The sequence below is a fragment of the Halichoerus grypus genome, chromosome 5 (assembly GCF_964656455.1).
Source record: "Halichoerus grypus chromosome 5, mHalGry1.hap1.1, whole genome shotgun sequence".
In the NCBI taxonomy this organism is placed as follows: Eukaryota; Metazoa; Chordata; class Mammalia; order Carnivora; family Phocidae; genus Halichoerus; species Halichoerus grypus.
Window position 1 is genome coordinate 8,405,493 of NC_135716.1, and position 72,089 is coordinate 8,477,581.

General features: G+C 46.1%; 2 long non-coding RNA genes across 2 annotated transcripts; both read left to right on the top strand.

Annotated features, from left to right (window-relative positions):
* Positions 1-24,517: 24,517 nt before the first annotated feature.
* LOC144381701 (uncharacterized) lies at positions 24,518-33,219 on the top strand. Its single transcript, XR_013447464.1, has 3 exons — positions 24,518-24,581; positions 32,023-32,085; positions 33,144-33,219. It is a non-coding gene; the product is annotated as an uncharacterized LOC144381701 (long non-coding RNA).
* Positions 33,220-35,196: 1,977 nt separating this feature from the next.
* LOC144381702 (uncharacterized) lies at positions 35,197-46,613 on the top strand. Its single transcript, XR_013447465.1, has 3 exons — positions 35,197-35,292; positions 39,124-39,273; positions 44,587-46,613. It is a non-coding gene; the product is annotated as an uncharacterized LOC144381702 (long non-coding RNA).
* The last annotated feature ends 25,476 nt before the right edge of the window (positions 46,614-72,089 follow it).

Genomic DNA, 72,089 nt, shown 5'->3' on the forward strand with positions numbered 1-72,089 from the left:
AAATTTAAGGACATTATACATCTTGATCCACTCTAATTACTTCATTCACCAATTTTACTATGATCAATCATTGCATAATGATCCCATTCTTTTCTTCTTTGGGGGCACAAAAAGCCTATTTTCCCTCATTTATACTGCATTTAAAAATTAACATGACTCAACAAAAGGCTTAGTAGGTCACCGTTCATTACCACAGAATTTATTATAGTGAACACCTGGAAGCTGTCCAAACAGTAAATAATAGGACACTGAATAAAGAGAATCCTGTGCCTGTCTTTGATAGTATAGTGTGCAGATGTAAAGCTGATGCTTACCTCGCATTTATAATGAATTCCTCTACCCCTCACCTGAGTACATAATCGTGGCATGTCAAAGTCACGAGCTTCTGTCCCCACCTGGTTAAGAAGTCTCACCACTTACTTCTGCCTGTCTCAGAGAAGGTCCTACACCTGCTCACCCAGGAGTCAGTATGGAATCTCTGAAGGAGCATTCTCTTTCTGCTCACTTTCCCCCTCCCCGACGCCTCACCTGCGGCACTACCTTCAGGAGCCCTGCTTCCAGGTTCACCATGCTTACCCAAAAGTCTGGCCCAAGACAGCTGTCTTCGATGCTTCTGGAACTGCAGCCCTCCTGGGTGCCAGGTGATGAAAAGGACTATGGAGTTCTAACTCACCAGGGCCTCACTGCATCCCTTCCATGAAATTCCCTCATAAGAATTCCCCCTTGAATTTAAGCTGAAGGTCTTTTGTCCCTCAAGCTCAGAGGTGAGTCCATGTGGCCACCTCAGAAACGTGAGAGTGACCATGCCATCTGCACTCTAGTTCCTTCTCCTCCAGAAGGCTCCTTTTTGTCTGCAAAGTAACACGTGAAAATATGTATCTAAGGATATTCTCCTCCTTCTCTTAGTAGGCATGCCTGACTCACCATAGTCCTAGGCCATGTGCAAGCTATACCGTCTTCTACAAGAACTTGTGAGAACACACCCAAAAGTTATAATGCACGGGGTGAGTGGGCTAGATATTTCAGATAATCGAGTTACCTGAATGCAGATGCAGAATATGGGAGATTTGTTCTACTCATTTTGTCACTTTCCCATATTCTTAATAATGAGTTTATTTTTCTTTTGGTCATGGGGGAAATAATAAAAATGTATGAAAAAATAAAAAATGTATGAAAGATAGAAGTCATTTAATGTATGAATAATAAAAACATATTGTGGTCTGCGGCAGATGCCAGATACCCAAGAGTTACTGTATCTAATCTTCACAGTAAGTCTTCAAGATAGCTGCTATTATTCCAACATTCTGGATGAGCAAGATGAGGCTCAGTAGAATAAGCAAGTGATAAGGACATCTGTTTTTTTCTCTGTCCCCTTTACTGGGAGGATCATAATCATTTGGGCGAAATTGTTCCTACCTCCACTTCAACTATGTGCTGCTAGTGCCATTGATAATCCTGCTCACCTGGCCACAGTTCATTGGTTCAGAGGTGAGCATGTGACCTGTGTTGAACCAATGAGACTCATTTCCAGAGATACTTGAATTGATACCATGGGAAGCAAGCTAGTGCCTCTCTGGTGGCCATTCATATTTAATTTCACCTCAAAACTGGACTCCTGCTCTCAGAGTTACCTTAGTTCCCAAATGGAATTTTCTGTTCTGTAGGTCTTCATGGCTTCTCTGGCTCAGGAGATGAAAGGAATGTCTCCAAAGACAAGGGAAACAAAAGCAAAAATGAACTATTGGGACTTCATCAAGATAAAAAGCTTCTGCACAACAAAAGAAACAGTCAACAGAACTAAAAAGCAACCTACAGAATGGGAGAAGATATTTGCAAATGATGCATCAGATGAAGGGCTAGTATCCCAAGATCTATAAAGAACTTACCAAACTCAACACCCAAAGAACAAACAATCCAGTCAAGAAATGGGCAGAAGACATGAACAGACATTTTGCCAAAGAAGACATACAAATGGCCAACAGACACATGAAACAATGCTTAACATCACTTGTCATCAGAGAAATACAAATCAGAACTACAATGAGACACCACCTCATACCAGTCAGAATGGCTACAATTAACAAGTCAGGAAACAACAAATGTTGGCGAGGATGTGGAGAAACGGGAACCCTCTTCTACTGCTGGTAGGAATGCAAGCTGGTACAGCCACTGTGGAAAACAGTATGGAGGTCCTCAAGACATTAAAAATAGAGCTACCCTACAACCCAGCAATTGTACTACTAAGTATTTACCCCAAAGATACAGGTGTAGTGACCTGAAGGGGCACCTGCACCCCAATGTTCGTAGCAGCAATGTCCACAATAGCCAAACTGTGGAAAGAGCCGAGATGTCCATCAACAGATGAATGGATGAAGAAGATGTGGTTCATATATATAATGGGATATTACTCAGCCATCAGAAAAGATGAACACTTACCATTTACATCAACATGGATGGAACTAGATGGTATTATGCCGAGTGAAATAAGCCAATCAGAGAAAGAAAATTATCATATGGTTTCACTCATATGTGGAACATAAGAAACAGCACAGAGGACCATAGGGGAAGGGAGGGAAAACTGAATGGGAAGTCATCAGAGAGGGAGAAAAACCATGAGAGACTCTTAACTCTAGGAAACAAACTGAGGGTTGCTGGAGGGGAGGGGAGGTGGGTGGGGGGTTGGGGTAATTGGGTGATGGGCATTAAGGAGGGCATGTGATGTGATGAGCATTAGGTGTTATACGCAACTGATAAATTATTGAACACTACATCTTTGTATTGTGTTGGCTAATTAAATTTAAATAAAAAAAAAGAAAGGCTGTTTATGACTGCACAATAGGGAGTCCAGCAATGGGGTCTTAGATGAGGAGAAGGTGGCAGAGCCAAGCCCTAAGAGACACTCTGTGACTTCTCAAGCCCTGAGAAGCTTTCCCTGGGTCTGGTATCGATCCCGGCCCTTAAGTACAAGAGGCACCTCCCCTGACTGCTCTCTCCACCATCACCTGCCCCCACTCCTGCCCTTACTTCCCAAGCTCTGCAGCCTCCAGATCAAGTGCCAGCAATTTAGAGTCTTCCCTGAGAAGCTAAATGATGCAGGAAAAGCATCAGGCATTTGGGCAAATTGAGCAAATACAGGTTCAACCTTAGTCTCTTCTGGTGACCAGTCACCTTGAGTAAGTTGCTAGCCTGCTTTAGGTCTCCTCTTTCCTATCTAGGAAAAGGTGTGGCCAAGATGCTAAGAAAATATCAAGGACTTTGTACTGAAAGATTCCTCTTCCTTCCATTCCTTTATTTCTGCCTGGAACATATTAAGTTTTTTTATAAATACTTGTTGAATAAATGAACATCTCTACTTGACATTGTCTTGCATGACCATTAAGAGTATAGCTCTGCCTATCCCAGTGAGCTCCACACTCCTTTGGATGATATATATGGAGCATACATTATGTGCTAGAGACTATGCTAGGTGCATTCTTTTCATCTCTGAATCTGCCACAATGCCTTATATAATAATAACTCACATGCTACAGAGGAAACCTAAGGAGAGAGAAGCTCCCCTAACATGACAAGAAATAGCTCAGTCAAGTGCGGGGGGATTTTCTCCCTGCTCCCCACCTACACCTGGCGAGATGCAGAAGCAGCACGTCTGGACGGCTAATCTCCGGAAGTCATATCTCTGCCCTGAGCCTCTGTCCCCTCATTCCATGGAGCTGCTATAAGGATTAAATGAGAAAAAGCCCGAATGGTATCGACATAGAGTAAGTGCTCAATTATGACTCCATTACAACCATAATTTCACTACTGTTGTATCTCTGGAACAAAGAAAATCATGGAAACTAAGTAGCGATTTAATTTAGTGAAAAAAGAAAATTCATTTCCCACTTCCCTTTTGTTCATCCGTCTTGCTACCCCTCTGTTCCGGACGGCTTGTTGCAGGCTCAGCAGAGCTGTATTTAGAGGACACTAAGTTAATTTTTTAATATACCAGACAACTGAACTGCTTGAGCTGAAGTACACACTGAAGAATGGTGGTTTCACTGAGCACTTCTATTATGAAAAGAGATCAGGAGAGGAGAACTGCGCTTGGGCTGAGCCTGTCTTGAATTGGAGGATCTCTCCTGATATTCATTCCAGAAACTGGGCTTCAGAATCCCAGATGGCTTTGCGGAGGGTTCACAGGAACTGGAAGTGTAGACAGGAGTGATCCCTCTGGGATCCATATGCTTTAGAGTTTAGGTCCCCAAGAAGACTCTCTAACCTATGGCTGGATCCCCTGAAAGGAAAGTTGTTCTAACTACAAAATATGTGCTGCGACCCTGAAAAGCAGCTGGGCTCTGTTTTACCTTGCCTTTTACTAGAGAGGAGGTGCATGCATGCAGGCGTGGGAACTCTCCTTGGCTGCATGAGAACTAAGGGCGAAGTTATTGCATGTATGGAGTCAGTGGGAATAGGCGGGTCACAGGTGCAGAACACTATACTCAGGTCCAAGTACGACATTTGTTTGGGAATACACATCTAAGGAGTTCACCCACAGGAGGGATGTTGAGGGGGATAAAAAGCATGATGCCGGAGGAACATGGAAAGTGGAAGTAATTCACACAGGAAATGAGCCTGAAAGTGCTTCCTGTTCAAAGACTCTCAAAGACTACATGGCAAGTGCGATGTGTTCTAGGTGCAACCAGGGTGGGCTGGGGTAAATGGATAGAACTGTGGAAGTAGAAGTCTGCCTCAGTGCAAGGAGGGTGTTTTCCAAGGAGGGACAGGCATATAGAGATGGCATAGAGAGAATTCAGACACTGCTTGAGGATAGAATCAAAAATTTCCTTTCTATTTCTCAGTTCTGTGAATCTATAAAACCCACTAACGACCCACAAACCACGCAGTGAAGGTTTATTGTTCAATATGCTTGTGCGGCCACCAGCTGCCTCCTTTCTCTTTCCTTGATTTTCAAGAAAGAAATTCAAATTTTTCTCCATCTGATATGCAAAACAATGTTCCCTTCCTAGGTGACTTTGTGGGCAGCTAATCCCAGGTTGCTGCATGGTGGGAGTCCGGGCGGGGTCTGGACCTACCTTTATTCTATTTATCTAAACACTTGTGAAAGCATTCCTTCCTCATAAAGACAATTTTCTACATATCAGAAAGTCACAGGAATCAATCAGGTGGCCTCCCGCTGCATATTAGCATGTGGGCAAGTGTTCGTGCGTGTGTGTTGGGAAGGTTTACTAAGATTCTTAATGAAGTGCGAAACCGTTTGCAGAAGATCAAGGAGGACATTATTAACTGAACCTGAACTGGCAGCTACTGAGATCTGAGATTTATTTCGTAGGTGTGTAATAATCTCTGAATAAAATCGTGAATGATGCGTGGGAGAATTAAACAGGCAGCAGATAAATGAAAGGAGGGTAAAATTAAAAAGTCAAAGGTACATTGAGTGAAATGAAACAGAGTGGCGGGAGGAGGGCTGGGAGAAATCTGGCGATGTGCACACGCAGGATTTATAAAGAGGGGAGGAATCTGAAAATCCAAAGCAAATCAGCTGCATTGGCCCCCCAAGAGGTGAATTTTGCCTCCCTCTGCCTTCTGGGGACATTTTAACAAACTGAAGCATCCAGAGGAGAAGGCGGGATGGTGGGAATCTGAGCCCATTGGCAGCTGACGTGCTGAGGGCCCTGGGCTTGGGGACATGCCGGAGGGGGGGCGGGTAGCCCTCAATCTGGGCGGGTGGGTCATCAGATGGAGGGCAGTGGAGCAGCGTTGACCTTCCCAGAAGCAGAGGCAGGAAAGAGAGTTCTGGAACTCACCAGCCAGAGAGGGTTGGGCGGTTGACAAAAACGTGGACCGGGTGGAGGTGACCCAGGGTGTTCGGGGATGTGGCGTGGTGGTCACTGGTGCCCCAACTAAAGCCAGGCGTCAGCTGCCCTGCTCCTGCCCATCTTCCCCTTTCGGAAACCAGCCTTCCATTTGCAGATCTGATATTTTAAGAGAGGCCAGATAAATAAAACCTCTCTATTTCTATTGTGAGTGATGAAATTTAAACATTAAAACTCCAGGCTGTACAACAAACATCTGTAAGGGCCACAGGCTTCTCCCATACACCTCTGATTAGAGCTGTGGAACTATCAGCAGCTGCATTTCTGCCCAACATAAAGGACTGATTTCTCGTGACTGGAGCTGCTCAAAATGGACGGGATTTATTGGGCGTGGGCGGGGGTGAGGGAGTGAGCTCCCCTGTCATTAGAGATGTTCATGTATAAGGGCAGTAGACAAAATTGTTGAAGAATGGGTGGCTCAGTCGTTAAGCGTCTGCCTTCGGCTCAGGTCATGGTCCCAGGGTCCCAGGATCAAGACCCACATCGGGCTCCCTGCTCAGTGGGGAGCCTGCTTCTCCCTCTCCCTCTGCCTGCTGCACCCCTCCCCACCACTTCTACATGCACTCTCTCTCTCTGACAAATAAATAAATAAAATCTTAAAAAACAATGTTGAAGCATTGGTTGGGGCTGCAGACGGGTGACTTTGTATCAGACCCACTGCAAATGAAAATGCTTGGACCTGTCCACCGAGAGTCTGACCCCACAGGGATGTGGCAAAGCCAGACACGACTGTATTATGGAAGCACTCCAGAGGATTCTGATGAGGACATATGAGTGGGACATGTTCTGCTGGACGACCACCAAGGCTCTATCCCCCCAAGTTCTGCCAGATGTGGAGCAGAGACGAGGCTCAGGGAACTGGAGTTGGATAACTGGGAGAATTGATCCAACACACCCGGACTAGTTTGTTGTCCGCATCAGACTGCATTATTATTTCTTGTCTGGGTGATTGCGTGTGACAACTGTTGTGGGATTACTTGCTTCGTGTGTGTCTCTGCTGCTCGACTGTAAGTTCTGCAAGAGCAGGGCATTTCTCGATCCTGCGCACCAACAGTCCCACTGTCACCCCAGCCTGAGGTCCCCTCTCCTTCTCCAGATATTTTTATGGCTTCTTCTCTTCTTTAATTCAGGTCTCTGCCCAAGCACCTGTCTTCGGAGATACATTCCTTATCTACACGCTTTAAAATGGTGGCCTGATCTCTCTGTTTCTTTATCTGGCATTAACTGTCCAAGGAGTGTTTATCACTGACATTGTTTATGTACTTACTTGTTAGTTGGTCATCTGTTTCTCCTTTAGAATGTAAGAAATTTGACTGTCCTGGTCTCTCTCCCCTGAGCCTGGAACACGGTGTGGTACACCTGAGATGCTCAGTAAGGACGTGTGGGAGACGCGGAGTCACGATAGGATCCTGGATAGAGAGGACTCCGGTGTGCCTGAGCCAGGGAACTGTGGCCATGTGCAGAAGAATACAAAAAAAGTATGGACAGAGAATGCCACAGAAAATGCCTGGGGAAGGGGCACTTGGGTGGCTTAGTCAGTGAAGTGTCTGCTTTCGGCTCAGGTCATGATCCCAGGGTCCTGGGATCGAGCCCCGCATTGGGGTCCCTGCTCAGTGGGGAATCTCCCTCTCCCCCTGCCTGCCGCTCCCCCTGCTTGTGTGCTCTCTCTCTCTCTGACAAATAAATAAAATCTTTAAAAAAAAAGAAAAGAAAAGGCCTGGTATTTACAATTTGCCCTTTAAGCCAAGGTAAAGAGAGAGGGCATAACTCTGGAAGGGGCAGGCACTGGGAACAACTTGATCACACATGACCCCTTTGGAAAGATCCATGGGGAAAAGAAGAAGGAGATTATTAGCATGTTTCTTTGGAGGGTTTATCATCCCGTGAGTTAGCAGCGAGGCCTCTGAATGCTGGGAAACGGGGCTCTCATCCTCCCCGTGAGGAGCCTGTATTTCCTGCTTGGTGTTTTCCAGGACTGTAGGCTCATTGTGCTGTCTTCCTCGTGTTGGACGTCAAAGCTTTTCCAGAGGGACTTGGAGTAGTTCCTAAGTTACACCCCATGTAATTTGACCCAAAATGAAAAGTCTGGCTTGAAAGTCACTCAGGGCCCACAGTTATCCAGACGGATGGGCCAAATCCAGTACCGTGAAGTTGGTCCGCGGGGAAAGGAAGCCCTTCAATGGCCTTCATTAGCTCTGCGTGTTTTCGGACTGCGGGCAGACAGGACGGCTGAGGGGCTGAGGGGGCAGCCCCCTCGGTCAGCTGTGTTGGTCTGTGCCTGTCCCAGTTCTATGCCCCGACCCTCTGCCTTCTGGGATCAGCCTCCCCAGCTCAGAGCCCTTGGGGACCAGGCCAGGTGGGCTCCTGGTAACTAGGATTCCTAAGGATAGACCCTAATGACTGGGGACGCTCCAGTCCCTGTCACGAGTCTGCCTCAGTGAGCTCTGCCAGGTCCTCACCCTGCCCACAGGAACCCTGCCCAGGAAGCGGCAGTCTGCTTGACCAGTGCCCTGATCTCTAGCCCACCTGCTCCCTGCCTCAAGACCCCCGTGCACCCACCTGTGCCCAAAACCCCGTACCAGCCAGGAAAGATGCCCTTGGCCACACATCCCCAGGGAAGCCCAGGGACTTGCACATCTTGCTTCCTCCCCTGTTCCCATCCTGCTCTGCCTCAGACCCTTTAGAAGGTGACACCAGGCCGGATGGAGGGAGAAAAGGCAGAGAGGTTGAGGTCAAGACATCATTGTTCAAGAGCGGCAAGAATAGGGTGGGAACTATAACAGTATCACCAAGGGCATCAGCACGTATCTCTATCAGCACTCAGAGCAGTTTCCTACTGGGTGTGTCCTGCGTTCACATTTTAATCAACAGAGCCTGGCTGAGCCTGAGGCTGGAAGAGCCCAGGGATCTGCTCAAGGCCGCCCCGTTGGCCGCTGAGTCAGGATGGGATCCCTCCTCTCTTGACGCGTAGGCAGTGCTGACTGCCGAGGCCTTGGATCCCCTCTGACGGTCTGGAAAGTTCCTCTTTCTTCCCTTCATGTATTTTAGAGTTGAAAACCTCACTTAGAAACCCAGCTCTGTGACTTAGAATCTGAGTGGGGCTTACCTCACTGAGCCTCAGTCTCTCCATCTGTAGAATGGAAAGTGACAAAAACTGTCTGTCCCAGAGGGCTGTGCAAGTAAGACAGCTTAGTGTGGGGCGCCTGGGTGGCTCAGTTGGTTAAGCGACTGCCTTCGGCTCAGGTCATGATCCTGGAGTCCCTGGATCGAGTCCCGCATCGGGCTCCCTGCTCGGCAGGGAGTCTGCTTCTCCCTCTGACCCTCCCCCCTCTCATGTACTCGCTCTCTCTCATTCTCTCTCTCTCAAATAAATAAATAAAATCTTTAAAAAAAAAAAAAAAGACAGCTTAGTGTGTGTCAAAAAGCTCTGTTATGAGAACACATGAAATCTGATGATATTATTGGAGCAGGGATCCCCAAACCCCTCCTTTTGTCCTTACCAGTGGCCATATGCCAGGCAGCCGTGCAGCCGGTGGGTCGATGGGAGGCATCTTGGCACATTCTGCACCATAAAGAGAACTGAGTGTCAGCTGCACAGCACAGCTTGGTTATGAACTAGTAGATCAGGTACTGAAGAGACAGCCACCAGGCAAGACACGAAGAGACAGAGAAGACAGGCCGAGAGCAGGCAAGGCAGAGAGAACGGGAATCACCCGAGATCATAGTTCCCTAGGAGAAATTCAGGTGGTGGTGTCACAGAATGTAGGCGCTCTAAGAGGTCTCAGAGTTTAGGGGTTCAGGGTTGAATACCCAGCCCTCTCTCTGGGCTGAGAGTGAGTATATGCCCAGTGTTGCTGGTCAATTGCAGAAGAGGTGTCAGTTTTGTTAATGGTCAGGCAGGTTCCTGGTCTTCCTCCTTAAGCGGCATTCATCAATAAAAGCTAGATTGGATAATCCAGTTTAGAGCCTTGTGTGCAGGTCAGATGGGCCTCCTACCCTGTCTCCCACTCCCTCCTAGCAGACTGTCGGAGTGGGAACCCTTGGCAGGTGCTGGATGGTCGGACAAAGGTGCTGGTGAATGCACCTGCTGAGGATCTCTGTGCCCGTGTTTCCAAATCAATTTCTCACTGACTGGTGTCATTCTAGCTAATGGATTCCAACACCCTCTTTCCCAGTATACAATTGTACTTGGCACTAGAGAAGAGGGTGGGGACAGGAGCAACTTTTTAGCACTTCCCGGAGAGCGTAGAAGCATTGCCAGGGGGGCGCCTGCGTGGCTCAGTCGTTAGGCGTCTGCCTTCAGCTCAGGTCATGGTCCCAGGGTCCTGGGATCAAGCCCCGCATCGGGCTCCCTGCTCAGTGGGAGGCCTGCTTCTCCCTCTCCCACTCCCCCTGCTTGGGTTCCCTCTCTCGCTGTCTCTCTGTCAGATAAATAAATAAAAATCTTAAAAAAAAAAAAAAAAAAGCATTGCCAGGAATTCACTTGTCTTTGTCCCCAGTGGAGACCAAACACTGAGAAGGGCTCTCACATCAGTTCCTGTCTCAGGAACCACTCGGCCCTCATGCATCCCCTTCTGTAAAACCAAGGTGGTAATAGCACCAAGATGGGGTGAGGCGAGAATGAGTGCAAGTGTGGGAAGCACACCGCAAGCACATAAATTGCATGAGCTGTTACTTTGCTGCTGTAAACCCGGCTTCTTTCCTGATCTCGGGCTGATATGCAGTGGACGCGTTCATGAAGCACCACGGGCCGGCTGGAGGAGGGCACGGCACCTGTGCCTGGCGCCCCCCGGAGCTCCAGTGCCCCGTTTTCTCTTATAGATGACAGCACTGAGGTTGGATGTAGGCTGTGATCTCCCGAAGTCAAACACAGGGCGACAGGGTTGGAAATGACCCTTTCCACTCCAGCTTTCTAAGTGTGCTTTGCTCCCCCGAGCTCCCTGACCAACAGTGGCAACTGGGGGGAAACAGGAGCAGGAAACCAGGTCTGGTGGGTCCCGGAGTTTCATCCAAGGAGAGGAGGAATTTCTCCATGCAAATGCAGGCTTCTTCTGGTAGTCAATTTTAACACACTCTTCTAGAACCACCGGAGACTGCTGTTCTACCTTAGAGGATACCCTGGAAATTATTCATGCCTTCTTACCTCCTGGACTGACTGACAAATTGCTTATTTGCTCTGTGGTTTGAGAACATTTTCTTTTGCTGCAGGGGTTCTTGTTTACTTCAGAAGCCCTGAGCAGCTCTGAGAGCCAGAAATGAACATGCCAGTTCTCCTGTGTTCTTTGAGAACCTACTGGTGCTGAAGAGGGCACCAGGCACTTGCAAAACTTTTGTCTCACTTAAGCCTCTGAAAACACCCCCGGATTGAATTTTGCTTTTCCCTTTTGAGGACATGGAAGCTTGGAGACATTTTGAAACTTGCCCAAGGCCATATAGTTCTAAATGACAGCATTAAGAATCAGATTCGGGTTCACCCATCTCCAAAACTGGAAGAATTCCATTTCCACTGCAAGAAAGTCAACACCTTGAGAAAAGAGTTAAGTTATGGGCGGTGGAGGCATGAGTCACTGAGGATCTGCGGTGCTCCAGAGCCCCATGGGCATTTTCCTGCATTGTTTGTGTCCCTTATGGTTGGGAACAGCCTCCGCTGGCCAGGCTTCTTGGTCTCCGTGTTAGAGCTAAAGCAACAGTGTCTTAAGAGTGGTCCAGCATCTCGCATGAAGTCACATCAGCCGAGAAGTGATGGAGTCGGGGCTGCATCCCAGGTCTCCTGACCCCAAACTACCATGCTCTTTTCACTGCATGACACCACATGGAAGAACTTCCAGCATGCAATTTGACTATAGAAAAATACGTCAGCTATTTTTTATATGCCTCCTTCCGGGGAATATGCATGCGCTGTTTTGCCTGCTTACTAATTTTTTTTAGTCTGGTAAGAGGTTTGTTTGTTTGTTTGTTTTTCTTCCAAATGTTTATTTACATTCAAGCTAATTAACATATAGTGTAGTATTATTTTCAGGGGTAGAATTTAATGATTCATCACTTGCATACAACACCCAGAGCTGATCACAAGCGCCTTCCTTTTTTTTTTTTTAGAGAGAGAGAGAGAATGCACATGAATGAGCATGGGCGGGTGGCAGAGGGAGAGGGAGAGAGAGAGATAATCTTAAGCAGGCTCCATGCTCAGTGTGGAGCCTGACACAAGGCTCAATTTCATGACCCTGAGATCATGACCTGAGCTGAAATCAAGAGTCAGACATATAACTTACTGAGCCACCCAGGTGCCCCAGAACGAGTGTCCTCCTTAATCCCCATCACCTATTTAACCCATCCCCCCCCACCTCCCTCCATCAACCCTCAGTTCTCTATAGTTAAGAGTCTCTTATGGTTTGCTTCCCTCTCTTTTTTTCCCTTCCCATATGTTCATCTGTTTTGTTTCCTAAATTCTACATATGAGTGAAATCATATGGCATTTGTCTTTCTCTGACTACCTTATTTTGCTCAACATAATACACCCTAGCTCCATCTACATCATTGCAAATGGCAAGATTTCATTCTTTTTGATGGCTGAGTAATATCCATATCCATATATACATGTGTGTGTGTGTGGTTGTGTGTGTGTGTGTGTGTGTGTGTGTGTACCACATCTTCTTTGTCCACTCTGGTTTTGTCTGTTTGATTTTACTTCCCTTGAGATAGGCATCGGATACTTCTCTGCTCTTGAATTCAATCTCAGTGAGACCATCAATCACATATTCCTACCTTCCCCTGTCAAGGTGTGGACATGTGACCCAAGTTCTGCAATTTGTCTCTTTCTCCCTGGAGTTTGAAATTTAAATGGAGAGGCTAATGGCCAAATCAGCTGGAGGGAAGCTTCCTAACTGGAACATCTAAGGAGACCAGCCCTGTGAGACAGCACGCTGCAGTACATTCCTGTTGTCCCACACAGTTATTGATAACAGTCTTCACTCCTGAAAGCGTCCTGACTGAGATGATAAATTATATAGTCGCCTTAACTACCACCCCAGGACCCATAGTTTCCCCTGTTCTGGATGTCTTCTGATGTCTGGATGGTCAACATACCCTTCCATTATGTAATCTGCCTCAGACCTCTCCAATAAATTATTTTTTGGTATAAGTGAATCAAGTCTGTGTCTTGTTTGCAACAATAACAAAAACTTGAGTATGTCCCTTGCAATGACTTCTTGCAGAAGTGGTCTTCAGGAGTCAGGTGGCTAGCGTTTTTGACTAATAATATTCAACCTCCTCTCTCAACAATATTTATCCTTGCTCAAAGGACTTATGGACAGATGTCCACAGTAGCATGGACAGAAGTCATTTTCAAAAGCACGACTGCCCCTCACCTGAGTTGACTCAGTTCCTGCCACTGCTCAGTGCAGAAGCAACAACCAAGTCTGAGGCTGCTTATGGAACCATTCCTTGAAAGGATCTGCCAGCCTACCTGGAGGCTGACTGATTAAAATGAATTTCATTCATTTTGGCGAGAAAGGAATTAGTCCTCACTGGAATTGCTGCCTATTCTAGATTTGAATTTGCTTCCCCAGTCTCAGGATACTTACTCAGTTTGTGGACTTACAGAATGCCTTATTTGTTGCTCTGGTATCTCATACCAGCAAACAGTCATCACTGCAATGAAGTAAGACAGGGGAGAGATGCCTATGGGATTCATTGCTTTATAATGAACCTAATTGCCCCAAAGCAAGCACATGGCCTAATAAAGAGGCGAGGGGGCTTACTGATGGCTCACCCTTGGAGTCAGCCTGGAGACAGCACCTTGTAGGAAGGGGGGGCATCTTCTTATGGGAATATGCTCGGAACCAGAAACCAATATTTGGTGCTATTTCTCTCATTGCCTGAATAGAGCGAGTGGGAACCAAAAGACAAACATGAACATGAGGCAGTTCTGACTGTCCTGAAGACCTGCTTACAAAGGTTTGGCTTCCCATCCCTGCAATTATGGACTTTGTTGTTTTAGGAGTCTCTGCACCTGCTTCAGTCAGGATCCCAAAGAAACAACACATGCAAAGTAGGATAATTCAAGTAGAGTTTATAAGAAGACTCTTAGAAAATTGTAGGCAAAAAGTAGTGGAACCACAAGGGATGGTGAAGGACTCAGGGCCAACAGCACTAGGGTTTTCATCACCTCTAAGCTCAAGGGAACAAGGGGATGGAAAACTAGGAGAGTAGGGGCACCTGGGTGTCTCAGTCAGTTAAGTGTCTGACTTCGGCTCGGGTCATGATCTCAGGGTCCCTGGATTGAGCCCTGAATTGGGCTCCCTGCTCAGCAAGGAGCCTGCTTCTCTCCCTGCCCCTCCCCTTCACTTGTGCTCTCTCTCTCTCAAAATAATAAATAAAATCTTAAAAAAAAAAGGAAGAAAGAAAAGTAGAAGAACGGTCCCTATAGAATCAGCTGGTGAATCAGCTGGTTTGAAAGGATCCATGACCTTCTGTAGAGAGATGGCAAGAGGAATAAACAACCTGGCTGCACTTTCTTCCCTTCCCCAGAGCCCAGTCCCATGGGATTCATTGGCTGAACTCAAAAGAAGGCCAAAGGCCCTTAGATGCCTTGATATGTAATCCATTAGGGCAGAGATCAGTGTGGAGAAGAGTAGCTTGTATGTAGAGAGGCATAGGAAATATTCAGCCCAGTATCCAAATAAAGATTACACAAAGCTATTAAAATTAATCACTAGCTACAAATCAGTATTTTTTAAAAAGCCAGTTGTATTTCTACGTACCACATGAGCATTTCTTTTAGCCATTCTCATAGATATGTAGGGGTTTTAATTTGCATTTCCATAATGACATGAGCAATCCAAAACTAAATGTATCCATATGTAACTAAAAAACTTCAAATAGATGGAAATAAATCTAAAAATGGACAGGATGCCTGCACATAAAACTGTAAAACATTATTGAGGTGAACTAAAGAAGACCACATGAATGGGGAGCTACATCATGTTCATAGTTTGAAGGAATTATTACTGGTAAGCCAATATTGTATTATCCAGAGTTGATCCATAGATTTCATGCTATTCTAATCAGAATCCCAAATTCCTTTAAAAAAATATTTTATTTATTTATTTGAGAAAGAGAGTGAATGAGAGAGAGAGAGAGCACGAGTAGGGGGAGGGAGAAGGAGAAAGACTCCCCGCTGAGCAGGGATCCCGACAGGGTCTCAATCCCAGGACCTTGGGATCATGACCCGAGCTGAAGGCAGACGCTTAACCAAGTGAGCCACCCAGGCGCCCCAGAATCCCAAATTCCTTTATGGAAAGTCCAAGCTGTTTTTCCAGTATATGTGGAAATGCAAAGAGCCAAACAATAGCCAAGATCTTAAAGAAGAAAAACCAATTTGGATGATTTACACCAGTCAGTATAAATGTTTCTTATAAAGCCACATTAATTAAAACAGTGTGGCATTGGTGCAAAGGCAGACAAGTATATCAATGGGCCAGAATAGAGTCCAGAAATAGACCCAGTCAAATAAGGACACTTCATTTATGACACAGGTGACACTGCAGAGTGAGTAATGGATGGTCTTTGCAATAAATAGTGTTACGGCAACTGAAATCCATATGCCAAAAAATGAATTTTGACCCCTCTTCTGTCCCCTAAATAAAAATCAGTTCCATGAGGTTTTGAGGTCTAAATGTAAAAGCTTAAAAAAAGAAAGCTAATTAACTCAAAATGGATCATGGACCTAAATGTGAAATATAAAATGATAAAACTTCGAGAAGAAATGATGGAGAAAATTTGCATGGCCTTGGGTTTAGTGATGAGTTTTTAATACAACACCAAAAAGTACCATAAAATTAAAAAGTTAACTTTATTAGGAAAGAAAAATTGATGTCAGACTTTATTAAAATTGAAAACTTTTGCCCTGCGAAAGGCAATGTTAAGATAACAAAAGGAGAAGACACATACTGGGAGCCACATTGAACGTCATTTATGCAGAATACTATGCAAAGAAGTCTTAAAACTCAGAAAGGAAAAAAATAACTCAATTTAAAAATGGGGGAGGGGCGCCTGGTTGGCTCACTCGTTAAGCGGTGCCTTCAGCTCAGGTCATGATTCCAGAGTCCTGGGATCGAGCCCTGCATCGGGCTCCCTGCTCAGCGGAAAGCCTGCTTCTCCCTCTCCCACTCCCCCTGCTTGTGTTCCCTCTCTCGCTGTGCCTCTCTCTGTCAAATAAATAAATAAAATCTTAAAAAAAAAAAAATGGGGGAAAGATATGAGGAGCTATCTCACTAAAGAAGATGTAAAGATGGCAAACAATCCTATAAAAAGATGCTCCACATCATTTGTCATTATAGAAATGCAAATTAAAACCCTTACATATCTATGAGAATGGCTAAAAGTAAAAAAAGAAAAACAACATCAATAAAATGGAGTTCTGATGAGGATGTGAAGCAACAGGAACTCTCATTCATTGCTGGTGGGAATGCAGAATGGTAGTTTGGGGGACAGTTTGGTGGTTTCCTATAATACTGAACACACTCTTAACATCCCATCCAGCTATTGTGCAACCAAGAAACCCTTTAATAGGTGAATGGACAAGCAAGCCATGGCATCCACAATACTAAATGCTGTTCAATCATCAGAATCAACAACATGCATGAAGCTTAAAAGCATTTGATATGCTGAGATATGATATGCTGAGAAATGCCTTCATTTACATAACATTTTGCAAAGGCAAAGCTGTACAGAGAGACAACAGATCAGTGGTGGCTGGGCTTTAGCAATGGTCTGGGTTGACTAAATGAAGCACAAGGAGATCTTTCATGGCTATGGAACCCTTGTGTGTGGCTATGTGGCAGTAGATACACGCCACTATCCATTTGTCAAAATCCATGGAACTTTAGAGCACAAAGTGTAAATCTTAGTGTATGCAAATGTTAAAGAAGTATGAAGGTGGGAGATCTCAAGATGGAATGCAGACCATGGCCAAAGAATCTAACTCTGTTACTAACGGGTGAAATAACCTCTCTGAGGAGGGTGGGGGAAGACAGGTGCTGACCTACGAAACTTTAGGAGGGACTAGAAACTGTCAGACTCACTGCAGAAGGAACTGCACATGAGCATTGCACTTAAGCTGATACGGTTGCTTCCCATGGGATACAGGCTTAACACTTCTGAAACCCACTGCAAACGCTTGCTGGAATGAAACAAATAAGTACATGGATGACTGATGATGGAAACCAGTTTTCTCACTTTGGAGTGGGAGGTTACAGATAAGCAGGAAGACTAAGATGAACCACGTAGTATTGGATGAGGGTCTGAGACATCCATCAGAATTCACATTTGGCTTCATATGGATACTTTGGATAGACGTAGATGTGATTGTGGATATGTGTGTATCCATGTATACTTGGTTTTAACACACACACACACACGTTTCCTAGTTCTGTCCTCTGACAAGGCCCTGTAGCAACCAATACACCTGGAATCCAGACTTTGGTCTCTAGTATCATTCTCCAATAAAAGAAGTCAGGGCTTCTTGGAGAAATAGCTGGGGAATGGAATATACTAAAAGAGTTTGAGGCATCTTATGGTGCCAGAAAGTAAGTCTGTGTTTAAAAAAAAAAAAAAAAAAAGAGAAAGGAATGGGCATGGCCATGTCAAAGGGACACAGGAGCCAAGAAGAACCACTGACCAAAGCAAGAACAAAATAGCCCAAGTATAAATTAAATATCCATGAATCCATACCAACATAAATAAGTGAAGGAATAAATAAATGGAAGAGAATAGATAAATCTCCCATACAGAATTCCAAATAGATTTTGTAGCTACTCTACCCTCAAAGAGGTGTAGCGTAACTCCCCATATCTTAATTGTTGGCTATACTTAGTGACTTATTTCAGTGCTCCAGCTTGTAGATGATGGATCGTGGGACTTCTTGGCCTCTGATAAGCGGGTGAGCCAATTCCTGTAACAAATCTCCTCTTTTATCTATCATCTATCTGTCTATCTATCTATCTATCATCTATCTATCTATCTATCTATCTATCTATCTATCTATCTATCATCTATCTATCTATCATCTATCATCTATCTATCATCTATCTATATCTATCATTATCTATCTATCTATATCTATCTATCTATCTATCTACCATCTATCATCCTCTGTTGGTTCTGTTTTTCTGGAGAACTCCGACTAATATGCCCCTCAAATGTCCATCATAGAAAAATGGATCAGTAATTCATGATATGTCTACACAGCGAGAAACAAAACATTGATGGGAATGAGTGAACCATTGCTATAGGCAACCACACAGATAAGCTTACAATCATGTTATTTAGGTAAGAAATGAAGCACATTAAATAGATACCATATGATTACTTTTATGCAACAATTTTTATTTTTTTTAATTTTTTGTGTGTTTTTTAAAATTTTTTTCTTTAAATTCAACTAGGCAACATATAGAACATCATTAGTTTCAGATGTAGTGTTCAATAATTTATCAGTTGCATATAACACCCAGTGCTCATCACATCACGTGCCCTCCTTAATGCCCATCACCCAATTACCCCTTCCCCCCCCCAGCTCCCCTCCAGCAACCCTCAGTTTGTTTCCTAGAGCTAAGAGTCTCTCATGGTTTGTCTCCCTCTCTGATGACTTCCTATTCAATTTTCCTTCCCTTCTCCTATGATCCTCTGCACTGTTTCTTATATTCCACATATGAGTGAAACCATATAATTGTCTTTCTCTGTTTGACATTTCTATGCAACAATTTTTAAACATAAGCCAGCATCTCTAACTTGCAGCATTAAAAGTGAGGATCATGCTTACCTCCGGGGAGAAGCGAGGATGTGGTAGCACATGGTCTAAGAGGAGTTTATGGGATTCCAGAGCTGTTCTATTTCTCAGAGTAGGGTTAGATGGGTATGCATGGCATTCAGGTAACATTCCAGTCCCCTTGCAGAGAGGAAGAAATTTTATGAAGGTTTTCTAAACAAGTGTCCTAGCATGACTCCAGTGACTATTTCCCCCCCTTACCAGGGCAGCCTGCTTACCTGGGGCAGGATCAGAGTCTAGAATGCTAACTCATTCAGAGGACTTATCATTGAGATTCCAAAATTTACAATTCAACTGAGTTAAGCTTTCCAAGTTACCAACAAAAATTCCAAATTAAATACATTTTAGGCACTAGGGGAATTCTTTCTGGAGGAAGGATTCTGGAAATAACAGTGGTACTACAACGAAAGGAGTGGGGCCACCAAAATCCCAAAGAGAAAAGATTTTAGGCTATATGGAAAAAAACTGGTCATCCAAAGCTATAAAATCTCATTCTGCTTTGAAGAGAAAATGCCAGGTGCCTACTATGGAAAGAGAGCAGGAGAAAATTTGACATTTTTTCTGTACTTTTAAAACACTGCAATTCTACCTCAGTATTGTAATTAATATCAGCCTCCCTAGCACCTTGCCTCGTGTGACATTCCTGAGCTGGAAGAGCATGGCCTTTAGAATCAGGCAGAACTGAATTCAGTCCTGGCCTTGCCATTTTCCAGCTGTGCATCAATGGCCAGCTGACGGAACAATGGGCATGATTACGGGCTCTCTAACTTCTTGGCTGGGAAGGCAAAGGAGTCACTCTTAGCCCCAGATCTTGTGGATCGATAGAAATTGCAGCTGTGGAATTGCACTCAGGAATCACCCCTAAGCCTAGCCTGCATTGGGATCATTCGATGGTGAGGTTTGGGACTTGGAGCCTCAGCCCGTGCCATGACTGGCTGAGACCTGGGGGGCGGGGAAGAGCCCAAAGGTATTTTGCACACCTGAGACACTTGCAGCCTGAGGGGTGAAATGTAGCAAATTATCAGCAAAGAGGTCTACTGAAGTTTTTCCTGCAAGAGGAAGACCCCACGTGCCTCCCCCTTGAATCTGAGCTGGCCTCGTGATTCATTCTGACCCATAGAATCCAGTGAAAGTTGGATGACCCCAAAACTTCATGGCTTCAAACAACTTACACCTCTCACAACGTGTGGGTTGGCTGGACTCAGCTTGGCCCTGCTGCTGCTTTATGGGGGTCGTGTGGCTGCCCCCCCGCCCCCTCCCCTCAGGCTTCCGGAGCCCATTAGGGGCTGGCATGTGCGGGACATCTCTGAGTGCGCACAGATGGAAGGGTGGCCCATTAAAACTTAATCCCGAAAGGCCCTCAAGGTCCCTTTCACCGCTCAGGCCATGGAGGGAGTCATGCGTTTCTAGAAAACAGAAGTGTCGAGGCTACTACGTTCCACCTCTTGGCTGCTCTCTGTGCACCTGTACCCTTCTGTTGATGTGTCCCGGAGACCTTCCCTTCTTTTTTTGTTTTTAAAGATTTTATTTATTTGACAGAGAGACACAGCGAGAGACGGAACACAAGCAGGGGAGCGGGAGAGGGAGAAGCAGGCTTCCTGATGAGCAGGGAACACAATGCAGGGCTCGATCCCAGGACCCCGGGATCATGACCTAAGCAGAAGGCAGATGCTTAACGACTGAGCCACCCAGGCGCCCCAGAAACCTTCCCTTCTTAAAAAAGAGCACTATCCTACATACAAATGGAAATATACCCACTTCCTCCCGAGGACAGACAACCCCCAAATACTTCACCGTGGTGGCTTCCAAATCCACCTGTTCTGATTCAGTGCCTCCTCATTCTATTCAAGTGTATTTTTCATGGTCTATCAATGCATGGAAGTGGAATAATTTATCTACTCCTGACACACCCAGCACACTATAGTGGAGGGGAACAGGAAAATACGGCCAGGGTTCTTTCCACTTTGGTGGAAAAGAAGATGAGCAATGACCTGTTTTCACACAGCCATCCTGTTGGGCAGTGTCATGAGAATCAATAATTTGTCAGTTCAGAGAGCTTCCTGATCGGTCAACCTGGCCTGTCCGGTTCCGGTCTTAGAAAGGTGGTTCTCCCCTCCCAGCCCTGCAGTGACTGAGCAGCCCACTTCCTGTTGCCTCAGGCCAGGGAGTTCCGTAACCAGACCTTCATTCGCCAGGACTCAACCTCCTCCTGTGTACAACTCCCCTAAGATCTCGGTCATCTGTTGGTTGGTTCCATTTCTGGAAACAACACTGCCTGGTAACCAAAAGACCAGGGCTTCTGGAGTCAGAGTCCATGCATCTGGATACGCACTTGACATTTTCACTGCTTAGTAATGGGTCTCAAAGCTCTGCCCATCCCGGCAGGCCTCAGCTAGATGGCTCCCCCTGGGTGGCTGGCGTGGGAAGACAGGCGGAGGCGATCCGCCCTCAACCCCTATACTCCTTCAGAAGTACCCTCTGTGCACCCTGCCCTTTACAGCCTCTGAACAGGCGCCTACCACTCTCTTCCTTTTAAAGGACTGCTTTGGATGGAAGTTTGTCCCTTGGCCACAGTGCAAAGGTCAAGTTTGAGAGAGGAAGGGAATGCTTCCCAACGTTCTGACATTTTCTATGAAGTCCCCTAAATGCCAGCCTCTGAAATTAGGGGGTCTGAGGTTTAAGATGCCCACTTTAACATTTAACTGACAGCCTAAGAGGGGCTGCCAGCTTCCCGGGGGCAGCAGATGACTCTTCAAACCTTACACCCTGTCTGATCCAGTGACCCCCTCTAGCGTAGGGCCAGTTGCTTCCAAGCATGCATTCCCCACTTCACAGAGCTCTTTCAAAAGAGGTCAGCTAATAGCAAATTAAGTCAGGAAAGAAGGAAAGAAGGGAGGAAATAGAGGCTTAAAGTGAAAGAAAAGCCAAGCTAGCAACCAGCGAGAGGCTGGTCAGATCTCGGGACTCCAGCGACGACGTTGGGCGCCATGTTTCTAACAGCATTTTGCTCTTTTCCTGTGTGTTGGTGTGTCAGCTTCATTCTCCCGTGGGCCTCTCTGCAGCGGTAGCACATCCCACACCTCTATTTTTATAGTCCCTGATCCCCAAAAACATGAAGACCCTTTATTTCCCAGCATCTATACAGTTTTACATAGAAAAGTTCTGATTAGCCCTGCTGGGTCTCTCACTGGTTCCAGGGACATGGTTTTGCCCAGCGCCTTGATCTTGTTCTTTCCGCTCTGCCCAGAAAGGCAGGAGCTGGGGACTGACAGCCAAAACGGGGATGGGGGGAGATCAATTTTCTGGGGGAAACAGGGGTCTAAGTGGATAAAATAAATAAACACAATAGATGGTGCCTCATCTTTCTACTAAAGTGGAGAAAGTGTGTTATATTTTTAACCTGAGTTTGACCTGAGTTTTCTCCAGCTGGAGAGTGGAAAGAGGGTGTCAGTGACTACTTTTGGCCTCTTCGGGAAGGAGCATTTCCACTCATTTCTGGGGGTTCAGTGAGGGGCAGAATTAGCTGCATGCTCATGCGTATGGGCCTGTCAGTTGCCTTTCCTGCTGGGGTTTTGGCTTTCCAATGCCTGGGACCCCAGGTTGAAACCATACAATCACTATCCCTCTGTAGCTGGCAGCTTATACACCTCCAAGGCTCTTAACAAAGCTGCTAGGTGTCCTCTGCTGGAGTTAAGGGACCCCCCCACACACTGTGTGTCCCCTCACCCCCGACCCTAAAGCACAGCTGCTTTGTGCTTCCAGCATCTCAGTGTCTTGGGGCAATAGCCCCCACCCTTAACTGAAGCCAGAAGACATGGGGTGGGGGTCTGCTGACCCTTTCAGTGACAGACCCCCAACTGAGCTCTCGTCACTGTTCCCACCACCACAGGACATTTGTCCTAGAACCAAATGTGTGTGTTTATAGTATCTTTTTTGCTTTAGGACAAGTGTTTGCTCAGTTACTCCTCACACTCATGGGCAAATAGAGCCTGTGAGGACCCTCTGCTGGGCCTGCCTTTCACCCTCTGATCTAACTTGATTGTAAGATGAATGAATTCTGTCCAGACTTCAGCGGCAAAGAAACCGTTGCATGTGGTCATTTGTAATTCCAGGGAATTACTTGGTGGAGACTCTTTCCTTTCTGGATCGCAGAATATGCTCCAAAGTCAACAGTGATGTCAGCTCCTTGTAATCGGCCATGATGAAGTCAGCAGCAACCAACCCCACCCTCCCTCAGATATGCTTCCAAAATGAAAGTTGCGAATAGAAATTGCTTCTTTTTTACAAATATTTTTTCCTGGTTTTATTTTTTTTTTTAAACTCACATGCTTCATGCAAAAAAAAAAAAAAAAAAAAAAATGGAAAATACACATTTACCAAGAAGAAATTTAGATCACCTCAAACCTTACGGTGAACTGCTATTACCAGTAACATCTGTGACTTGGAAAATAAGCAAATTTCTGGGCAGGAAGTAAAGACGAAATTTGAGCCCAGGCATGAGGTGATCGGCTTCCACTTATCTTATTATGATTTTCTGCCTGCCTTTCAAAATTTTGCCTCCAGGGCAGCATCCCTTTGCAACTGAAGCCACGTGCTTCCTGTTTCCTCTCTGGGGGCAGAGTGAGAAGAAGCCCACCGATACCCATAGCATAACTGTCTTCTGCAGCTTTGGGTGGGTTAATTAGGTTCTGGTAAGAAAGGGGAGGTAAACGGATGCAGCTTGGTACACCACTTACTTTGCAGGAGTTTTCTGAGTTTTGAAGGACAAGACAGGAAGGACGAATTCTGGGGAGTTATTAACTATTAGAAGCAGTTATCAGCACATACATTGTATTTGCACCATCATGGCGGCAGAAGCCACTCATGCATGTGTTCCTCGTCCTCACCCCAGGACTCGAGGTTTTTCTTAATTAAAGGCAAGTACTTGCCAGATTAGTTACAAGGAAGTGCTAATGTCAAGTAAGAAGAGCAGATAAAGAAAATCCCAACATGAGAGCTGAGAGGCCGGGAGAGAGATCTCAGCCCAAGAGGCTAAGCAGATTTCTATAGTAAAGAGTGTGGGATAAAGTGAACAAGAGGGAGAAGGAAAATGATGGCCTGGAAGCTTATTGAAGATGCTATAGAAGCTTATAGAAGAGCATGGGAGAGATCCCAGAGCAGGTGCAGAATCTGAATGAATGGGTTCAAGGAAGAAGATTTGGGCAAGGCTGCTGTGGGTTACAACCTGGATCCCTGCCAAAATTCCTTGGAAGACATGAGAAATCTTTGGAATCACTTCGGAAGGTGGCATTCCCTGTTGGACTGGGCTTCTCTGGATGTGACTTTATACCTGGGGCTGGACCATCTGGGACACTGATCATGCTTGGGTTACAGTGTAGCGTGTACACTGTCTCTCTTTTCCACGGGAGGGTAGGTCCTGGGAGGTAAAATGTAACTTTGTCTGATTAAGAATGTTTGGTGCAGGGTCTGTCATCATGCGGGCATGCGGCCAGTCTCTGCTGAATGAATTAGTGGAGCTGAAGGGAAAGGATGGTGGCTTGGATTTATTAAGCCTCCACAAGATTCCGAATACTCTCTGCACAAAGTTGAGGGGAGGAAAGGTCAAAGAGGTCAAGAGCCTTGCCCAAGGTTACAGTTGATGAGTGAGGTGGCCAGGGGTCAAATCCAGTCTGTGTGACTGAGGATCATGCTCTTTGCCTTACTCTACTTGGAGGGGGAAAACAGAAGTCCTGAGTCCTGGGTGGGGCTGGGGTGTCGGGGGTGCTAATTATAGGTTAATGACTGTTGTTCCTGTTATATATAAAGTCTCCTCTGTCTCCCCAGGGCCTGCTGGAGGAGCATACAGTCCATCTCTACTGCTGCTGTGGCTACAATTGTTACTACTAGTAAGTGCTCCCAGACATGGTGTCCCCCGTAGCTACAAAGACATGCATTACGCCGAAGAGCAGGTGGTCTTCTACAGGGCCTTAGAGCACCAGATTTGGAGTCAGGCATGAGTTCAAATGTTGACCCTGCCATGACTCACCATATAGCAAGGTCTGAATGTCCTTTGCTTCTCCCTAAAGTGGAACTAGTTGGCAAATGCCTACATCACCGCCTTCCTGTAAGACTCAAAGGAAATTAATGGTTGTAGAAATTTATCCCTCAGTTGCTATTGCAATGGGGATTTATTGGGATGATGTATGTATTGGAAAGATGCGAGAGATGGTGATGGCCATTTTGGGTACTACGCAGTGCACACTTGTTGAATGAGTTAGAATGGCCTCACACATGAGAAACTCCTTCCATCCAGGGACCCAGAAGTGGAAGTAAATTGCACAATATTTTAGGGTCAGGTCTATGAGTGGGGTTGGGACCAGGTGCTGTGTGTGCCAGGATATCTCTGCCTGGTCTCCCCAGAAGCACACCAGAAGGGAGAGTTTTCCTGCCAGAGAGCCATCCCATCTGCCTGCCTCCTCGACAGCCAACCTCTACCCTATCTGTCAGCTCCTGAATGGCATGTGTGTGTCTGTTCAGTTACAGAGCAGCTTAGTGTTTGAGAACGAAAGAAAATGTGTCATTCCAGGCTCTTGTCACTCAGGAAGCTTCTGGATTACCCACCCAGCCACAGCCCTGGCTACACAGAGAGTTTGCTCACACTGTGGATGTTGGGGGGGGGAGACAGAGTCAGAAAGCCAAGCTTATTTCTTCTCCTCCTGGTTCTCTGTTGAAAGTTTCCTCCTCAGGGGCCATTCCCAGACCTTTACCATGTGGACAGCCCCTCTCTCACACTGTAACGTGGGCTTCCTTCCTAATGTCTTTTCCCATCCGTAATGACATGTTTATTTGTGCCTGCTTCTCTGTCATTAGTCTCTTTCTGTGCTGGACTCTAAGCTCCATGACAAAAATTAGGTCCCTTTCTTTCAAGAAAGCATCCCCATGCCTTCCAGCATGGTTGACCCATGGTAGGTACTTAATAAATGCCGATAAATGAGGGGCTCTAGCTATCCTATTCCTAACTGTTCATCCAATTATGGAGTCCCAGCTGCCAAATCGAACAAATGGCTACACATGTCCTCGAACAAAGCTGGAGAGATACACTTGGGAACCAGCTGCTGGTGTGGCTTTATTTCTGAAGGGTTTGTTAGAAAGACACCTGTCCTGGGTATTCTGGGACCTGAGTTCCAGTCCTAGCATGTTCATGGCGTTGTAGGGTGAACTGAACAAAGCACTTACATCTCAGGATTTGAGGTTCTCACCATCAGCCAGATGAAGCTGAATTAGACAGTACTTAGTATCTGTGCTTTTGAACTCTACTTCATTTCCTTCTGTTCCATGCCATTTCTGTGTCCAATCGCTTGCTCAAAGCGTCAAGGCTAAAATCTTGTCTGCTCTCCCCCCAGTCATTGGGAGGCAGTGTGGTTGCCTAGGGAGAGTGTGCTAAGCCCTTAGACAATGCCAGAGTTCAGCCCAAGCTGAGGGAGCTGGGCAAGGCTCCTAAACACCACGCACCCTCAGTTCCATCATCTGCAAACTGGCATCAGGTCCCCACTGATGTGGCATCTGGCCCTAAGTACCTAGTCAACAGGTCACCATCATAGTCCGTATTTTACTGGTGAGACTATTCCAGATTTCATGGCCTTGATGCAACATGTAGAATTTAGATTCGTCACGAATCTAATCATTTAGTAGGTTCAGCTCACAGTTAACTGTTATTGCAATTATTCCTTCAGCTCACAGTTAACTGATATTTATTGATTAACAGTGTGTGTGCTCAGATGGTCCTACATTGGACGTTATGTAAGCCTTAACTGTCTCTATTTCAGAGATTACACACTGAGTCCCAAAGAGTTTACTCACCTTGCCTAAGGTCACACAACCAGTCAGATGAATAAGAGTTACCAGATTTTGATGGCCTGCTATAAGGTGAAGGATTGCACTTTGCTTATAGTGTATTACTTAATCCCTACAGCAGTCCACAGTGGCTTGTGTTTTTATCCCTGTTTTACAGATAATAAGACTGAGGCTCAGAGACTTTTGGAAGTTGCCAGGTACACACATCTAATAAGTGGCCAAATGAACATTGAATGAAATCCTATTCCAAGTGACTCCAAAATATTCCTGAACTAGGACTAAAAATCCCTAGTTCTTCCTCCAAATCACTCTCTTGTTGTGTTAAGTTGGACCAGTTCCCTCTTTAGAAAGGATGCATGCCCCCTGGAATGATTGGTATAGTCAAACAGGAGGTCACGGTAGAAAATACATTGTAACCTGTGAAGTGATGTGCTCAGGAGTAACGTCCTCAGTGCTAGTGTCAAAGGCTTACCAGGGGGGAACAGCGTGCAGTGGCCTTTCATGGACAGGCGTGGCAGTGAACATGGCAGTTGTCAAGACAGTTTTTGTGGGACCAGTGGTAGTTATGTTAGGGAGTGAAGGATGGCCGGTGCTGCACCATGTTAGGGCAAAAGTCACCCCCAACTCTTTCCCTTTGGCCTTTCTTTCCAGACTCCCTTGTAGATGGCAGTGGCCACATGGCCCTCTCTGCTCAATGGGACGTAAGAAGAAGTCCGGAGGTGGCACTCTTTAAAAGAGACTCACCAGCGTTTGCTCCTATACCTTTTCTTCTTCTTTCTGCCTGAGATGTAAACACCAGGCCTAGAGATGCAGCAGCCTGCATGTGACCATGAGGATATAAACAGGGATCTGGTAGGGGCTCATTCTTAATGCTGCCACCACAACAGTTTCATGTAAGGCAAAGAAATCTTAGGTGGTTAAATTCTTGTTACTTGAATTGTCTTTACCACCAAAAGCATTCCTGACACAGGTGAGAATCACATAGGTGCTAGAACAAATGACGAAGGAGGGGACGGGGATGCAGGGGAGGGAGGAACTAAGGACGCCATCTCGTGTTGAGTGAGGATACATGAATGAGTGGGCCCCAGAGAAAGGGGGGGTTGCTCAGCCAGGATGAGGTCCCATGCTCTGTTCCAGTCCATCTGTTCCTCGTGCTCCTGGTTATTAGCAAGGGATTCCAAAGATGGTGCCTGGCCCAGAGTGGGCACTCACTCACTCATTTAGAAGACAGTCTCGAGCATGATTGTCTTCCAAACACACTGCTAAGTGCTCCTTCCCCATGCGTGGCCTCATTTAATCACCCCAATACTGCTGACGGATGAGTGTTGGGCCATCCTGTCCCCATTTACAGATGAGAAAACCAAGGCACAAAAAGGTACACACCATGTCCAAAATGGCTGACCTAAGACGCAAGCCCAGGTCTTACTGACTCCCAGTGAGCTTTAACTCCTGTTCCATGCCCCAAATCAAATGTCTGCCCCTCTCTGAAATCACATTGGATCCACCTACACACAAAACCCTTCAGGCTCTTCTTGTGGTCCCACATGCCTACCTCTACATACAGGGAATCAAAATATAATGGTTACATTATAGATTTCTCCAGAGTCGTAGGTACCTTCTGAGCCAGGGACCAGACTATCCAATCTCATACCCCAGTGCCTAGGATGCTGTCTGAATGGATTCTAGTTGAAAAAAAAAATGAGCTAACTAATTAAACAGAGCTTAGTTTTGGCACAACCAACCAGAAGATGCTGTTTCCGAGCAGGATGGTAACAGATAAATTCCAAGTTCTAGTCACAGCAAAGAAGAATGAAGTCATTCTGAACCTTCTAAATTCTGAACCTACTAAATGATTAGCTTTTCAGCCTTTCACACCTTTCATTTTACAAATTTTGGTAATAATAAATTCTTCATGCGCATCGTGCCTTTGTCTCACACCTCGAATACATCCTAAGTTTTCAAGGTGTGGCAAAATTAAGAAGCTAGCTTTCAGTGTGGCTCCCGGGTGCTCTGTAAGTCTGGAACACGGCTTGTCCGTTTTTGTGAGCGGTCTGCTGAGAGAGAAATAACAATCGTATTCTGAACCAGATGAAGACTGCGTATCTTATTAACAACCAAGATAAATTGTATACAGTCTCAGTGCCGGATTGATGATAAGTCGTCAAACTTTGTTACCAAAATCTTAAAAAGCTGATGTGAGTCACGAGGAGCTATTTTCATATGCTTTGTCACCTTGATCTGAATGGGAAATGAATTACTAAATATAAAATGCCATTTTGCTGTGATTCATCGCTCTTTCAAGCTGACAGACATCGTAAGGAGATACAGTCTTTTCTTTCTCTCTCTAGAAGAATGAAGTCAAGGGGCCTCCTCCTTAGTTTCTCGTCCACCTGCACAGGGATCAGAGAGGATGCCTGGAAGGCAAGCACAAGGAAGATGTTTGTCTTTTCTGCTTTCTGACAATGTTCACAGAGGGAAAAAGGCCATCATCCATGTGCTCTGTTTCTAGGAAAATGTCAGCTGCAAAATATGATTGCCCTCACCTTAGGATGCTACAACTCGATCTGTTTCCTTCTTCCAACACATACAAATGATTACATTTGAAAATTAGAGTATATTGCCGTCCCTCCCCATCCTCAAATACCGCTACCTAATTGTAGGTATACAGATTGCCTTCTATTTACCTAAGCATTTCTGATTGAGTTTATGCAAATGTCAAGCCATTCCTCAAGGTATCTTAGGAGGAAAGACAGAGAATCCTAAGTGGTGAAGCTCAAAATGTGTTAAACAGTTAGTTAGAAGCTAAAGCTTAGTTCTCAGTGTGTGGGTTCTGAGTAAGCAGAATGCATAAGCATCTTGTTACAAGACTCAGAGAGATATCCTGAAGAGCTTCTAGTGATAGAGGAATTTCTCACTAGATATTTACAATCCACTGTATTTGATATTGCACAGTGCGGTGGCCAGCAGCCCAGCTTCTGGGTGTAGACTAACCCATGTGAGAATCCTGGCTCTGCTATTTACTACTAGAGTGGCACTGAACTATGCGAAGCCTGTGGTGTGTGTGTGTTTCATTTGGAAAATGGACATAGAAGAGTATTTTCCCCATGACGTCATTTTAAAGTATTGAATGATATCACTGATTTCATTGAATATTTGAAAGTACCAGGTATTGTTCATGGAACACAAAAATGCAGTTGACACGTTGACTGTATTGTTACTAATACAAGGATGCAAATTATTTGACATAATGTGCTGTTTCATTGGTAAATGCTAAAAAAGGATCTCTGGTGATGTCAGAATATCACCCATGACCTTGCCTCCCTAGCTCAATTTTACGTGTTTTCTTAACCACAAATTCTCCTACTTTGAGATTATCAGGAACCCAGTCTATTAGGGTGTGGACAGTGGATTGAACCCTAAGGAACGCATCGTTTCCCAGCTCATATATTTGAATCCCTGCTCCTCTCCTAGCTGGAGCTGCATCTCTGAGCATTCTTTGTCCTCCTTCCCCCTGGACTCATGTTTCTCTGGTTATCCATCGAAGGCTGGCGATTCGCAGGATCTTGTTCTTAGCCCTCTTCTTACCTACACCCTCTCTCTAGATGATGAGACTTGTTTTGTGAGTCTAATTACCACTAGTATGCCAATCAAAGTCAAATCTGATTCTCCTGCCTGTCCCTGGTCCTTAACTTCAGCTTCTTATAGATCCACCTCTCTGCTGGGCTTCTCTGACTAAATCTTTCATTAGCACCTCACACTCGATGTGTCCCTGGGACTTTTCATTCCTCACCCCCAACACCTCTCCCATCGCTGTCTAACTCAGGTGGCAGAAGCCATCTGAGGCTCTCGCAGGTAAAAAAAAAAAATTGGGGAGTCACCTGTATCCATTCCTCTCCTTCACCTGCCACATCCAAGAAATCAGAAAGTCCCATCAATCTTGCCCCCTAACTATTGCTCTCACTTATCTGACCTCATGATGTCCACAGCAAATGCCCTGGATTCATCTCTCTGCCCCCTAACCAGGCTTCCTGGGGCCATCCTCACACTCCCACCAGCCTCTCTCTTCCCTCCTATCCACTTTCCACTCTGAAACCAGAATGATCTTTCTAAAATGCTGACCATGTCCCCACCCCGCCTTAAACATCATAACAACAGCACTATTTCCATCACCAAGTACTGCCCAAACCTAGTGGAGATGCTCAGGGCAAAACGCATTCAGCGGTCAAACAACGATAGGGGGGTGTTCCAGGCTCTGCTCCTCCTCCCCAAGTAGTGACTATTCCCATGCAGGAGGAGCTTGTTTGGTTCTTCTAACTCCAGTTTCCCCAAAATTTATTTGGTCCTGTACTTCAGAACCAGTGTTCTAGAAACCTCCTACCTGTAGAATCAATGGCAAGGTTTCTAGTGGGATTTAGATGGCCTTCTGGGGGAATGCCTGCCCTCTATCTCTGCAGCCTTGCTCTTTATCAATCCCTGCTTCCTCCTTTATGCTCTGAGAGAACCATCACTGGGAATGCTGAGTCTATCTTCTTCTCTGCAGGTCATTTCCTTGACCCGTGTCAGCCAGCGGGGTGCAGAGAGCCCTGCAGGAGGCAATGCAGATCTGAGATTAGTGGCAGGCTCTTGAGCCAGATGCATGAGGCCAAGTCTGGATTGAGATCTGGAACAGTTCACTTAATTTCTCCAGTCCTTGATTTCCTTGGTCTCAAAGTGGGGATGGCAATAATAAATCAAGCCTCCTAGGGTTATTATGGGGATTAAATAAGTCCATCTATGTAAAGCACTTAGGCCTAATAACTTCTACAAACACTCAGCTGATATCAATCACAGATAGACGACTGTCATAAAGACAGGCAATGTGCATCTAAAAGCAACAAAGCTTTCCTAGCAGTGCCCCTTCCTGGCTTTTGCTCTCCTCCTCCTTGCTGGTTTGCTCCCTGGGCACACTGCTCCAGAAGGCTGTGATGGACAGCAAGACTGTGCAGCCTCATGCGCCCTCAAGTTAGTCTCCCTGGGTGCCCACACTCTGCCTTTGACTCGTCCTCGGGAGCCCACAGGCAAAGCCTGCTCAACTTCTCCAAACTACTTCTTCTCCTTGGTGCCCAGTTCTGCCTAGGACAGGATGTGACATCCTGTCCTGTCTAGTCACATTGCTCTGGGGACACACCAGGGAGCTGACGTTCGTCAAATCAATAGGAGCTAAAACTTCACCAGCATCACTGGCTATCCCAAGGGGAGACTTGGAGCTGGTATGTGTGTATGGGGGAGGGGTGAAAAGCTCCACCATCATTGTCAGCTGACCCCTTCATTGATATGGTCAATTGACATTTTCATAATTTACTGTCACATTCAATGCAAAGCCAGCTTTAAGGTTAGCCCTCCAGCCCCCACCTTCTTGATTTTTGTCCCTACATCAATATTTTAAAAATACAAATATATTAATGGGTGTTAAAATCAAGTTAATAACGACTTTCCAATTTTTTTAAATAAAAGAGTATAGGATGGATAAAATGGAACAGAATAGAACACAAAAGAAGTAGATGGCATGCAATGAGGGTAAGTATTGTGTAAAATATTTGGTTCAATTTTATGTATATTTATATGCATTTGTGTGTGTGCGTGTGCAATGGAGCATGATGTCAAATGTATTTGTACTCTAGGTCATGGGATGGGGCAGTTTAAAAAGCATTTTCTTTTTTTTTTTTTTTAATTTTTTTATTGTTATGTTAATCCCCATACATTACATCATTAGTTTTAGATATAGTGTTCCATGATTCATTGTTTGTGCATAACACCCAGTGCTCCATGCAGAACGTGCCCTCCTCAATACCCATCACCAGGCTAACCCATCCTCCCCCCCCTCCCCTCTAGAACCCTCAGTTTGTTTTTCAGAGTCCATCGTCTCTCATGGTTCTTCTCCCCCTCCGATTTCCCCCCCTTCATTCTTCCCCTCCTGCTACATTCTTCTTCTTCTTTTTTTCTTTCTTAACATATATTGCATTATTTGTTTCAGAGGTACAGATCTGAGATTCAACAGTCTTGCACAATTCACAGCGTAAAAAGCATTTTCTTAAGTCCTCCTCATATGAGATATTTTGGAGCCCAACTGACTGGAATTATCCACACCTCTCTCTTTTCTCCTTCTAACATATGAAGCCCTTTAAAATAGCAAAGTAACATAAATGAAATAAAATATTCCCTGACGTGTTTCCTCGACAAGAACTTCAGCTGCATTATCACATTCAGTTGCAACACGGAGACTAGCCTGTGCTCACAGCCACCCCCCAAGGGTGAAGCAATCTGTCCTCACAGACTAGAGTCACATGCACGGGGCGGGGGATGGGGGGTGATTCAGGTATGCAAGGACGGGAGTCCCTGCCCTTGGAGAGATTTTTAGAAACAGAGAGTGATAAAGACTTGTCAGCGGACTCTGAGAATCAGAGCCCACTTCCCATGGGCGTCACATGTACCTACTAGAGCATGGAAAATATCTGATGAATGAACCTTTCTTTCCTCTGCCTCCGTCCTAATACACGCTTGCCTCCATACATCCACGCAAACCCACCCGCGGGCAACTTTGCCCCTGCTCCTTCAGCATGTGATTTTTCTTCCAGGCATGTGGTTTTCAAGCATGTTCAGCAGCTGAACCTTTGGCTTCAAAAGAAATCTTTAACAACATCCCAACATATAAAACAGGTAAAAACAATGAATGGGTTCCTACAGCCTTAGATCACCCTTGTATGATGGGGGAACAATAACTATAATAGCTTTGTGTTCCTTAGTTTTTGAGAACCTCTGCAACCTATCTTTACAGCCTCGTTTGATCAGTACTTGAGACACGATGGAGAGATGGTCCTGTCCATCGCTGAGTGGTGCTGAAGCCTGAGTGGGAGCAGGTGTGACCTGTGTCTTCACTGTAAGCCGTATAGCCCTGTTCTATTATTATTTCAAAAGAAAACAGGTCAAAACTTTTTTTTAATTTTGAAATAGTTTTAGACTTATAGAAAAGTCATGAAAAAGCAGAGGTCCTGTGCATCCTTGACCCAGCTTCCCCAGTGTTGACATCCTACATAGCCATAGTATAATCATCAGAAGTAGGAAATTGACATGGGTACATTCTGTTAACTAAATGACACACCTGATTCAGATTTCACCAGTGTTTCCATGATAGTGCTTTGTTCTGCTCTAGGATTCAATCCAGAATTCTGCATTGCATTTAGCTGTCATGTCTCCTTAGTCTTTTTCAATCGCTAACAGTTTTCGGTCTTTGTCTTTTATGATCTGGGTGCTTTTTAAGAGTATTGTTTACTTTTTTTAAAAAAAACTGAGTACAGTTGACACACAGTGATGCATTAGTTTTAGGTGTACAACTTCGTGGTTCTGTACTATTATTACAAACTGCCCTTTGGCTTTCTCTAGCTGAATAACCTTCGGCGTCCAGCTTCCTGGGGGCTCTACTTCCCCATCTCTGAATCACCAGGATCAAACTGGAGGACCCTCAACCTCCTTTAGGCTCCATATATCCATAGAGCTGATATGGACACTGTTCTTAACACCAAGGTGCTGATACGCACCATAAAGCCACAGTTCATGGTGGAGTTTTAATCACCATGGCAGGTCTTTCTGGTTGTTTGATTTTATGATCCACTCAAAGAGGCTCTATATGTCTCTTAAGTAATTTTTATAATATTTGACTATCCAACCAAGAAACTCATTTTAACATGTATCATTGAGTTCTTATAACAATAATAATAACCATAGCAATGTTTTTAAGACTTGGCAGTCTATAAATGTTCATGTCCATTATTTCCTTTGATTCTCAAAACATTCCTATGTCTCCATTTTAAAAAGGGGACCCAGACGCAGAGAGAATCACTGACTTGCTGAAGGCTTCCAGCAAGCAGAAGCTGGAGCTCCAACAGGCTGTCAAGTGGGGGCTACAGTTTGGGAAGCCTGGGTACCAGCTCAGAAAGTTTCCATAATATTGGGTCCACAGCCCAGATGCAAGAAAGAGACGAGTTACCTGATCCAAGGAGAGTGAGAGAGACAGGCCAGCTGAGAGGCTCTGCTGGACCCCAGAGAGATCCGGAGACAGGCTCCCCAGGTGGTGGCAGCAGTGTAGACAGAAGGAAGCAGGTATCAGAGAGGGTGTTTCACTCTTATCTTCCGGGGAATCCTGAACCCTGCAACCGAACCCTCTTTCTTTAGTTTGTCCCATGAAGAAACGCAGAATAGCTCCAAACTAAAGCTCAGTCTCTCTCTGCATGTTAAGTTCCAGAGGGCAGAAAGAGTCCCCTTTTCACCTCCTCTTTCTTCCCAGAACCCTTCGCTTTGGGCTGCCTTCCCCCTACCTTCTAGTGGTTCTCATGAGTATTAAATACATCAGCACGTCTCCCATTCCCCGCCTCAAGCTAGAAACTGGAATCCAAGAGTCACGAGAAGGTTTAGGTCAGTTCTGTGAAGCTGCCAAATCTGATGGGCTACATTTTCATCCTATTTATGTTATGTATTTCAAAGGTTCATATTTATTTAACTGTGAAAACTGAACTAGTCCCAAGTTATTTGAAAGAACAAAAGCTGCCTTGTGGACAGCAGACTTTGGCTCAAGCCTGAGAAACAACTGAGGTGTAAAATGATCCTGAATTTCTTGCGGTCCTATAGCAATGAAGCAGCAGGTTGGAGGCTGGGGCTCTGACCACACCGTGGTAGAGCTGCAGACACGGGAGACGGATCGGCGGGTGCCCCAGGACATGCACAAAGCTGGTATGTTGGCTTCATGCACCTTTTGCCTCAGACAGGCAGGCACTCACTACCATCTCACTTCTCTGCTGTAACAGGGACGATTTCAGTGGTCACTCCATTGAGCATCCTCAGTGTGTTGTGTGGGAATAAGTAAGAAGAAGCAAAAGCTGCATTTTGCAGAGACTCAAAGGCAGGCAGACAAGCGGGAAAGCTTTGGAGCATAAAGAAAGGGAGGCTTCAGGTGAGCCCTGATTAGAAGCTGTTGTCATGGGGGAGCAAAAGGGGGCTGCTAGAAGTCCTTTGTGATGGGTTAGGGATACATATTTGGCTTTCTCTGGTTCTAATTGGAATCAAAGACAAAAAATTAAGGAAGCAGTTATTAATCAAGTGCTGGTTGTTTGGGGCCAATTGTTAAAGGGGTTCCTGTTCAGCTTCCTGGATTGTTCCTAAAGATAGTGACTTGACTTCTTACAAGTCTGACTTATGGCAGACTGACTTCCTGGGCTTTATTGTAGGTAATGTGTTGCTGTGAGTTTTAGATCAGAGTTCGATATTTTTATCTTTGTTTGTATAGTCAGTCTTTCAGTGGGATGCCAAGGATGCCTACCCCACAGGGAACTTGGGGGTCTGTCTAGAGACACACAAGGGTCTGGCAATACCTGGTCAATAGAGAGATGTGCAAGATCAAGCAAAGAATAAAAGAGCAAAGTAACCACTTCTAAAAGGTTCCAGAAAACTTCACAGATGAGAGGATGTTTAACCTCAAGCTTAAGAGAAAGAGAGGACTTTGTCTAGTGGTCATGTCAGGGAGAATATTCCATGCAGAGGGAATGATATTCCAGGAGGGGCACAAAATGAGTCTAGCATGTTTTGGGAAGCTAAATAGTTCCACACTCTTGGGTTTTACATGCAAAGGAGGCAGGAAGGGAAGACAATGAGGAAAGGACCTTCCAAGCGTGGCTGAACAGCTTAGAATTGGCCCTATGCTTATGAGATCCTGTCAGGGCAGTGGGGAAGGGGATAGAGAATACATATGAGAGCTTTGAAAGGTGGTCTGCACTATAGGACGTGACAGTTGCACGTGGGTGTGTGGACAGAGAAGGAGCAAGAGGAAATTAGGAAAACACACAGATTCCGTCTTAGGTGATGAGCACTTGGTGCTGCTGACCACATGGTCCCCTCATCAGACTCTGACCTCTCCAAGGGACAGGTCCGCACCTTTCCTCAGCAGAGTCTGACCTGGGGTGGACACTTGGCATGTAGTAGGTGAAAGAATAGGCAGCATAATTCTTTTTTCTTTTTTTAAAGATTTTATTTCTTTATTCATGAGAGACGGAGACAGAGAGAGGCAGAGGCAGAGGGAGAAGCGGGCTCCCGGCAGAGCAGGGAGCCCAATGCGGGACTTGATCCCAGGACCCTGGGATCATGACCTGAGCCAAAGGCAGACCCTTAACTGACTGAGCCACCCAGGCATCCCTAGGCAGCATAATTCTAAAGACACACTTTTGTAACATCTTTTAGGCATTTAATTTACCGGAAGAAAAAAAAATCATCCCAAGTAACATGCAAAGCATAGTTAAAGGGAAAAGTTTGGTGAATGGAGATAATGAAATGCTGGAACAGAGTGAATTGGGGGTGTCCCTTGGAGGATGGCAGGTGGAGATACCCTGTAGTCAGCTGGACTTCTGGGTCTGAAGCTGGAAACTCAGAGTGGAGGAAGTTATCATAAAATAAGGCAGATTAGTGAGCCTTCCAGGCCTTCACAGCCTGTGTGCTGGGGCTGGTAGGCAGAGAGGGAGAGGAGCCAGGCTGGCCAACGTCTAGAGCAAGGGCGTATTCAGGAGGTCAGGTGAGAAAGCCAGAAGTCTTGCAGGATGGGGATCATGGCTGGCACGAGGTGGACACAGTCACCAGGGCAGGAGCCCAAGTGCACCAGGTGAGTAGGACGAGGCCAAGTACGGACAGATGTCAGAGGAGCACCCAGGGAATGGGAGAGGTGCCGACGGGGCAAGCAGGAGGACCTGCGTGGAGATGCAGCTCTAACTCCTTCTCGGTGCAGTAATGCCTTAGCCAATGCCAGGGTCCAAAGCCTCCCAGATATAGTTCATCTCCTGCATCTAAAGGCGCTCCACAAGGCTTTGGAAATTTTGGAGCAGGAGGGTTACGAGGAGGCAAGGCTACTTGGTAATTCCTGTTGCAAAATGTAGTCCTCTCTGTCTCTGCGTCCTTAAGTCCACAGAACTGGGCACAAGGTGAGGTTGGCCCACAGCATGGTTAGAACAGAGGTCTCAGCTGGTTTCTTAAGCAGCTCTAAAGCTGGGAGGGACCTCTGAGGACATCACATATTTAGGCGAAAAGGCAGGGTTTTTGTTTTCCCCCACCTCAACCAGTGATTGCATGTATTTGCTCCCAAAACAAAGAGAAATTCCCCCATATGGGCACTCAGCCAACAACACTCCTGACCTCTGAGTCAGTGCCACCCAGCTTCTCCTTAGCTGGGGGGTTAGGAAGAGCCTCATGAAGGACAGATCTCCCAGACAGATGGGTTTGTGAGTTATTCCAGAGCATCTGAATATGACCAATTGGGCAATAGGGGCCCAGGGAATATTTTTGAGCCAAGGAACCACATTATCGAAATTGAACCTTAAGAAGATGAATCTGGAGCGCCTGGGTGGTGCAGACGGTTAAGTGTCCAACTCTTGGTTTGGGCTCAGGTCATGATCTCAGGGTCATGAGATCAAGTCCTATGTTGGGCTTCATGCTCAGCGTGGAGTCCACTTAGAGTTTCTCTTTCCCTCTCCCTCTGCTCCCCATCTCTCTCTCTAAAATAAATAAATAAATCTTAAAAAAAAGAAAAGAAAAAGATGATGAATTTAGGGGCACCAAGTAGGAAGGAGGAGAGCCTGTAAGGAGGGGCAACAAAGATAGATGGTCACCAGTCAGTAACACTTGCAGTAGCTTTACAATGGTCATAAGATAAATAACCAGTCTTTATGGAGCTGGACACCGTGTTCTAATCCTCATACTAACCCAGGAAGCGAGCAGCTGTCATCCCAAGTTAACAGATAAAGAAACCAAAGCAGAGGGGAATTAAATGTATTGCCCATGAGTTCACAGCTTGTCAGAGGCAAAACTGGGATTTAAAGCCCAATCAATCTGCATCCAGAATCCTTATTCTTTCTCACATGCTCACGCACAAGTGGTTACCGGGCTCCTGCTTGCTGCAAAGGGGCTGGCGTAGCTGCCGTGGCTGTGATCGGTGATGGATCACACATCACATGGGCAGAACAGGCCCCGGGCAAGAGGGCTCCTTGTCTCCCCTTCTCTTCTACTGCATACAGAGGGTTAACGAGCATGAATGCATTGCACACTGCTGCTCTTTGTTTAGCTACAATTTGACTATCATTCCTGTATCAAATCAAGACCCTGTGGGACAGTTGCTGGGGCTGCAGACTTTCCATCAACTAGGTGGGGTGGAGTGTTGCTCTTGAAAGAGGCCCATACCCCATAGGCTTAGATTGTGTAATCCTTATGTAGGTCAGAGCTTCTGATATTTCCTCCAGAATCACGAAGGACACCTGCGTCTGTTGATAGGAAAGTGGTGTAGATGGAGCTGTGGGCTAGATCATAGTCCTTGATCACACACAGGCATACAAGCAAAGAGGAATATGCATTGAACAATATGCTATCATAGACTGATAAGACAGAGACGTGAAATACATTGATTCTCTCAGAAAATAACTTTTTATTGAGTAGTTACTATGTCATTTGTCATAAGGTCATTTGTGATAATAGATTCTGGGTGAATAAAGAAAGAGACTTCTATGGTTACATAATGTAATGTTATCACAGGAATGACATATCAATGCCTTTGCCATATCTATGAGTTAGAAGAACAAGCCCTGCCCACACACAAGGGAAAGGAACAACACAAGGGCACAAATACGAGGAGAGAAGGGCAAGGGGCCATCCTAACGTCTTCCCAACAGAGAAGCAAAAGAGGTAAGTGTATTCCTTACAGGATTCTCCATAGAAACAGGACCAATGCGATGGAGAAGAGGTGGGAGGGAGGAAGAGAGAGAGAAATACAGATTTATTATAAGGACGTGGCTCATGTGACTTTGGAAGATGAGAAGTCCCAAGATCTGCAGGTGGCAAGCTAAAGAGCTAGAAAAGCCAACGGTGTAAGTTCTAGTCTGAGCCCAAAGGCCCAAGAACCCAGAGAGCCAGTGGTATAAATTCATCTGAAAGCCAGGGGCTTAAGACTTAGGAAAAGCCCATGTTTCAGATTCAAGTCCAACAGCAGGAAAAGATCCATGTCCCAACAAAATGCAGTAAAGCTAAAAAAAAAAAAAAAAAAAAAAAAAAAAAAATGCAGTAAAGCTGAGTTCCCTCTTACTCGAGGCTCAGCCTTTTTTTTTTTCTATCCGGGTCTTCAACTGATTGGACGAGGCCCACCCACGTTAAGGAGTGCAATCTGTTTACTCAATCTACCAATTCAAATGTGAATCTCCAGCCCCAAACACCCTCACAGACACACCCAGAATAATGTTTGACCAAATGTCTGGGCACCTTGTAGCCCCTCAAGGTGACACCTAAAACCAACCATACAATAAATCCTCCCGTCTTAGGGATCAGACTCTGAAACTGTGAGGAATGGTCCTTGACAAGGATGAGGCAAGGTGGGTGCCCAGGGTATGCAACTTGAGATGGACATCACTCCCAGGGTTGTCCAAGGGCAGGGATGATGCCAAGGGTGAGGGCTTCCTCAAATTGCACACCTAGATTCCTCGCTCACCTCACTGAAGCCAGGACCCTAGTGAGGATTGGTGAAAAGTTCTCACAGCTGGGGACAGTGGGTCCCTCAGTGCAGCTGAGGAAAGAGGTGCATGGTATGGGGGACAGGCAGGGGACTTGGAGAGCTGAGACCAGACTTCGATGACTGCAGCCCCCAGACAGGAGTCCTGGGGGCCTGTGCCTATGAACCCCACAGATGGAAAGGACAAACAAAATCCTGAAAGGGTGAATTCAAGCAACCACCCACCCTCCTGTTGCCTAGACTTTCAAGAGAGATACCACAAAACATCAAAGTTAAAGCTAGGTAGTATGAAAAGTCATTAGAGAAAAGACAGGGTACCCACAAAACAATGGCAATTGGACTTACAACAAACTTGTCATCCTAACAAGAGGTGCCAGGAAGGAGGGGATGTCATCTTGAAGGTGCTGAGGAAAAATTACTGACAATCTAATACAAATAATAATAAATAATAGCAATCAACTTCTAAGCACTTCATATGGCAAGCCAGAAATCTGTACTCAACAGAACAATCATTTAATGAGAGTAAAATAAAGACTTCCAGACATACAAAGAATTTATTAACCATTGGCTCTCACAGGAAAACAAAATCTGCATGAGGATGAGTAGGGATGGAGAAAACTAGATTACCAAACCTATTTAACAGTTAATTGTTAGAAATTAGTAATAATTTCTATTTTGTGTTTTAAAAATGATAGTATTGAAAATGATAAGAAGGGGGCGCCTGAGTGGCTCAGTCATTAAGCGTCTGCCTTCGGCTCAGGTCATGATCCCAGGGTCCTGGGATCGAGCCCCGCATCGGGCTCCCTGCTCCGCGGGAAGCATGTTTCTCCCTCTCTCACTCCCCCTGCTTGTGTTCCCTCTTTCGCTGTGTCTCTCTCTGTCAAATAAATAAATAAAATCTTTAAAAAAAAAAAAAAAAGAAAATGATAAGAAGGAAAATACAAGGATATGTAATAAGTGTCTGAGATAATTTGTGCCTCATGAGAACGGTTGACATAAAGAATATATTTAGAACTTGGAAAAATGATGAGTTGGGCATGAATATTGGAAATAAAGATTAACAACACAAAGAATAGAAATATTCATCATCACATAGTAAATACATAAAACAATTGTGCACCTGTTCTGGGGGGTTGGGGGGAAGGCCTCTTCTAGGCACTGATGATACAGAGAAGAGTAAGACAGAAAATTCTCCTTCCGCATGGATTTATTCATTTAAATACAAATGTGTTCCCACAATAACCTTGGTTTTTTGTGTCAATGCTGAGACCCACTTCAGATTTCCTTCCCAAGAATAGGTGGTGCATGTAAACCATAGATAGGGCCTTGCTGGCCATCCAGAAAGTCTTCTTGATGAGAAATCGGATTCCACTCACAGTCCTTAGCAATTAACCTGACATATGACACAAGCCTTCTTCATATGGGTTTAACATGAAGGGTGGCAAATAGCTGAGATTTAACACATGGACGCAACTGAACACTGGAAGGAAGCCATGCGCAGGGCCAGGCAGGTGTCGGGCAGGGGGCTCTGGGGATATCAAAGCACAGAGCTGGCTTGTGTGAGCTGATGTGGATCCAAGCTCCATCCTCTTGTCTGTCTGTGCTGAGCAACTTTGGACAAGTCAGTTACCTTCTCTGAGCCTTGACTTGCTCATCTGTAAAAATCACCAATCCACGAGGTTACTAGAAAAATCATATATGATAACAGACATGATCACCCCCTTGTAGGAGCTCTCTGCGAATCAATGATAGGTGTCCAAATACTGATCGGAGGCCCCTTAACTATGTTTCTTATTTCCCTCAATGTGGTTTAAGCTTTTGGAGGACACGTACTGGATCTTATTTATCTTTGTATTCCCTAGTATTGCGCTAGGAACACTCTTAACAAATGTTCCTTAATTGAAGTAAATGAAATGAAAGGGGATTGAATTGACAATCTAAACATGATACAATTAGAACACGATGGAAGACACCATTTCACTAAGGGCTATTTTCTTGGCTTCTGTAGAAATATAGATGTTCAGAGAAGAGAGAGATTAAAGTGGACCGAATAAGCATTTACTGAAGACATGCATTTATTGAACACCTGTCTTGTGCCAGACACTAGACCAGCCCTTCTCCCACATGTTATCTCATTATCCTTAAAAACACACTGAGAAAAAGTGTTATTAGCTTCATTTTACATACAAGAACCCAGGAGTTCAGAAAAGCAAAGTAAGCTGCCCGAGGTGACCAGGGTGAAATAGCAGGGACGGGGCAGCGTGAGAAGCCAGCTCTCTCTGTCCCTCTAGCCCCATCCTCTGTCCCCTCTTTCTCATTCAGCCCCAGGCAGGGGGAAGGAACAGCTCTGCTTGCCTCCATCAGATTTCTCTTGTTTTCTGCCACATTGGCTGAGCTGCACTCCCCATGCCCACTTTCAATTATGGCCTATAAGCCTGTGCTTTGAAAAACATAATTTATTTTCTCAGTCTGAACAAATAGAAAACACAATTGTGTGTTTAAATACTAATTAACCTTTCACAGTTGTATGATTTCCCCCCTCTCTTTCTCTTCCTTTCTCTGTCTTTCTCTCTCTCTCCCTGCCTCCCCTAAAGCAAAAACACTGGACATATAGGACAGTTCTTGTCACAATTTCTTTCCTGACCCCACCGCTTGCAAGTCTGAAGCATATAGCTATTCACACCTCTGTACTTGAATTAAACTCTTTTTGGAAGAGGAAAGGACCATGGATGTGGTCATTAATGTGCTTTTCTCTCTGCATCAAAAATTCTAAGCTCCTGGGTACCTGGGTGGCTCAGTCGTTAAGCGTCTGTCTTCAGCTCAGGTCATGATCCCAGGGTCCTGGGATCGAGTCCCACATCAGGCTCCCTGCTCGGCAAGAAGCCTGCTTCTCCCTCTCCCTCTCCCCCTGCTTGTGTTCCTGCTCTTGCTATCTCTCTCTCTGTCAAATAAATAAATAAAATCTTTAAAAAAAAAAAAATTCTAAGCTCCTTTTGCCAAAGGGTTCGCACGGTCCATTCCAAGGATGACTCTGTTGGCGTTCCCATGGATATTGTTCCTGTCGACTGTATTATCTTCTCCTCTCTGAGATCTTCAGTGTTAAAAGGTCATGGGCTTTGAAGACAGACTACTCACTTATTTTTTTTTAACTTTATTTTAGAGAGAGAGAGCACGAGCGGGGGGCAGAGAGGGGAGGCAGAGGGAGAAGGAGAGAGAATCTCAAGCAGATTCGGTGCTTAGTGCGGAGCCCAATGTGGGGCTCGATCTCACGACCCTGAGATCATGACCTGAGCTGAAATCAAGAGTCAGATGCTTAGCTGACTGAGCCACCCAGGAATCCCCAGACCACTCATTTAAATGAACTTCATGCATCCACACAAACCAGCTTAAAGATTATTCCATTAGCAGCTGAATATCAGTCAACATCATATTTTTCTCACACTGCCTTCCATCACCCACTCAGCTGTTCCTCCCTCTTCTGCTTTCCCCCTTGTGTTGCCATCTCCTCCAGCTTGGGGCCCCATTTTACATCTAGAGCCTTGCATTGACCACTTGGTTTTGGAGTCATGATACCTCCTTCATCTTTAAAACCTTTTGGAGAATACAGCCATGTGCATTTCTCCCCAGTCTGAGTGCGCAACTCAGAAAACCCTCTGTGATCCTCAGTACTCCTTTTTGATGAAACCTAATGACATGTCTAATTTTGGACACATTGAATTTATAATGCTTGGGGGGCTATTCAAACAGAAATACAATTAGATATGTTGGTTCAAAGCTCTGTAAAGAAAGTGAAGAAGACTGGAAGATAATCATGTCTTGGATGAGAAAAAGTGAGGGATTTCTAGAAGAAAGGAAGGTAAATGGAATCAGATGCAACAGAGAAGTCCAAGACAATATTAAAGGGATGCATTTTTTAGAGTTTGCAACAAAGAAGCCAATGTTTTCCTCTGTCAAATACTTTTATACGCTTGGAAGTCAAAGCCACCAAATTAATTACAGTGACTTAAAGAGAGAATCTGAGAAGAGAGAGTTGAGATGGACAGCATCGATCTTTATTTCATACAGTCTAGCATGGGGCCTGGCATGCAGCAGGCTCTCAGTAGGTAAGTGCTGAATAAATGGAAATAGAAGGAAAAGCCAGAGTGAAGGGCAGGAACTTTGGTGACTTACCTTGAGAAAATGTCGCAAGGATCCTACTCTCAAAACATGTCCACAATCTAGCTAGGAATGTAAGTGTACAGGTAACAATTACAGTATGACTTTTAAAAGGTGTATAATAAATTGTGTGCCTTGTATTAGGGCACAAGCAAATGAGGCTGTCTGCGTCATTTACAAACGAAAGTGTGAAGTCTTGGTATTTTAACAAAATCCAAGGTGCGATCTGTAAGTCAAAAACTCCATTTGACTAGTGCATGGGTAGACGACCTTCTCTTGTTAATTACATTTAACCAATCCCCTAGAGGCTGGTAATTATTCTTTCATTTTTTATTCAACAGATATTGGCTGAGCTCCTACAATGTATAAATCAGAATGTCCACCTATCATAGGACAGTGGCCAGATTCTATGAGGAAGACCGGAATGTGCGCATCCGTTGGGCACAACTGCTCTCTGAAAACAAAACAAAACAAAACAAAACAAAACGACACCAAGTTCTGTCTGTTTTACTAGTCTGAATATTGCTGCCAACATGGATTTAGAGTAGCGGAGTTAGTCGGGTAATTTTAATAACTCCGGACTTGGAACAATGGTAGAGCAAATGATTCCATTTTTGCCATTGATAGTGATTTTCTCAGTTGACCAAATTTATGTGTGGGCAGGTTTGGGTACCCATCTCCCTTGGATATTACAGGAGAATCCAAAGGCATTCTTTTGGGAATTTCTTTTCAGTGAAAGTACAAGGTCAGAGCCAAGAGCTGACAATGATGAGAAATGAGGGCAGGGATTACTGCCACTTCTCCGGCATCTGGTACGTAGTAGACATGAAGTAACTAGCTTTTGAATGGATGAGTGGATGAGCAGAGGAATGGGTTTCATGGAATATGATACAGGATGGAGCAGATGTCCTGTTTTGCTAACCTTGCTGGTTCCAGCTGCTTTTCTCCTCCCTTGTTTTGCCTCTTCACCTGGCCCAGACTGAAATGGTTCTGGTTCTTTCCCTCTGACCGTTCATTCTCCCAGCCTCTCAAGGGAAGGATGTATACATGTAAGCATGTGTGTGCCCGTGTGTGTAGTAGGACTTAAACATCGTGGTTATAACTTCAAGTATCAACCAGGAAATAGCTATCAAAATTTCTGCGCCCTCATCTTCAAAATTTAAAACTAAACAGCAAAAAGCACTAAACGAACAACAGCCATGGAGGATAATTTCATCATCCCCATCTTACACAAGGAAAGTGAATACCAAAGCGAGTCAGTGACTTGTGGGGGCATCCTTACTAAGAAGTGTGACAGGACCAGGGTTCAAACCCTGGTCAATTTGGCTCCACACCTGGTAATGCCCAATGCATCTAACACTTGGTTTTCCTTTCAACAAAAGAAGAGATTCATCTTACAAGTTTTCTGCAATCCTGGTATTCTCTTATGTAATGGATTCTTACTCTTTCTCCTTAGAGCCTAGCGTTGGGTCTTGTAGGGCACGTGCATTTATCAAGGTGGTTTAGACAAGGTCCAGTAGGTGGAGCTAGAGAGCAGACACGGGCTGCCCGTGGCGGGGGAGGAGTAGGGGGCTCTGAGGAACAGAATACCTGGGTATTGACAGTCCTCACCAGAATAATCCCGTTAGTTGACTTCCTTCTTCAGAATGCAAATCACTGTTATGATCTGGCCTTGGGATGGAGGGGGATGAATTCCTGAGAAGTAACTCTCCTCGTCCCGAAAGATCAAGGCTAGAGCAAATAGCCCACTTAAACTAAGTTCTGGGTGTGTTGTTCTGTGGAAAATAGGGTAAATCAGTGAAAGAAACAAAAATCTGTCCACAGTGTCATAGGTAATCAGCAAAACCTTCCTTAAAGGCTCAGCCCTAGGTTTGAGCCTCAGTTTTCTTTTCTTTTTTTTTTTCATGAATCAGGATCCGTGTAAGGTCAAGATACTGAGATTCGTTGATGTTTAATAACTTCCCCATTTTTAAAAAATAGGCTTTATTTTTTAGAACACTTTTAGATTTACAGAAAAATTGAGAAGATACTATGGAGCGCACCCATGTACTCCACACCTAACTTGCCCTATCTCGGTGGTCCCCGCCTTACCCGCGAGGGGTGGAATGCAAGACCCTGAGTGGATGCTGAAACTGATGAGGGAGAGTTGGAAGAAAGGCAGGCAGGGACAAGGGGCCACTGCCCTAGGAGAAAACCACCCTTAAAAGGATTTTACATCACCCTGGAAGGAGCCCTCCACCCTTTCCCGCGTGATAGATAGATGACAGAAACCTGATTGGAGGACAGGCTCAGGGAGGGTTAATCAGATAAAAACAGCCAGCCAACAAGCCCATAAAAACCCCTAGACATAGAAACTCCAGTGACAACCCTCTCGGGTCCCCTCCCTCTTCGGGAGCTTTGTACTATTGCTCAATAAACTTTACTATCGCTCAATAAACTTTGCTTTGCTGTTCACTGCTCTTCGTCTGGTCTAACTCTTCATTCTTCAACGTGGCATGACTAAGAACCATGGGCACCAAAGGAAAATAAAATCCTGTATCAAAACCTCAGATAAGACCAAACCCTTCCCAGACTATGATTTTTCCTGTCCATATACACACACACCTATGATAAAGTTTATAGATTAGGCACAGGAAGTGATTAACAATAACTAATAATAAAATAGAACAATTATAACATCATGCTATCATCAAGTTCCGTGAATGTGGTCTCTCTCCAAATATCAGTTGAACCAATACTCATCTATCTTATGATGATTTGAGATAATGAAAGGCCCGCATGACCAGATGGAGTGAGGGGGATGACGCAGGCATGTGACATAGTGGGAGGCTACCACTGACCTTCTGACAAGGGGTTACAAGGAGGACCATCTGCTTCCGGACCTGGTTGACTGCCGTTGACAGAAACGGCTAAAGGCAAAAGCTCAAATAATGTTCTCACTGCACAAACATCTCCAAACTAGGGTGGCTCATCGCTTATAATCAATGAATTGATCTTGATACCTTATTGTTAACTAAGTCCACAGTTTATTCAGATTCTCTTAGGTTTGACCTAATGTCCTTTTTTCTATTCCAGGATTCTCTCCAGGACACCACATTATATTCAGTCATCACGTCTCCCTATGCTCCTCTCGGCTATTCCTCACACTTCACTTGATTTTCATGTCCTTGGTGGTTTTGGGGATGATTTGCAGGATGCCCCACTCTTGGAATTTGTCTGATGTTTTGCTCATGCTTAGACTGGGGTTATGAGTTCTTGGGAAGAAGAGAGAAGTCCATCTTCATCATATATCAAGAGTACATACATACAATCAACATGTTTTATGACTGTGGGTGTTTAATCTTGATCACCCGGCTGAGGTTATCTGCCAATAGAATTCTTCCCTCCTTGGGGAGGGGGCTCATTTTTTTTTGTTTAATTTCAGGCCTTCAACAGATTAGATAAGACCCACCCACATTGTGGAGGGTAATCTGCTTTACTCAAAGTGTACTAATTTAAGTTTTAATCTCATCTAAAAACTACCTTTAAAGAAACATCTAAATTACTGTTTGACCAAATATTTGGGTATCATGGCCTAGCCAAGTTGATACATAAAGTTAACCATTGCTGATGGGAAGAGGGGAAGCGATGCTAAGCACACACAGGGTTGGAGGACCCGGCTCAGTGTTATCCTGGTGAGTTTGGAAGGTCTCTGTGGGAGAGACTGGACAACTGATTTGCGTGACTCTGGAAGCAGTGTGGGGCGTGAGCTAGCTGGAGTCATATGGGGCAGAGGGATGGGGGGCAGTAGGTGGGAATTCTGGCTCACCATCTCTCTGCAACTTTGACAAGATCATTTCACCTCTCTGGGCCAGCATGTACAAATCATGAAAGCCAACAGGTGGGAGGGGATGAAATCTTGGTGGGTGAGAGAACTAACTTTATATTTTTAAAAAATTTATTTATTGAGAGAGACAGCTTGCACATGGGGGAGGGGTAGAAAGAGAGAATTTTTCAGACTCCCCACTGAGTGTGGAGCCCAATGCAGGGCTCAATCCCATGACACCTGAGACCTGAGCTGAAACCAAGAGTTGGAAGCTTAACTGACTGAGCCTCCCAGGCACCCCAAGAATTAACTTTATTTTTAACAGCAGACTATATGCCATGAACTATGGTAGGAAATTTATACTCATTCATTCATTTATTCATTTATTAAAAGCATAAATGATGGACCAGTCACTGGAAAAGGTGATTTATGTTCAGTGACTCGTTCAACCACTTATTTATCACCAGCTATGTACAAATCTCTGCTAACTCATGTATACCTCACAAAACAAAGTGTCGTTATACTCATTTTACAGATGGAGAAACTGAGGCTTGGGGACCTTTCGCAACTTGCTCAAAGCTCACCTCATAAGGGGAAGGGTCAGATCTAAGCCAGATTAGCCTGGCTTCGTGGCTTGTACTCTGCTGTAACTTGCAATCACTCCCCACATCTTCTATGACTGTAGATACCTCTCTTGCAGGGGCTGGGATAGCTCATAGGAGCCCTCAGGACAGGAGCCAGCATCCAGGGACACCTGTCACTAAGTCCTAGTGCTGTTGTCCCTGGAGATAAATTTCTCTGTGGGCTCTGCTGCCAGGTCCTGATGGAGTTCTCAGTGACCATTCATTTTGTAACATTTCCCCACCGGCCTGCTGATTCATTTCCTAAGCTGATCACACAGAAATCAATCGGGCTGCGATAGAACTCAGCGGGCAGAAGCCTGTAACGGCAGCACGGGCAGAGGGGAGAACACTGCAACCAGAATTGAAAGCGGAAAATACAGATCAGGATAGTTATCGAGCAGAGACTGGATGCCCAGCAACATGCTGGATAGAGAGTAAGGTGAGAAGTGGCCCCTGTCCTCAAGGCTCACCGAGTCCCGTAGGTCCCCCAGAGTGGGATGAGCTTTCAGAGAAGCAGTGCAGCTCCACGAGGCTCCCCCAGGGCACTGCTCCTCGTGCGCACCAGCTCTCTGATCCTCACGGCTAACAGTTGGTTACGGGCAGGACAAAACCCACCCACTATGCTAATAAAATGTAATGCTCAAACCAAGCAATAAAAATGCCTATTCATATGCATTTTTATATCTCCCTGTATAATAAAAGGAGTCACATTCCCCTAAGAGGAATTTCTGAAGTCAGTGTGCAAAATCCCTCCCTTGCTAGTCTGTTTATTTCCCAAATAAGATCCCAGGGGACACATCCGCAGGAAAGCCAGAGGGAGGGATCTCGGTTTCTGTTCCTTTGGGGCCCAATGTGGCTTAATGGCTTAAATCTGAGGTGCCCGCCGTTATCCCGATTCCCTTGTCCTGGCATTCCCTCCCGGGATTCCCTCCAGGGATTCCCTCCAGGGACTCAGCTGGGGAAAGGTGTGGGAGCAGTGAGATAAAATGTATTCTTTCTCCGTCTCCTATTCTTCCACCTGCTACAAGTTCAGTGTCTCTTTTTGGGGCCTCTGGCCAGTCCTATTAGTACACAATATGTACGTGTGCGAAAAGCTTGGGCAGCATTTTTATTCCTCATCAAAACCTATGTGACAGTCTTTGTGGACGCATATGGACAGGACAGTCTGCTTGTTCCTCCTCGCCCCCCACCTTGGGGTCCTGGACACAGCGAGGTTCTCACTCTGGATCTTCAGGTACAGAAGAGAGTATAAGACAGGGATTAAAGCAGGAACACGGTCAAGGTATGAAATTCCCAGGAGACGGTCATTTTCTGACTTTTTCATACAAGAAAATTAATAAAATATTTAATGTTTATGGCTAAGCAGAAGATAGGTTTTTAATAAACTCACAGGCAATTCATGAAGGCATTTAAGACCATCTTCAAAAACTCAAAACAGTTCTATAAACGAAATAAAGTTAACGGGGAGGGTGGGGAGACTGTTTTCTGGAGGTTTGTTTCTAATGTTTCTAAGCAAGAGGACGGGATAACTGAATGCAGAGAAAGGAAAGAGGAAACAGATGGCGGGGGGGGCGGGGTACGTGGTTTTGCCCAGAGGAGGAGATTTGGTGCTTGCTGCGGAGAAGGGCTCCCGTTTTCTTGTTGGAGGGGCAGGAGTTTCAGGGGAACAGAGGGTGGGGGATCAAGGTCTGAGCTGGGTTTCCTCTCAACTCCTCTTGGGTGCCGTGAGCTTTGTGGTGGTTTTGTCTGATTCATCATAACCTTAGTAAAGTCATCGTGGGGCCACCTGATCTGGAAACACAGATACTCGGTGAATGGCAGAGGCCTTTTCGGTGAAGTCACTGTCTTTGTCATTTAAGTGTGTAAAATCCCTGGAGGTCCAGCCCTGCCAAGACACACCAAAGTAACTTCAAATAACTCACTTAGGCTGCCTGGTCCTAAGTGTCCTTGTCTGTAATGCGAAAGCCTGGAGCTCCGTGGTGTCTGGGTGTGAATCCAGTGCATCTCTTGAGCGTGTTGCACGTGCCTGGCTTGGGGTCAGAACAGGCACTTGCAGAGTCTTCGCCTGAAGCGTCCTGTGCTTTAGGGAGGGAGGCAGCCCCTTGCATCTTAAACACAGTATCAGGCCTGTCTTAGCAGAGGGAGGCATAGTCCTGGGAGGACCCAGAGAAAAGTGTCCATTTAATTTCAGAAACTGGCACATTACAGCATGAGAGACTTGGGTTAGCTCTTAGGTGGATCTCTGTGGCAGATTAAGCCCCAAAAGATCCTTCCAAAGTAGATGATATTATTTGTGAATTCTATCTTTGCCATGAAACTGAAGTAGTTATGTATCCTAGAGCAAGCCCTCTGTAAATATGTTCAGTAATCCTAGAGAAACTCAGTTTTTTGTTGTTTACGGGACATCTTAGAATAGGGGAGCGACATTGGTCTTAGCTGGTAATAAGCTATAGTCAGGAAGGTGAGGAACACAGCGTTGCCAGGTGACTTTGGGCAAGTTTCTGCACCGTGCTGGGCACTGAATCCCTTGTGTCAAAGGGAGGCTCTGGATTCAGGGATCTCTATGGCCCTTTCCTTCCCTAACCAGCTACAAATGCGCTTCTGAAATTACTTTGGAGGCAGGAAAATCCATTTCATTTCATGAATTCATGAATTTGTTCCACTGTCCTTTCATCCAACAAATATTTATTCCTGGACCACATCCTGTGCTCATGAGAGATAAATGTGTGAGACAAAGCCGCTGTCTTTAAGAATGTCCAGAGTGGAAGAATTGTCTTTAGATTCTAGATTTTTCTCTCCAATAAAACTTCTTAAGAATATAGGTGCAGCTGTATTTCCATTTGTTGCCTACCTTTAGTGCTTAATGCCGAAAAGAATCACAAATAATAAAGTCTTAGAAGCTAAAGGGGTTTTTCAATAATTTGCATTCATGTCTAACACCCGTCCGATGTTTGCACCACCACCCTCACACCCTTTCCTTTGGCAGAGAGCTCCTCAGCTTTGCAGGTGAACCCCCTACTGTGGAGACCACACTGCCTAGTGTGGTCCATTCTGTCGCTAGGCAGTTCTGACAATCACAGAGCTATAATTTTACTCACTGAAGTCTGTCTCCTCACATGCTGTATACTCAACAGCTCCTGCCTGGCTTCGTCAGGGCCACACAGAAGGGGCTTGGTCGGTGATCCATATCTATATGGCAGTCCTCGCTGTTGACCCTGAGGAAAGTGACTTCAGCTCTCCTGTCTCACGGTTTCCTCCTCTATCAAATAGAGATAATACTGCTTTCTCTTCTTTGTAACCGAGAGGATCAAATCTTCTTTTCAATAATACGGTATCAATTGCTGTTAGGTACCATGCATGTCCCATAATGTATTAATAATAATAATGTTACTGCTAGCAGTAGAAATAATATTCATAAATTGCCAGTAAGATTAATAGCAGCACATCATGCACATTCAGCAAAATTAGATAGTGTTACCATTAGAAGGATTTTGCACCAAGACCAAGTAGAATTTATTCCTGGCATGCAAGGATGGTTCAACATGCAAAACTCAATCAGAATCACCATATGACCCAGAATTTCCACATCTGGGAAATTGAAGCATGGGATTGAACCGACATGTGTATGTACGCCCATGCTCACGGTAGCATTATATGGTAGCCAAGAGGCAGAAATAACCCAAGTATTCAACAGATGAATGGACAAACAATATGTGGCATTATCTGTACAGTGGAATATCATTCAGCCTTAAAAAGGAAGGGAATTATTATTTTTTTAATTTTTTAAAGATCTTATTTATTTATTTGACAGAGAGAGGGAGAGAGAGCATGAGTGGGGGGAGAGGCAGAGGGAGAGGGAGAAGCAGGCTCCCCACTGAGCAGGGACCCCGACACAGGGCTTGATCCCAGGACCCTGTGATCATGACCTGAGCCAAAGGCAGACGCTTCACCGACTGAGCCACCCACGTGCCCCAAGGAAGGGAATTCTGACACCTGCTACAGCACAGATGAGCCTTGAGGACATTTTGCTAAATGAAATCAGCGCGTCACAACAAGAGAAATTCTGTAAGATTCCACTTATATGAGGCACTTAGAGTAGTCAAATTCATAGAGGTACAAAGTAGAATGGTGCTTGCCCACTGATGGGGGAAGGGAGAAACCAAGAGGTATTTAATGGGTACAGAGTTTCAGTTTTGCAAAATGAAGAGCCTTCTGGAGATCGGCCGTACAACCATGTGAATGTACGCCACTGAAATGGTTAAGATGGTAAAATAGATGTTATGTGCCTTTTTTCACAATTTGAAAAATTAATTAAAAAAATTTTTTTAAATATTAAGAAGCATCATGAGTAAATAAAGAACTGAGGCTTGGAGCTCTGCAGGTGGCAAGCCCGCTCTGGAGGCCCTGGCTCACCCCATGTTGCCAGGAAGGCAGTAGCTTGCTAGTTGAGAGCACAGACCCTTGGCCCAGGCTGCCTGCATTTAAATCTTGGTGCCATCACTCACTGGCTGTGTATGCAAGTACACGTGGACTTGTGCACTTGCACAGTGGACATCATGGTGGACTCGCCGCCACGTGAGTTAGTATCTACGGAAAGCACTTCAACAAATACCTGGCACATTGTGGGCCTTAAGGAAGAGGTAGCTACTGATATTTTTATTTTATCCAATGGCAGCTAGCATTGCCGGAACCCCGATTTTGCACCAGGGGCCGCACACCTCCCTTCACTTTTGTTGCAAAGAGGAATCCAGGAAGAAATTGTGTATAGGAGAGGTAACCCGGATGAGGAATTGTAGGATCCGTTCAGTTCAATAAATATTTATGAAACCCCTGTCCTGGGCCAGGCAGGCCACTTGGTGCTGGAGGACAGAGATGAAGATGCCTTGCCCTGGGGAGCTTTGTTAGCACGTGGCACCTAGCACTTAAAAGTGTCCCACGCTGCACTCACTGTCCTCTGGAAACCATCCTGGAATACTTAATAAGATCAGAACAGGGGCTCTGCGTTTTCATTTTACACTGGCCCCGTGAATTAGGTAGCCAGTCCCGCCTTGACTAGCCCTGGCTGGGAGAAGGGGCCATCTGTTTGAGGGGACGAGAGCAGATGCAGAGAGAGGAAGACGGCGCAGGCTTACAGAGGACCAGTGGAGGGACAGGTGGGTTGAGGTGGCAGAAGCAGAAAGCAGGCTCAGACCCTCTGTCAGCTCTGTCCCTGTGCCCCCACCTTCTCACACCACTGTGGGTCGGGGGCCCCATCCCTGGCCAGTACCCCTTTGCACCAACCCTGACTCCAACCCCACTCCGTCCAAACTCACACCCTCTGCAGAGATCCAGGCGGCATCAAGAATGCACAGAAATCGAGTGGTGTTGATCTCTTCCGGTGGGGATTGCTATAGGAGGGAAGGAGAAGGAGAAAGTGTTCAATGGGCCCAAATAGTCGGGCATCAAATTTAAAGCGTCATGGAAGCTTAGGGGGGGCACACCTCTGAGATCCATCATCTCCTGCTCTGAGATGCCGGAATGCCTTCCATCCACCTGTCCGGTGGATTCTTACTCAGCCCTCAAAGCCTCAGCTTTGCTTCCTCCTTGCTGCGATAGAACTTGACTGCAGAACAAAAGGGACAGACGTGTGTATATTTCCGGAGAGGGCCAGGGGAGGGGCTGGATAAGAGAGGACGCAGGGAGGGTGGATGAATGGCAGAAGCCACTTGAACGATGCTCCTCCTTTCCTAGTTGACAAAGAAACACACAGAAGGAAGTCTGCATGTTGGGCCAGGAGGGGGAAGATTAGTCAGTACTGCATGGGCACTGGGTGATTTGAGGAACTTTTATCAAGAGGTAAGAAGGCCAGCAAGATGTTCCAACACACACACACACACACATACACACGTGCATGCACACACACGGGCACACCGGACAGAACGTTACATTACAAATACTCATCTTGTTTCCCTCTTCTTCCCCTGCTACACTGACATCTGTTTGCAGGGATTGACTTTTACTGGGCTTTCTAATTGGCAATTGGATTAGAGGGAGCTGGCAAGATCAATAGAGCCTAAAATGATCTTTATAAACTGTGCTGAGGCTGAAATTTTGGAGCGAGAAATGATGGGTAAGGAAGACTTTCTGAAGGTTCTCTAGGACATTATACAACGTAATTTTCCTTTTACCAGCCCTGTGCTGGGGAGAAAAAAAAATCAGTAAAATATTACCTTTGAGACATCGGAAGCCAGATCCGTAAGGTGGGGATTTGCCATCTTGCCGAGGTCACGTTCTAAATGCAGTGGGAGTGGGAGAGAGTGTGGTTTAGGCTGCTGACTGATCCCCGACGCCCATCCCCTTCTTCTTCGAGAAGTAGCCCCGCTCCAAGTGTAGCTAAGGACGTGCCCAGCAGCTGCCAACATCGCAGGGAGGACAGGCTGTGAGATGACCATTGGCCCAGAGGTGCTGTGTGCACTCTCTCCTCGTGCCCGGACCAGGAAAGGGGATCGCCCTGCACTTCCCTTTCTCCCTCCAGGGAAAAGTGGGGGCGACCATTTCTGACACAGAGCTGGATGCCAGCTCTTGAGGACAGTAGATGGCCTGGGAACATTTAGTTCTGCACTGTTCTATGAGAGAGAAATACGCTTCCGTAATTTTGCAATAAGGAGAGCGACAAGATAAAAGCGATCGCCTTGGCAACTGCCCTCTTTGAAATCTATCTGCCCCCTTTCTGAAAAGGGTCCTGATATATTTAGAAATGTGTGTGTACTCCCCCATACTGTACAGGATTGTTGTCAGGACAAAATCCCACGAAAGACTGTAGGATAAAAATGCTCTGACACAGCGAATGTTTTGTGAATATGCACTATTTGGATGGTGTCAAAGCCACTCTATATTTCCCCCTACAAAACCTGCTTCTAGCGTACTCTCCTTCTTCGTAAATGGTGCCTCTGTTCTCTTAAGGCTTTAGGCCAAACCCTTGCTGCTTCTCCTTCCCTCACACCCAGAGTGTGGCAGATTGCCCCAGCATCACCTTCATAGCCTGTCTGAATCTGACCACGTCCCACCACCTGCGCTGTGGCGGCCTGGCTCTGACCCCCCACCGTGTCCTGGGGCTACAGGGTTTCTGCCCGGTATCTCCGCTTCTCCCTCAGGTCCGCAAGAGCAGCCAGAGGGGTCCTTTCAGAGCCTGACTCAGATTGTGCCAGACCTGACCTCCAAACCCCCTGACCTTTGCCGCCTCACTCAGGGGAAGAGCCAAATTCCTTCCCATGCCCTGCACCAGCCTCTGGAACTGGGTCTCAGTCCCCTCCCCGCAACCCCCAGGCCTCCTCTCCCGAAGTCTCCATGTGGGCCCCTCTCACGCTAGCCCCACAGGGCTCCTGTGTGCCTTGGTCACACCAAGCAATTCCTACCACAGGGCCTTTGCACCTTCTCTCTCCTCTGCCTCGAATGTGCTCCCATGTGCTACATGGGTCCCTTCCATGCCCCTTTCCTAAGGTTTTCCTTGACTAAAAGTTTTAAAAAGTCAACCTTTCATGCCGGCACTCCCCACCCCTCTTCTGTGCATATATGCACATGTGTGTGCAAGGAAGTATGCATGTTTGCGCACGTTTCCCCCCATGTAACATGTGTAGCTTTATGACACACTGGATTTATTTGCTTGTGGATTCTCTGGGCCCACACCTTTGGGATGCCAGCTTCAAGAGGACAGGGCTTGTCCATTTTATTCACAGCCTCCTCTCCGCAGCCTAGAGCAGTGCCCGGCACAGAGTCCGCCCTCCGCCAATCCTGGTTAAATGAATGAGTGTGCGCTGCACGGGGTGAGATCTGTGAGCTGAGCGAGCTGAGTGTGCACATGGGGGAAGACAGCCGGCCGGGTGAGGCAGGCCAAGGGTCCAAGGTGACAGAGGACAGGGAAGTAAAGCTACAGCCACACAGGATGTCACAAGGGCAAGCTGCCAGGGCTTGGTGCCGACAGGTGAGGGAGGCAGGAGAGGAGTGAGAGATGAGCCCGTGTACCAGCCTGCGTGGCTGTGAGCAGAGCAGATGCTGAGAACCTACCAGAGTTAGGGGCGCGGGGCCCAGAGCCAGCCGAGGGGGCCAGTGGAAGATGCCACGCTGCCAGCAAAGGGAAGCATGGCTCTGGGAGGGAGGACAGGAGCGTCAGAACGGCTGAGCGGCCAAGGGCTGAGGGCCCCTTGGGACGCGCTGGGCTGCCGTGGAGGACGCCCAACCTGGGAATCTGGAGATCCGTCTCTCCTTCCCACAAGGTGTGTGACCTCGGCCCAACCACACGTCTCTCTGGGCCTGCCATCTCTTCTGTCCTTCAGCCTTGCCAGGCTGGGGTCTGGGAGGGGGCTTAGTGGCCCAGTGCTGGACTGTCCCCATCTCACAGATCCGGGGCGGGGGGACACCTCAGGGCTCTTTCGAGCTTCCTCCTCTCGAGCAGGCTCCCTCCTGAGCCCCAGTCTCGGGTCTGGCAGTTAATAGGCCCCTGGTGACATCAGAACCTTCTCAGGAGCCCCGGGATGCTCTCGACACCTGGGCACCAAGGACATCAGTCAGATTCACACACATCCTTTTGTATAATCTTGTAGCTACAAATAGGATAAATACCAAAATCATATACCATCTACAGGTCAAATAGTGGCCAGGGGCATGCCTGGGCACCATCTACAAAGTAAAAATGATTTCATCTTGCACCTCCCTCTCCGAATAAGGAAGTACAGCATCTGGTGGGCCTCTTCAGGTTCGTGATGGAGCACCAGCCACGTGTAGGATGCTACTTTGATGCACAGACGGAAGGACAGGAGTGGGGACAGAGCACAAAGGGGGTCTGTGGCAGGTCCAGGCCTCGGTGCAAGGAGCTGTGCCTCATGAGCCGTATGACTCACAGAGCCGGTGCTGCTGGGTATCGTGATGGGAAGAGAAGCCACGTGCAGCCCGTGGCATGCTCCAGGGGGCAGATCCCAGCAGGACATCGGATTTTAGCCAAAGGCCATGCTGTCTACAGTAGAGAATCCCATGTCTTTTAAAAACTCCTGCATGTTACTGGTCTTTGGTAGAGACAGAATGATGACCTGGAGACACCATGTGACCATCTGATTGGAACTGCCTGTCTTGAGCTGAGTTCAGTCGCAACCACTGAGTCATAAGACCGGTCAAAATGAGCAGCAATCTCTCAGGAGATGGAGTTAATGCACCCCAGATGTGAATCCCAAGCAGGAGCAGCACCAGAGAAGACACGCCGGTGGTGTAGACGGCCATGGCACTGCTGCTGTCACACCAGGGAGCCTTCACCATTGTGCCCCTCACACCTATGCCTGTGTGAGGGATGCTGTATGGCCAGCAGAAGGGGATGGAAGAAAGTCTGAGCTTGGTATGGATGAGTCAGTTGTTATGTGGGTACAAGACACACATGGACCATGGCCCCACCCAGCGGTGGCCTGGAAGGACCATAACAAGAGACATCCCTAGCAATGAGCAGAGCTCTGGGCAGCACATTTGATCGCCCGTGACCAGCTGAGGTGGGGTGGGGTGGTCACTGAGGATGAGGGGAACTTAGAATAGACAGCGGGGGAGGGGACTGAGTATCAGCTGTGTCCCTGATGCCAACCGCTATGGCAGGGGCTGTGGCCCATCCTGCTAACCTCCTTCTTCCAAATGGCCTCTTGAGACAACAGGCGAACTGGGACCCTGAAGGAGCTGAGAGGAGCTGGGGAGTGCAAGCATGGACTGCGGGGGACAGGAGAGGCGCCACGCATGTTTCCTTTACAGAAGGAGGGATGTGCTGCTTGGCCATGGGGAGTGTGGCTGGTAGACCTTTGTTAGCTCCTTTCCAGGTCCCTCCTTACCAGTGATGGAGAGGGACAGGCTGTATCGCCCTGGATGTTTCAGCCCACCCTGAGCAACTCTTATGGACGATTCTTGCTCCAGAGCCCAACACCCGGTGGTGATTGTGCACGGTCCCCCGGCTGGGACATCTGGCAATTTCTGGAGCCATTTTTGGTTGTCATAACTTAGGGAGGTGTCACTGGCATCGAGTGAGTGAAGGCCAGCGATGCTGCTAAATGCACAGGACTGCCCCCCACAGCAAAGAAGTATCTGACCCCAGATATTAATGGTGCTGAGGTGGATGGAAGCTTCATTCTGTCGGCCTCTTCACTCAAATTCTTCCTCCCCCATTCCTTTCATAAGTATTGGTCCCAAATAAATATCTTGGATCCCAAACTCAGCCTCCGCATCTGCTTCCAGAGAAGCCAAACTGGTATCAGGATATCTCCATTTCCTACCACAGCGTCTGCTATTGTGGGTTCTCGATAAGTATCATGAATGCACGAGGATAATCTAGATTATACATCAGACCCCACAGCATGTCCACAGAGTGCTAATCAGGCGACCAACCCGGAGCCAGTGTAGTCTTCATTTTCCATGAAAGGCATCCCCTGAGAACACTGTTGAATCATGAAAGATCCTCAGGTCAGGGATGTTCAGATATGATGCTCATTGCAAGCATTGACAAGCACCTCCGCTCGGGAAACTCAGCGCACGCACGGCCTCCTTCATGGAACCTTACATGCCCATTTCTCCATCCCTGCCAATAATAAGGGCTTATTCTCCTATGGTCCCGATATCATAAACACCTACCTTAATTAATACCTTGTCATATTACAATCTGTGTTTATGCATCTATCACCCAAATTCAACTGTAACATTGTATAAGCCAAAGACTGTATTTTCATATTTTTATCTCTAGTACCTAGCATGGGGGCTTGCACACAGTAGATTCTCAACTCATATTTTTAAATGATCAAAGCAATACATGAAATTAGAATACTTTCATTGACTTCATCTACCAAGAGAGGGACCAAGAGGAGGATAAACCCAAAGTTGGAGCACCAAGCGAATGGAGTTTGGTGTTTACTAGACTTAACCTTGGGGTGGTTAATGCTTTCTCTCCTTCAGTGGAGGGTGGGACAAAGTGGGGGAGTGGTTACTAATTCATTTCTTTCAGGAGAAACAGGGCAGTTTGTATCACCCAGATCCAGCCCTGTTCTGAGAGTGTTAGTATTACAAGGCACCAACTGTTAAAATCATGTGAGGCAGAATTCAGTCCCTGTGCTTCCTATAGAATCTGGACAGGAGGTTTGCAAAGCCTCTGTTTTAACAGAGGGGGGAAGGGGAGTGAGGAGTTTTGATTTTTTTTAAATAAAATAAATGGTTTCAAACCGGTCAGATCTGTGTGCAAAAGGAGGATGGGAAGACACACAGAGAGAGAGGCAGAGACACAGAAAGAGACAGAGACACAAAGAGAGAGATACCCAAGGCCTTCTCCAATCCCAACCCAGCCCTGACCCTTCTAGACCCTTCTAATCAAGCACACTTTGCAAATGGAATTCATTAAAATAAGAATTAGCATAGCTGAGGAGACACAAGAAAGTCTGACTTCCCAAGGAGGAGGGCAAGGTTGAGATTCTGCTTTATTCCTTTGAAGGAAAGATGGCCAGGAGACCGTCTCCTTTGCCAATAGGGTCCCTGATGCCCTGATTTTCTGTTCTGACTTTTGCTGGCTTCTTGCATGTTTGCATGGCTTGATAATACATTCCAAACATGCCCTGATAGGCACAGGCAGGTAGACTCAGCAGGGATCCCCCACTTGCCTGGCTTTAACTCCTCTGGGTCTGTATCATGACTATGAAGGCCATTTCTACCTGCTCCGCCACCCCATGTACCATGTCAGGGGTCAAACATGCTCCAGGAGTCACATCCCTCCTCATCTGCCCTGACCATTCCCTCCGGTGTCCCAAGATGAAATGCTGCTAATTGTTTACCCAGGGCCATCAGAATGCCAGGCACCCTCGGGGCAAACAGCTTCCATTTGCTGTTGGCAGAAAGCCCCCGAGAGCAGCATCCTTGTCCTGTTCCCTGGTGAGGAGCCTACATCTCCCAGAGGCCAGTCACCTGGCCCTGCAGGTGAGTTTGTGAGGTAGCAGCTCAAACACAACCTCTGCCAATATCCCACGAAGCTAAGGGTGACCTGAAAAGGGAAAGCAATTAAAACTGTTCTGGTCAAGGAATAATCATAAGAACTTCAGAGCGTTTTGTTTGGAGGAGAGAAGACGCAGGAGGATATATGTATTCAAAGATTCTCAGGTTCGAGAAAGTTGGGTTGTGCTCTATAGCCCAGGACCAGTAAAGAGGGCATGGGGAGACGGGAGACAGAGTGCAGGTCAGTATGGAAGAGGACTTTCTTCCAGAATGTGCAGAATGGGCAGTCGGAGGAGTGGAAACTCCCATGGCGGGATGTGTACCAGCTGCATCCAGCTGTGCAGACGTAGTTCAGCCACCTGTTCCTGGCTCCACTCAGGGCATTTTCCGATCCTCAAATCCAGCACATCACCTGTTTTCATAAATAAACGTTCATTGGAACATAGCCATGTCCTGCTTTTACATATAGTCCGTGACTGCTTTCCCACCACAATGGCCAAGTTGCAATCGTTGTGGTTGTGACAAAGACCCAATGGCCCACAAGGCCCTTTCCAGAAAGTTTGCCAGGCCTTACTGTAACTCACTTCTCTGGGAATCTGTTGACTCCGTCAGTTTCTGGGGGGAAAATTGAGTAGAGCTGTTGAGTTGGAAGTAAGGATTCCCGTGAAAATGATGGAAATCTTTTTTTTTTTTTTTTCCTAAGAGAACCTGAGACACATGATTATTCTTGTTCCCTTTAATTCAATTCTGTTCCTGTGTCTTTCTTATTAAACCCGAAGCCGGCAGCTCGGCCTCGCCCTGGCAGATGTTTGCACAGATACCCCACTGCACGAAACTTTCTATTTCCTAGGGATTAGTTACAGATATTGTGGAAATTCAAAAAATATAAAATAAAAGGAATCCTGGGAAATTTAGCTCTAGAGGAAAGAGAAACCCTGAGACCCAGGCAGCTGAGCCTGGGGATTCTAACTGGACAGAAACAAAGAGTAGGTTTGAAGAACCTCATGGTACCTTGAATGAGTAGACTCATCAGGCCCATGCTGGTATCTAACAGAAGACTTGGCGAACACTAGATGTTGTAGGTTGAATTGTGTTCCTATAAAGGTATCTTGATATCCTACCCGTCCCCTGTGTAAAGGAATGGGCCTTATTTGGAAATAGAGTCTTGGTAGACACCATCAAATTAAGATGAGGTCATAGTGGATTAAGGTGGGCCTCAATCCAATGACTCATGCTCTTCTAAAATGAGGGGCATTTGGTTTTGGGATCAAGGTAATGCTGCCCTCATGGAACGAGTTTGGAAGTTTTCCATTTTTGTTTTTTGAAACAGTTTCAAAAGAATAGGTATTAGTTCTTCTTTAAATGTTTGGTAAAATTCCCTTTACCCTGGACCCAGCCCTGGACTCTTGTTTGTTGGGAGATTTTTGATTACTGCTTCAATTTCCTTGCTGGTTATGGGTCTGTTCAGGTTTTCTATTTCTTCCTGTTTCAGTTTTGGTAGTTTATAAGTTTCTAGAAATGCATCCATTTCTTCCAGATTGTCTAATTTGTTGGCATATAGTTGCTCATAATACGTTCTTAAAATTGTTTGAATTTCCTTGGTGTTGGTCGTAACCTCTCCTCTTTCATTCATAATTTTATTAATTTGAGTCCTCTCTCTTCTTTTTGATAAGTCTGGCTAGGAGTTTATTGATTTTCTTAATTCTTTGAAAGAACCAGCTTCTAGTTTCATTGATCTGTTCTACTGTTCTTTTGGTTTCTATTTCATTGATTTCTGCTCTAATCTTTATTATTTATCTTCTCCTGTTTGGTTTAGGCTTTATCTGCTGTTCTTTCTCTTGGAAAACAGTATGGAAGTTCCTCAAGAAGTTAAAAATAGAACCACCCTATGACCCAGCAATTGCACTACTAGGTATTTAACCCAAAGATACAAATGTAATGATCCGAAGAAGCACATGCACCCCAATGTTTATAGCAGTAGTGTCCACAATAACCAAACTATGGAAGGAGCCAAGATGTCCTTCAACAGATGAATGGATAAAGAAGATATGTTATATATGTGTGTGTGTGTGTGTGTGTGTGTGTGTGTGTGTGTGTATACAATGGAATATTGCTCAGTCATCAGAAAGGATGAATACCTACCATTTACACTGACGTGGATAGAACTGGATGGTATTATGATGAGCAAAATAAGTCAAACAGAGAAAGACAATTATCATATGGTTTCACTCATATGTGGAAAATAAGAAACAGGGCAGAGAACGGTAGGAGAAGGGAGGGAAAACTGAATGGGAAGTGATCAGAGAGAGAGAAAAACCATGAGAGACTTTTAACTCTAGGAAATAAACTGAGGGTTGCTAGAAGGGAGGTGGGGGGGGATGGGGTAACTGGGTGATGGGCATTAAGGAGGGCACGTGATGTGATGACCACTGGGTGTTATACGCAACTGATGAATAACTGAACTCTACATTTAAAAAAAATGATATACTATATGTTGGCTAATTGAATTTAAATAAAAGAAATAAAATGAGGGGCATTTGGACATAGGCCTTATGAAGAGACAGAGGAACCCACAGAGTGACAGCCACATGAAGAAAGAGGCATATACTGATGTGAGTCACCAGCAGATCAAAACTGTAGGGCTTACCAATAACCACCAGAAGCTAACAGGAAGGGAAGAAGAATCCCTCTTCAGGGCCTTCAGGCTCCGCCACACCTTGATTTTGGACTTCTAGCCTCCATAACTGTGAGAATATATTTCTGCTGCTTCAGTCTATTCATTTTGTGGTATTACAATAGGTGATTAATAAATGTTTGCTGAGGGATTAAATGAGTGAATGAATGCAAACACCAGATCCAAAGAGTTTCAGAGGCAGGTCTGTGGGTGAAGGCACAGGTGAATTAAGACAAAGCAGCCTCGGGCATTGGTGGAGACTTTTCCTGGGTGTTTTCAGAGAATGACATGAGCTCACCTGCCCCTTGCCATTCATAATTGTGCTGGAAGGTTAGCTGCAAAGCAGAGAATGAGAGAATGCAGAGTTAGCCCAGATCGGGCCTCAGCACACCTAAGCACGGACACCACGCTCTGAGGCTGCGTGGGAGAGAAGGTGCCTTGCTTTGGAACTCATGAGGCAGAACTACCACTCGAGTGACACAGGGTAATTGTTGCTGGGGGCTGAGGCACAGAGATCATTGTTGATGGCCTGGTGTTACAGCCGAGGGTGAGTGAACAGGACTCAGGGACAGAGAGACTGTCTGATTTGCCCTCAAAAGGCACAAGGGTCAGGCAAGCCAGGCCCAGCACTGGGCAAGGCTGGGTGAGGCAACATGCCCCTTACTCATTAGAAGAAGATCAGATCCAGGGAAAAGTCGTCAGGCACGCAAGAGGAGAGGGGAGTCCAGGGTCAGGAGATGGGAGAGGGGCATGAAGTGAAACTCAAGAATGAGAAAAAATGTCCCAAGACTTGACCTTGAGCAAAATCGGGTTGATCTGAGCAGCAGACATGGGGTGGCAGAAACAGGCCAATTATGGTGGCTGGCAGGCTTTACCTCCCTTAACTCCCAAGCTTCTTGGAGAAGATGTCACCGCCCCAGCTGCCAAGGGTGTGTGCCCTGGAAGTCATGCAGCTGGGACTTTAAATTGCTTTGATCTAATGTGGAAGCCCATGCCGATTCTGCTGTGCCTTCTGCTACTCTCAGGTCAGGAGCTGAGGCACCTTTCCCCCAGAATTTTTTGGAAAGTCCAGAGGGACCCAAGGACACATCATTTATTGCCCGCCTAGGGAGCCTTTTAGATATTTTCCCCCAACCCCCACCTCCCCACCATGAAATGTTAATGCCAAAGATATACTTCATCCTTCTTTCTATTCCATAGGTATATCTGTGCTTTATTCACAAAAGAGTATGGTATTTTCCTCCCCCAAGAACCTGTTTCCCCTCCACCTCTGTGTTAAGTGTGCATGGATTGGAAGGTCTGGATTCCATCTTCACATGTCATGCTGATCAGTCTGGGTGACCTTTGACATTAGAACAGGCTTATTTGATGAGATGGGGATGCTCACATTGAGCTGGCTAAAACCTTCCATGAATTAACTGGGTTATGGCATGCAAGCAGAAGCCGCTGCTCCACTGGGAGTAGGTGATTTTGAATACCAGATTTGTCAGGGGTGTGTGTGTGTGTGTGTGTGTGTGTGTGTGTTGTCTCATTGCATATGCACTTCCCAACAACACTATGAGGTGAATATAGCCACTCCCCTTACACAGATGACAACATTGAGGTCACATCGTAAGCCCGAGGTCCCTCAGCCAGTGAAGCAGAAAGCCATGATTTATTGTGTCTTTGTTTGCAAAGTAAAGCTGAAAATAAAGACCACCTCGCAGGCCATCAAGTGACCCTGTATAGGGCTGGGGTCTCAATCTTGTGTCTCAGAGCATCCAGACCACCACCTGAACCAAGCTGGGGCCCTCACAGCCCTGGATAGGGACCTTGAACCTTGAAGGGAACCAGTCAGGCCCTGAGAGTGGCTGACCAGAGTCACTCTAAGGAGCCGGGAGGGCTGAGCATTCCAAGCTGGTCATGGGCCTGTCTCCTCCCAGACCCTTCCCTCTGCTCCATATGCAGGGGACTGCGCTTCCCAGCCCCCCAAGCCAGCTGCCTCTGGGCAACACCAGCACAAGGCTGGTGGGCTGGAGAACGGGAAGATAGGGTATTTCTTGCACCTTCCTATTGTTCCTGAGTCTTCAACAGTGGCCTCATCTCTCGTGTGGGCATTTTCAGGGCCCCTCACCCTGTTGTCCCCGCATCTGATGATGCAGCAGCCCCTACAAGGGCTTTAGCTTCTATGTTGATTATCACCACCTCTCCCCATTTTCCATCTGGCTGAGGATAGGTAGGCTTTTTGCTATTACTAGTCTGGGTGGCCTCATTGCCTTCTGGATTCTCAGCTGTTCCATCCCGGATAGAACCATTTCCTGGCATTAATTACTGAAGTAAAGTGCTTTCTACCATTCTTGACTCTCGAGAGTCTCTGGGTCCCAAATGGCAGGTTTTTCCAAACCAAGTGTAACAGAACCAAGCACGAGTTCATCCACCGGTGCACACTAAGCTAATAAAAAGCTAACACTGGGCTTTTGTGGTGAAGAAAGACAGGCTATTTATCGGTGTGGTGCCACCCAGGAGTACAGGGAGCTAATGCTCAAAGTCCTGAACTCCCCAATGGCTTGTGAGTGAGAGTTTTTAAGGGCAAATTTCAGAGGTAGAGGGTTCGGGGTTGTGGGTTCTTCTGATTGGTCAGGGATCGGGTAAACTTCAGGACTGACTTGTCTTTCTGGCGCCGGGCTGTCTGGTTTCATCAAGATTATGGTCGGGTGGTCTTTCCCTTCCCTGGTCCGGGTCTGCAAAACATCTCAGCAATGTGTGTAGTGATTCTATCTTTGTTCGCAAGGACAGAAGCCACACACTTTGTGACTATGAGGACCGGGCAGGCTGTTTCATTTCTTGTTCCCTGGGCTACATTTTCATCATCTTCTCCTAAGTTGCCTCCTGGGGTTTTCCCCAATAATCTTTAACTCTGGGCGATGTGCCTCTCTGCAGATGTAACTCTGTAGATGGCTTTCCAAACAATTCTTCACCAACTGGGTGTGCTACGAGTTAACCAGATTCTGCCTCTAACTGCCCAGAGTTAGTGCAGATCCCACAGGTTAAGGCTCAGCCCCACAAGACTGCCCCCAACTTCAGATGCCAGTTGCAAGCAGTGGGTCCCCCGGGGTTGCCACAACTTTCGTCCAACGTGGCTAGAAATTAGCAGTTTCTACCACCTTTCCCTCAGTCTCAGTTATTTGCTGGAACGGCTCACAGAACTCAGGAAACAGTTACTAACCAGTTCCTTATAGAGGATGTAATAACTGTACATAACATATAGTCAGATGAATAGGTTCACAGGGCGGGGTCTAGAAGGATGGAGAGCATAGGAGCTTCTGCTCCCGTGAAGTTGAGGTGTTGCCACCACAGAGCGATTTTGAAGCTCTGTGTCAGGAACCAGGGGCAGGGGCCAAATATATATATATATAAGAAATATATATATATATATAAGAAAGATATATATATATATATATATATATATATATCTTTCTTATTATGTCACAAATACCCTTTGTTGAAAACATTTAGAATGGTTCTATCCAACTCGATCCTGACTGATTCTATCTCAAGGTCCTCAGGCTCCTACCCTCCATGTCTAAGATGTTTACATTTTTTGTTATTTCTTCCAACTGCCCTAGTATCCTTCTGGTGAACCCCACCCCCCGACACACACACATACGCTTATTTTTCTAATGAGTTAAGCAGTACTGGTTCTAGATTTTTGTCACCAACAGAATCCTGACTAATTCAGTGTTTGAACCTGAACTATGCTCCGTAAACCATAAGGCAATCTGCGAATACGCATCTCTCATGGGAAGTTCTCAATACATGTCTGAAGAGTATTGAATTGTGCTCATTAGCCCCTGGTTGACGCATACACATGCGTGCAGACGGCAGGACTGAAGTATTAATTTATGTTTTGTCCTCCCCGTTACAGATGGTTCTCTCTTCTCCATTATAGCCTGATCGCATTGCCTCAAGGCTTCATCGAGCCTCTGTCAAAAACTGAAGACATGCTGGACACACAGAGTCACCGCGCTTAACTGGCTCTGGGGGGACATGTGCAAGCTCTTTCCAGAAATGGTATGGAGATAAATGTTCAGGATTTTTAACAATAGAAAACCTCTGGATCTGGTTCAAAAAGGAATGGGAGATCCCCTGGAGGATAAAGAAAGAGAGAAGTTTTAGGGATTTCCAAGGGGGGGGAAGACTCTTGGGGTCCATTTGCCCAGAGCTCCCCAGAGAGGGAGTTGTGATAGGACACCAAGGAGGCCGATCACACTGTGTCTTGGTACTGTCTCCAAATCCAGGAGCATCTTACGTAAAACTAGAGGAAGAGGATGGACAAGATAACCTGCTCTCTTTTTTAAAAAATGATTTTTTTATTTATTTGAGAGAGAGAGAGTGCGTGCATCTGTGCACACGTGTGCACACACAAGTAGGGGGAGGGGCAGAGGAAGAAGCGGACTCCCTGCTGAGTGGGGCTCCATCCCAGGACCCTGAGATCATGACCTAAACCGAAGGCAGACACTTAACCGACTGAGTCACCCAGGCGCCCCAAGATAACCTGCTCTTCCAAAGCTCCCCATGCTTGCCTGCGTTTCCAAGGGCCTCAGCAGCCTAGGGCTGGAAGGGGCCTCTGAAGGCACAGGACTCTCATTTCCTACATGAAGAGACTGAGACTCAGGTTTGGAAAGCCACCCCAACGTCATCAGCCAAGATTGGCAAAGCTGTGCCCCACACTCTGCCTCTTGACACAGGATCTGATTAGAATAAACCAGCCTTTTCTTCCCAAACCCTCTTGAGCTGGTAACCAGTAGTCGTTAAGCCTTTGGAGAGAACTATTTTGGTCAAGTTGCATTTCTTTCAGCTGCACTGCGAAGGTGAGGTATTAGAGGAGACAGGTTAGGTTTGCTGTGGGCAAAGGTCAGCTGGGGTCAGATAGGGGAAGGGTGGGGAAGGCTGCGAAGAACCTCGAGGTTTGAGACAGCATGAAGGAGGTTGCAATGGAAACAAAGGAAAGCAGAACCAGGATCCTGACCTCCTGAGCCCTCGTCCCAGCTTGACCACTGAGCAGCCATGCCTTTCTGGAAAGTCGTCCTCCTCTCTGAGGGTCTGCTTCCATCTCTGTGCAGTGGAGTTAAAAACCCCTTGTCTGCCTGCTGCCCAGGGGTGTAGTGAAATCCCCTGGGGAATGAAAGGCCCAGAGAGATGTGCAAGGTTGGCACTCTGGGGGTGAAAGGCAGAGCAGACCAGAGCTCCATCACCTGCTGCTCGAGCTGGCGGTTCTGGAGTCTCTCAATTGCTCTCAGTGCCTCGCCCACCTGCATGCAAGTGCTGCTCCTGCAGGGACCAGCCTCATGCCGAGCCCGGCACTGTTGGGGTAAGAAGTTGAAGATCAAGCAACAAGCCCAATTGAAGTTTTCTGTTCTTACCCGCTGACCTGCCCTCAGTTCTCAGGTATTCTTAGCCAGCAGGGATGCTCCGAGAGGGAATGGCCTCTCTGCCAACATCCTCCAGGGACTAGAAGGGATGCTTAGACAAAATACGGCTCACACTGGAAGACAAATTCATCTGAGGTTAACCATGGTCCAGCCCAGTCTTGACCTTAACAGGGAAAAAGGTTGGGAACCGAAAACGTGTTGTGTGTCAATGACGTGTCTTAGAGGAAGAGAAAAAACAGCACTTAGGGACTTCTTCCCGTGCGTCCGGTCCATCACTGCTCCTCAACACACTCGTTTCATTTGCTTCTCCTAACAGATTTGCACAGAGGGAGCTCCATTCATAGTTTACAGATGAGGAAATCAACACAAAAAACGTAAATAGATTTAGGGAAGCCGCCAGTTAATGAGGGGCAAAGCGGAGACTTGGAGCCTAGGACTGCCTGACCTACAAACCCATGTGCACACATGACAATAAACCATTGATTATGTGTGTGCTACGAGGCGGGGCTGAATTCAGTGCTTTACATGCACTGTCGCATTTCTCTCTTGAAACAGCTCCATCCGATAGGCTCATGACCACCCCGACGTCACTAGGAGCAAACTGTAGCTCTCTGACACGACATCCCTGAACCAATTTCATGCAGCCAGATCTTGATGCCAGATCCTGAGGCTTCATTGTGAGCGTGCACCATCCCCTTTGTCCAACTCTAGCTGGTCTTTCCTATGGGGGATAGAGAAAAGGCTTGGTTTCGGGTGATCAGAACTCTCAAATTCAATACGGTTTTCTTTCTTATGGAGAGCAGTGCAGATGCTAACCCAATACTGGATGCTTCCCATCCCACCAGGGTTCTCCAAGGGCTGTGAACAGGACAGCCACCCTTTCAAGGGAGGTGGCAGAAATCCAGGGTCCCACGTTTCTGTGCCCTGGACAGGCAAAGTCGCTCTTTGGGAGAAAACTTCCAACAATCTCTCCAAAGTCACATTTTCTTTTATGATCTGCTTAACGTACTGACTGTGTTCTTCTATCAGTAACTGTTAGCCTCTTCCTAAATATCCAAGATAATAAAGACGTTAGAAAAACTTGCTCTGGGACTCAAGTTTCTCAATGACGCACTTTTTTTTTTTTTTTTTTTTTTGGTTTTGCCCTTTCTTGTGTTTTACTACTCATTGGGCTCATACCATGGGGTACAGATTCCTACACCCCAGCTGTCATCTGCTGGAAATTTACATCAGCGCTCACTGTGCCGTGATGGGAATGGCCCCTGGCTGTGCTGTCCAATGGCAGAGCCCCAGACCCATGTGGCTACTGACTACTTGAAATGGGGTGAGGACAATGGAGGAACAGAACTTTTAATTCAAATTTAATTAAATTTAAGTAGCCACGTTTGACTAATGGTGACAGCATTGGACAGCACGCATCTAGATAATTACTAAGCAAAATATCACCCAGTTACTTTTGTATACACTTATTTTACTGTAAACGTGGAGTGATTTCAGTTTGTTTACCCAGTGGGTTTACCCCTTGGCCCCAGTATTTTGCACCGTGGGGATTCACAGTTGTATAAACACTCTGTGCACGAAATGAAGGTCAAGAAAGTGTTTGCTTATTAGCTTTACACTGTAAAAACTCTAAGAGTCATAATTAAAAGATTAAACACTCAGAAATGCAAACAGCCTTGCAAGCATTCGCTGCCTACCTCCTGCCTAACACCATGGAGAGGGGAAGAAGAAGTGCAGTGACCACGTCAAGTCCAGTGGCTTGGCCCACAGAAATGTGCCTGCCTGGCTGTGGGGGTGGCTGGGGTGGGCTCTCGATCTGACCACATGGCCGTCTCCCTTTCAGCAAGTTCTCCCTGCTCCCTAGCCCCTCACTCCCTTTCCCTCACTTATAATTGTGCTTTTCACAGGAGGGGAAGAATGAAGGGGGGGAAATCGGAGGGGGAGAAGAACCATGAGAGACGATGGACTCTGAAAAACAAACTGAGGGTTCTAGAGGGGAGGGGGGTGGGAGGATGGGTTAGCCTGGTGATGGGTATTGAGGAGAGCACGTTCTGCTGGAGCACTGGGTGTTATGCACAAACAATGAATCATGGAACACTATATCTAAAACTAGTGATGTAATGTATGGGGATTAACATAACAATAAAAAATTAAAAAAAAATAATTGTGCTTTTCATATATAACCCTCACCTGGCTCCAGAAGGGTTTATTCCTTAACATAATGAAAATGACCTCTCATGAAACATCCACATCAGGACGTCTCTCTCTGGAGTCACCTCCTGTCTGAATGCGAAACGTCAGGGCCACTCTAGTATTTAAAATACGAGGGTTCCTGACCCTGATTCGCAGACATGGGTCAGAATGACCACAGCAGGGCGGGGACAGCTGTGTTTTCCCAAAGCTTCCCAGATGATTCTGATGTGCAGCCAGATCTGGGAAACACTGGCTTTTAGCAGCAGGGTCAGATATGAAGACCTGCTCCAGCTGCAGGGGCTGCTGGATGGGTCTGATTATCATAATCAGAGCGATTAACTGACACTCTTTGTATGCCATGCAGTGTCCCACGCTGGGCATTTCATATAAACTATCCCGGCATAACCCTGGCGGGGAGGTGCTTCCATTCCCAGGAAGAATCGGGAGCCTGGAGAAATTGACAAATGCTCGCTCAATCTCTGCACAACAAATAGGTGTGATGTAGCCGGTCTGCTCCAGGGGGCTTTTCGGGGACCCAGAGGTGCAAAAGTGAATTGAACTGATATCTCTGTTCCCAGAGAGTTTGCATTCTAATGGGAGCAGACAGACAACCAACAGACAAGTCAATATGTCAGATGGCCAAGGGCACGATGAAAGCTAGCAGGTTGGGGTATGGGGGATACACAGTGATGGGGGCTCTTTGAAGGAAGGTCCTCGGAGAATCCTCTTTGATAAAATCACCTCTGGAGCAGAGGTGAATAAATTGACCATAACTGTCAATAAATTGACAATGTTTGCCTTGAAGGATCTGGAGGACGAGCTGCCAGGGAGGGGGAAAGCAAGTGACAGAGCCCTGGGGCCAGAGATTCCCTCACTCACAAGCACACAAGTGATAGAAGGCAGAGCCATTTTCTGACTTCCAAAAGAGCTCTTTTGATTGGCCTTTGACCATATCTCACTGGCCCTCTGTGTTAGCAGTTTTGTAGCAAAGCGACACTGTACAACAAATCGATCCTTTTTGTCTCATCTGCAAAAATGGAGTTTGGCTCTAATGGGAAAAAAACCCTAACAGGGCAAGTAGGGACTTCTACTGTATGGGATGGTTTGTCCCAGCACTGTGAGGTTGACCTCACTCTCGTGCCCATTTTACATGGTGATAAGACAGAGG